This window comes from Taudactylus pleione, unplaced genomic scaffold (assembly GCF_031769625.1).
Source record: "Taudactylus pleione unplaced genomic scaffold, aTauple2 ptg000814l, whole genome shotgun sequence".
NCBI classification, from domain to species: domain Eukaryota; kingdom Metazoa; phylum Chordata; class Amphibia; order Anura; family Myobatrachidae; genus Taudactylus; species Taudactylus pleione.
Genome location: NW_028285216.1, coordinates 2,272,899 through 2,344,987, shown reverse-complemented (window position 1 = coordinate 2,344,987; position 72,089 = coordinate 2,272,899). Strand labels below are relative to the sequence as shown.

The window sequence follows — 72,089 nt, the reverse complement described above, 5'->3', positions numbered from 1 at the left end:
AATGTTTGTTGGGAAAGAAGTGAGAGCAGCGTTGAATAGATGCCTTGTGCATGCGCGTGATATCTGATCCGTGAAGAGAGGGACTGCCTAGCAGCTCCCAGAGTGGCACTTGGTTTGGTGGACAAATAAACCGCAGCCTGTGGTAAACATTGGCCCTGATTCATAGTTGCCCGCAGATGTGGCTGCGTCTTTTGCTGCGGCTACTTCTTATGCTAATGCCGCAGCCAATTTTCTTAATACTGAAAATAAAAAAAAATGAAGCGCTGTTCACCAGTTATTTTAAACACATTTAACATCCATTAGAATGAAAGCGCTGTTTGTCAAAAGAATACATTTAAAATATTTATTCATACATATATAACATTTAAATTGCACGGCCAGTGCATATAATTAAACAAATAGCATTCCACATAACACATAAATTGCTAAAATAACTATCAATAGAAGTTAGTGAATAGCATATTACCAATTAGTCATACAACTTAATTTCAATTAAATACAACTGTAAATAATTTTTTTTATTATTGTACCGTCCTATTTAGAGGAATTCATGTATCAAAATATCCTTGTCCTGAAGGACGCTTGAAGCAATCAGCAAGCAATTTAAAGGGAAAATTTTTATATTTAGAATTTTATATTCAATTTTTAAGTAATACCTCTTTTCCACCAAAACCCAGGTCCGACCTGGGTTTTGGACATGGTTCCAACCCAGGTCAGATCCCATTTACACTGCACCTTCGATCTTGGTTACACCCAGGTCAGCCCTGTTCACACTGAACTCAGGACTGCCCTGCTAAACCTGTGAGGTCATAAAAAGTGTGAGGTGACTGACAACCACCAACCAGCTCATTTTAGGCATGACCCAGGTCTGATAACCTGGGTCCATCCTGGGTCCAACCCTGGTAGCTACCTGGGTTGGATTGCTGGGTCACTAGACCCGTGTTATTTTTCAGGGACTCTTTTACACTGAGCTGCGACCCAGGTGGACCCTGCAAAAAAACAGGTTTTTGCTCTGGTGTAAAAGGGGTATAAAGCTATAAAAGATGATTGAATATCAACGGTGTCAATGCCATTATCCATACCATATTTTGTGTTTACTATTGCATGTGTGTTTGTGGGTGAAACTAAGGTGTGGATTAAGCGCCCCATACACGGTGCGATTTTTTTACACAATATCGCCAATTTTGATCATTCATAACGACCAATAGTGTAAAAAAATTGTGTTTCCTATACGATTACAATGCGCGTCCCCGGCATTGTAGATCAGATGAACCTGCAGTGAGAGTTTGACAAATCATGTACGTTGTGACAGAAATCGTATGCTGTTTTGCTTGTCGAAAGATCAGACGTTTTGGAAAATCTCTGGCCACTCCCCTCCTCCATTTTGTGACAGACGACGTTGGAGAAGAGGCCAGGAGGATTCGTGCTGAGGGTCTGTGTGAGCTGTGGACTGTGTTTTGAAGTGAGTACAACCTCACTGTACACCATGGCACACCAATGTTTATACTCCTGACACACCAATTTTTATACCCCTGCCACACCAATGTTTATACCCCTGGCACACCAATGTTCAAACATAATGGCCACTCAATGAAGCATATTAATGTACTATGAAAATGTACAGACATTTTTTTTTTTTTATTAACACATTAAAAACAAACTAAATTGACTTGAACACATTAAAATCAGAATAAATTGTCTAACATAACCCTACTGGTTAAACATTAAAAATATGTATTAAAACAGTTTATGTTCTGTATTTCCACAGAACTGTCAAGTAATCGAGAACGTCGTTTATGGCGTGTAAAATGTCCATATTACATCAACAAAAAGTGCTGCTATAGACGAGCTGGTCATATTTAGTTTGCCATACCATGATGACGCCTGTCCAAAATGGGTTAAGGCAAAAATACAAAATTTCAGAACAGTCTATGTGAAGGAGCATAAGAAAGAGCAGGGCATCTGGAGCGGGGGCAGATGATGTTTATACAAGCACCTTGTGGAACTACCACCTACTGAAGTTCCTCCATGAACAGAAGCCACAGCGAGCATCACAAACCCTGATGGTAGACAGTGTCCCTGATGAGCAGGGTGTGGACAACCCCGAGAATGATCACCGTCCTCTTTGGATGTCGTAAGTACACATACACACCAGCCAATTATTTTTAAATTGTTCAGGAGTCCACTATTGTTCACATGTGTTTAACGGTTACTGTCCTCCTGCCATAGCACTGCCCCCACTCCATTAAAGTAGGCTAGGTATTGCTCCCTGACATGTTTAGCCAGCACACTCCCTGTTGTCTCCATTACTCTGGATGTGGCCACAGAGGGCATTTGTTCAATCTCGTGCGGTTGTTTCTGGTCGTCCTCGCCCATCCCTGTGTCTAATGTCCGCTGTTGTTTTGAGCTGGTTTTTCTTAAAAAATTGTGTAGGACACAGCAGGCAAGAACGACATCATCAATTTTATCCACACAAAGGTTTATAGGCGTGTAGAATACCCTGAACCGGCTACTGAGAATCCCAAATGCATTTTCAACTATTCGCCGTGCCCTGGATAGGCGGTAGTTGAAAATGCGTTTTTCTTTTGTCAGGCCCCTTTGTCCATACGGCTTTAGTAAGTGCTCATGTAGAGCAAATGCCTCGTTTACCACAAAAACATAGTTCAGGCCGTGCTTGGTAGCCGCTGTTGATGGCAAGTTCAGACGTTGGTGGTAAGTCTGTCATAAAATAAAGTTTGCTTGAATGACCCACCATCCGAAGCACGGCCATTTTTGCCCACATCAAAAAAAATAAATTCATAATTTTAATTTACCACCGCCATCAGTACTATACTAAAAAACCCATTATAATTATAATAAAAGGAGCCACTGTGGGCAGGCAGGGTAATGCGGATGTGTTTGGCATCAATAGCTCCTCCGCAGTTGGGGAAATTCCACCGCTGTTCAAATTCCTCAGCAATGGTCTGCCACTCCTCCACCGTTGTTGGGAACTGGAATAAAACGAAACAACAAAATTAGACTTCTCAGTATATAAAGATTAATCTTTTCTCTCTCTCCTCCTACAGTCTGCTATGCCTGATTTGGAGCTGAGTATTAGCCAGCAAATACCCCAGCCAAGTGAGAGCGAGGCCGAAGTGAGTCAGTCTGCTACAAAGCGCAGAAGATACCAGCGCAAAAGCCATCTGCAGCCAGATCCCCTGTTGCAACAAGTCCAGCATGCCCTTGCCAAACCACCTGATATGTTTGACAACCTCAGCACACACATTTCCAGTAGTTTAAGGGCTATGGAAGAACAGCAGCTCCATGGTGAAAGGCTGATTTACGATATAGTTGTCCGGGGAAAATTCAAACAGCTGGGCAGCACGACAAGACTGACAGATGACCCTCTGCCCTTGGCAACACTCCAGCCACCCTATGGGTCTTCATCATCCCATTCCTACCCACCACCAACCTACCAGGCTACACAACTGGGGCCAACCCCATGCCACCGTAGACCCCATCCCACTTACCTGACTCCCCAACCCACCAACCCCTCCACATCCTCCTCTGAGGTTCTTTACAGAGCCATGTTGGTGGAGGATGAGGAGTCACCCTAATTTGTGAATTTTGTTGTAATTTTAAAATATCAACAAGTTTTATCTTTCTCAATAGCTACTGCATGGTATATGGTGCGGATGATGCAGATTGGACAGGGTCACTAAACGCATGGCGCAAGGACAGATTAGGGAATGCCTTGTGCCATGTGCTTCTTGGCCTGTTCAATCCGTCATCTGACACACCGTATACTTCAGGTCTTCAAAAGACCTTCCTGTAGCCAGGTACCTCAGGGTAGCCACCAACCTCTTCTCTGCCGGAATGGCCCTCCTCAAGTTGGTGTCTTGCCTCTGGATATAGGGGGTCACCAGACGCAGCAACTCCTGGAATGTAGCATCATCCATACGCAGGTATAATCGCGGTAATCGTCCAGGTTGTTCTCCCTAATCTCCTTCAGCAGGGGCATATGGGAGTGAGTCTCCCTCCTCCTCAACCACTCCTTGGTCCAGCAGGACCTCATCCTCCTCCTCTCCTCAGCTACATCATCTTTCAGCCTCATATAGCCATAGGCTAGCAGACGCTTATAGCGATTGGAATCCATCTCAAAACCACTTTGTAGAGCCAGGCAATACAAAGTAGAACACACCAGCAAAGTACAAGTACAGCAGGGTATAAAACCAAGCCTCACTAGTTACAGAGTAGAGTGTGCCCTGATGTAAAATTAATGCTGGCTTTTATACCCCTTAGATAAGCCGGAATCAGTATGATTGGTTCAAATCCCGACAGCAGAGGACCGGCAGTGAGGATCCCGACAGGTAAGTATTTTTTCTATTTGCTAACCTAACCTCCACCCTCCCTTAGGGGTGCCTAACCCTAACCTTCCCCCCAAGTGCCTAACCCTAACCCCCCTCTAAGTGCCTAAACCTAACCCACCCTTCCCCGCAGCCTAACCCTAAGTTTCCCGGGGGGTGCCTAACCCTAACCTCCCCCCGGGGGTTCCAACCCTAACCCCCCCTACCCCTAGCCTAACCCTAACCTTCCAGGGGGTGCCTAGCCCTAAGTCCCCCCTGGGAACCCCTAACCTAACCCTCTCCCCCCTTGGCTGTCCACGCCCAGCTTACCTTTGATCGGTAAGCCGGGTGTCGGGCTCCCGGCGTAGGTCTAATGACAGGCGTCAGGATTTCGACGTCGGTCATTAGACACTTGCTGGGATTAGACAGTCGGGATGCCGACGGTCAGCATTTAGACCGTCGGCATCCCGATAAGCCCTCCCCTATTGAGATTCCAGCAGAAGCATCGTGAGGTTGTTTGCTGCATACGATATATCGTAAACGATTTGCAATCGCTTTACAACACATCTGATAGTATGTTCGTTTGTACAATCATTCCATCGTAAAGAATTTCAAGGGAAGAATCTGAAGGGAAATCGCACCATGTATGGGCAGCTTTAGGCAGCTGATCATCTTTGAGAGACACATTGTATTCTCATATTTTACTTACAAATCAAATTTTTGGTCCGGAATAGTAACAGTTGGTTAGTTTGATAAAAGGACTGATACAATTGCAGTGTGTCCACTTTGTATGCTGTTTAAAGTCTCAGCAGCAAATTAGATGGTGTAAAAAGACTTTTAGTACAACTGGATATATATTATATCTAATTATTATAAAGAATTTCTGTAGATAGGACAGTATAATAATCAAGAATTGTTTAATTACCATTACATTTAATTGGAATGAAGTTGTATGACTAATTGGTAATATTGTAGTCACTAACTTCTATTGGCAGTTACTTGTTTTAAATGTTATATATGTATGAATATATACTTTGAATGTGTTCTTTCAACAAACAGCGCTTTCATTTTAGTGTTTGTTAAATGTGTTTAAAATAACTGGCAAAGAGCGCTTCATTATTTATTTTTAGTCTATATATTGGGGATCTCAGTAAACCCATATCTGGAGCTGCAGTTTGCCAAACATACGTTCATTATTTCGCCTTTCCCACATAGTAATTAGTGCTTGATTACATATATTCTATTTCTTAATACTGAGCAGTGCCATTACAGGGCTTTTTGACACCCTGTACTGGCCACGCCCCCTTAGCGCATGATGTCATGATGAGGGGGTGGGGCTACCAGCGTTGGGAAAAACAATACTTCCCTTGGGATGTAGTTATTATCCCGGCGCTGGCATCCTGATGGTAAGTGTTAGGGTTAGGCACTAATGGGAGGCTTAGGGTTGGGTTTAGGCAGCATAGAGGGAGGGTTAGGGGAAGGGTAGTATATTTATCTCCTTCTGTCTGGATTGTGACCCAGTCGGGATGGTGGTATCGGGATTCTAACCGCCGGAATGCTGAGCGCGGGCATACCGCACCCAACCCCTTCAAAGAGCATTCTTATGATGCTCTACGGGGACTGTGCAGGCTGCAGTATGCATGTCTGGGTGGTACTGCAGCAGCGATCCTGACTGCAGGGTACAGTTTCAGGCAAACTGCAAGACAGATGCAGGAACTGTGGGGCAGAGACTGTGCCGCCCACAGGGCACTGCTCGCATCATTGGACACATAATCAAAACTCGCAGCAGCTCTATGGCAGTTTCTCCGTCTGACTATGGCCTCCTGTGTGAGCGACTTTCCATTTTTGGATGCAGCCGCTTACAGTGACTTGCCAGCTTCTGCTTAGACACCCACATGCTACCTCCCAGGAATACCCACTGAAATCCATAGACCCCACGCCCAAATCTGTGCTGCATCTATGTGCAGTAACAATCGGGAAACGTGCCTGCACAGAAGAAAAAACTTTGTCCATTTGCGTGTGACTATTGGCATAACGTGTGAATGATGATTCAAGCCCAGTGTATTGAAAATAAAATAGGGTTTGCCATTGATGGTGGAGGTCCAATGTTTCTCCACCATCAATGGCGATGTTTTTATTGGCTTAGGCCCACGCTCCTTTTCTGATTGTCCCACCGTGGTCTCGTGTCCTAGGATAGTGATGCCCATGAATGGTTTTTCGTTAATGGTCTCCTGCCATCAATAAGTACCAATTGTAAACCATTTGATGGCCAGGGCCAGCTTGAGGCCCATGAGTAGAGCGGCTGTGCAGGGGCGCCGCCTCATAAGGGGCATAGTGCTACCACTGAACTTTTGGCCCAGGCCTCCCTGGGCTCATCTTCCAGCTTAGACGCAGCCCATCAAGGCTGTAATCTATCTTTGATGCGGATGCGTGATGTCATGGAGGTCATGCAGCCACGGAGTGCACTGAGGTCAAAGGGGGGAGGTGGGCATCGGCATAGTACGGGTAGCCAGTTGCTGATATCTGCTGCCGCTAAAGGAACTTCTGTTCATCCCATAGGTTCCCCTTTTCAAGAGGATGTTATAAGCAGCTGCACCTGCACCTTCATAAGAAGTAGGGATGTGCACCTGACACTTTTCATGTTTTGTGTTTTGGATCTGGATCTTTTTTCGTGTTTTGGATCTGGATTGGTTTTGCCAAAACCGCCCTTCCATGTTTTGGGGTCTGGGTTTTGGATCTGTATTTTTTAAAAAAAAAGCATAAACACAGCTAAAATCACAGAATTTGTGGGTTTTTCAGCTCCTATGCTATTATTAACCTCAATAACAATTTCCACTCATTTCCAGTCTATTCTGAACACCTCACAATATTGTTTTTAGTCCAAAAGGTTGCACCGAGGTAGCTGGATGACTATGCTAAGCGACATGAGTGGGCGGCACAAACACGTGGCCCATCTAGGAGTGACACTGCAGTGGCAGACAGGATGGCAGTTTGAAAAACTAGGCCCCAAACAGTACATAATGCAAAGAATAAAAAGAGGTGCAAGATGGAATGTTGTATAAACAGGACATGCACACTTTAACAAACCAATCATTTCAGCGCCAGGGTCTGCCACACGACTGTGGCTGAAATGATTAGTTCGTTTGGGTCCCCACAAAACAAGCTGGCAATTAATCTGTCCCTGCACAAACTGGCTCTACAGAGGCAAGATGTCGTCCTCATCCTCCTCATCCACCGACTCCTCACCCTCTTCAGTGTTGTGTACATCCTCATCCTCAGAGTATTAATTCGTCCCCACTGGAATCCACCACCACAGGACCCTCAGTACATTCTGGAGGCTGGTCTCCCTGGAAGAGTCCATCATCTAGTTTATTTCAATTATTGGTCTTTTAGGACATATCACTGACTTCTATAAAGTGGTGATTTTTTTTATTACACTGTAATGGGTGATAGATAAAAATGTAAACAACATTTCTTCAGACTAGCGGTGTGCACTGGCCACTTTTCATGTTTTGGATCTGGATTGGTTTTGCCAAAACCACCCTTCTGTGTTTCCTCTGTACTTTCTGGAGGCTGCTCTTCCTGGAAGAATTGATAATTCATTTTGATGAACATCATCTTCTCCACATTTTGTGGAAGCAACCTCCTACGCCTTTCGCTGACAAGGTTGGCGGCTGCACTAAACACTCTTTCGGAGTACACACTGGAGGGGGGCAAGTCAGGTAAAATAGAGCCAGTTTGTACAGGGGCCTCCAAATTGCCTCTTTTTCCTTCCAGTACAGGTACGGACTGTCTGACATGCCTACTTGGATGCTGTCACCGATGTAATCCTCCACCATTCTTCCAATGGTGACAGTATCATATGCAGTGACAGTAGACATGTCAGAAATTGTTGCCAGGTCCTTCAGTCCGGACCAGATGTCCAAAATTGGTTCTGCCTCACCTGCATCACCGCCAGTCGGTTGCTTAGGATACCTAAGTTGTTTCCTGGCAGCCCCAGTTGCGGGAGAAAATGAAGAAGGAGCTGTTGACATGTCACGTTCCGCTTCAGCTGACAGTGTTTCCACCAGCAGGTTTTTGCACCTCTGCAGGCTTGTGTCGGCTGGAGAGACACCACATAGGCTTTATACCTAGGATTGAGTACGGTGGCCAAAATGTAGTGGTCTACTTTCAAAAGATTGACCACCCTGGAATCCTGGCAAAGCAAATGAAGGGCTTCATCCACAAGTCCCACATGCCGAGCGGAATCGCTCCATCTTAGCTCCTCCTTCACTTTCTCCAGCTGCTTCTGCAAAAGCCTGATGAGGGGAATGACCTGACTCAAGCTGGCAGCATCTGAACTGACTTCACGTGTGGCAAGTTCGAAGGGCTGGAGAACCTTGCACAACATGGAAATCATTCTCCACTGCGCTTGAGTCAGGTGCATACCCCTCCTTTGCCTATGTCATAGGTGGATGTATAGGCTTGAATGGCCTTTTGCTGCTCCTCCATCCTCTGGAGCATATAGAGGGTTGAGTTCCACCGCGTCACAACCTCTTGCTTCAGGTGATGGCGGGGCAGGTTCAAGAGTGTTTGCTGGTGCTCCAGTCTTCGGCACGCAGTCGCTGAATGGCGAAAGTGGGCAGAAATTTTTCGGGCCACCCAAAGCGTCTCCTGTACGCCCCTGTCATTTTTCAGAGAATTCTGCACCACCAAATTTATTGTGTGAGCAAAACATGGGACGTGCTGGAATTTGCCCAGATGTAATGCCCGCACAATATTGGTGGCGTTGTCAGATATCTCAAATCCCCAGGAGAGTCTAAGTGGGGTAAGCCACTGGGCGATGATTTCCCTCAGTTTCTCTAAGAGGTTGTCGGTGGTGTGCCTCTTACTGAAACCGGTGATACACAGCGTAGCCTGCTTTGGAACGAGCTGGCGTTTCTGAGATGCTGCCGCCGCTGTTGTTGCTGCGTAAGATGATACATCTACCCAGTGGGCTGTAACAGTCATATAGTCCTTAGTCTGCTCTGTTCCACTTATCCACATGTCCGTGGTTAAGTGGACATTGGGTACAACTGCATTTTTTAGGACACTGAGGACACTTTTTTTGATGTTTCTGTACAGTCTCGGTATCGCCTGCCTAGTGAAGTGGAATCTAGATGGGATTTGGTCCCGGGGACACACTACCTCCATCAATTGTCTAAATCCCACTGCACTAATGGCGGATACCGGATGCACGTCTAACACCAACATAGCAGTCAAGGCCTCAGTTATCCGTTTTGCTTCAGGATGACTGCTGTCGTACTTCATCCTCCCCACTAAGGACTGTTGGAGGGTCAATTATTTAGTAAAAGTAGTGGTGTTCCTACTTCCTCTCTGGTATGATGAATAACTCCCAGCAGCAGCGGCAACAGTAGGCGTAGCAATGCAGGATCCTCCGGAAGAATCGCTGATAGGAGAGTCAGTCATGCCAATGACATGGCCTGCAGGACTACTTCCGATCCTGACTAAGGAGGAAATTGACGAGGAGGAAGTTGATGGTGTGGTTTGCAGGCGCTTGGATACAACAGGACAAAGGTATTTAGGTGTCCCTGGACTGCTTACGGTCTTAGCCAAAGTTTCTGAACTTGACAGTAACTTTTTAAGAACGCGCTGCAGGTGACGTATAAGGTAGGATGTTCCTAGGTGGTTAATGTCCCTACCCCTACTTATTTCACCTTTACATATGGTACATATGGCAAGACAGTTGTTGTCCAGATTTGGATAGAAATATTGCCAGACCAAAGAAGTGGAATGTTTGGTCTTCTGCCCAGGCATGACCTTAATGGGCTTTTTCATACCACGGACAACAACTGTCTCCCCCGGAGCCTGATTTATACAAACAACATCACCATCAGAATCCTCCTCGCCAACTTCCTCCTCAGTGCCAGCTACACTAGTATCCTCATCCTGTTGTACTTCAACAGTGACATCTTCAATTTGCATATCAGCAAGTGAACTGTGGGAGCTCCTTCCAGCACTTGCAGAGGGCGTGCAAATGGTGGAAAGAGCCACCTCTTCCCGTACAGTGTTGGGAAGGTCAGGCATCGCAACCGCCACCACACTTGAACTCTCCTTGGGGATTTGTGATATCTTCTTAGAACACACAGTTCTTCGCTGTGCTTTTGCCAGCTTAACTCATTTGATTTTTGTAGCAGGAGGAGGGCTTCCATCATCATGTGAAGCTGAACAACTAGTCATGAACATAGTAACGATACTGGATCAGAACCTCTATATACCCCTGCCTGTACCTTCTAAAATCCTTCCTATAAACCGCTAATTTGCGTACGCAGTCATACAGTAAATAAAGACTTAGACCTGGAATCTGTGGTTTCAAAGCACAAGTGTTATTCAAGTAAAAGTTCAGATAGTTACACGCAATTGATCCAGACACAATTTAGGCGCAAAAGGAATTATACAGACCCAAGTACAGTATACATACGCAGCTCTTCCGGACCCGAAGATAGGCATCAGCAAGAGACCCCTCGTAATTCAGCACGAAGACTAAGACCCAGCGTTTGAGCACAAATATTTATACCCCCCCAGAATAGACAGGACAATAGAGAAGTTTGTTGCTGATGTCATTGGTTCCCAGGGGAGAAGCATCTGTTACAGAGCATTTAACAGGCTGGTTCAAATAGACTCTCACTGCCTCTAACAGCTGGGGATCTTTCCCTTCCCACCCCCTGCAACATCCTAACAGTTGTTCATGAAATATACATTTTGTTGTTTGTAGTCTCTGCGATCCATAACTCGAGAATGCATGATGCGATCTCCCCACCGATAACACCGGAATACTGTAAAAAGAGTACGAAACCAAACACGACTTGTTTAACATGTATAAAACCTTCGTTATCAAATATCTTTATTTCTCAGCATTTAAACTAACTGAACCAACTTAAATCATATACTTTAAAGCTTATTAAACCTTATGTGTGAATATGTAATGTGTGAGTATTCGGGGTTTGGTATAAGGACGCTAGTTAACTTGGGGCAGATGTGTGCGCATAAAGCTAATAAAGCAGCGGTTTCATACAAAGTCCTATGCATTCGCTAATATACGACTAGTTAACAGCGCAATTGTGTGTATTAATGTGTGTATGAGAAATGGTGAAAGATGCAATCGCATGGTGCTAATAGTATTATCGCCACATGTACTAAAAAGTGAGTTTATCTAAAATGGCGCTTAGGCGGCCATTCGCAAAATGGCGTCTTGCGATCTCATTTTCAAGATGTCGTCTTGCGGCCAATTGCAAGATGGCGTCGTCGCAATTAATTCTTAAACTTAACTTGTCTCAGCCAATTATTCAGCTTCAACAGTCCACCCTTTGATAGCAAACAACATGCTATCACAATCTGCTATTAGAATTTCATTTAGGCTTACATTTACATATTATTTAGTGTTATTATGGGATGGCACAAGGTGGTTCTTAATCCATCAATAATGTGTCTCTGGGTGGGGACATAAAACGACTATTATACGCACACCGCGGATCTTGGAAGATCATGTGAAAGGTGTGGGAATGCACCAGTGTTATAAAAGCAGTCTTGAAGGGGAATTGAGACTTTACATTATCTGAGGTGTTCTATAAATAACATTTCAATAATACATTCTATGCATGTCTAAATATAATACATCAAACGATAGTATTTCCTAGTTCAGGGTTGTAATGCAGTTCTATATTTACCTCGGTATACATATTGTCATTACTGACCACCATCATAGTTTCATTCGTAAGTTTTACTCTGTTTTTACATTTTCCACACTTCAACACAATAGGAACACACCGGACGCATATGCCAATTATTATGATGACAATCAGTATAAGGATTAAAAATTTGCCTATGCTGGCAATCACTTCCTGGACAATTCCCCTAGACCTGAGAACCATTTCACTGGGTTCAGCCATGAAACCCATCCTTCTATCCTCTCCCCTACTTCAGCCACTGAAGCGTTATGGTTCTTACGAAATTCCCACTTTAGCTGCAGAATTTCATCCATCTTCCGGTCTATCACCTCCTTGGGGTCGCTGGTATCATTGGTGACATAGGTGTCACATTTTACTCCAAATTGGGTGGCTAACGTTACACAATACCCTCCAGTAACAACAGTTAAATAATTCAGCACCAGCCTGTGTTGCACTAATTATTTCTTGTACACTTGTAATTCTCTCCCTGTATACCTGAATGTGTCATCGTATATCTCGGTGATATTATCTATCAATTTAGCAAGTTCCTGGATATATCTAAAATTTAATGTACCCCGAGCGATCCTGGTGGGATCCAATGCGACTAGAACTTGAAAGCCAGTTGTCTCACTGATTAACTGAGTGGCTTTATGTATGTCACCAGGTACCATATTTCTTTTGCCTCTGTGTTCATATTGTGTGTGAAGATATGGTGACGGTGTGTTTTTATGTATACCCAGCATTTCAACATGTGTGAGGGTCATAACTTCTGGGACTACTCTTCCCAGGTAACACAAACCTTCGGAACTCAGGAAGAGCCATTTATACGCTTTTCTTCCACAGGTGAAATATACATTATCAGGGAGAACATAAGGAATGGTATGCATCATTATCATTAAGCACATTTCCCTTGCAAACAATCCTATTTCTGGTTCTTCCATCTGGTACATGCTAGTTTCTGGCTGTATTATTTTAGCACAATAACCATTTGGCACCTTACCAATAATTTCTTTGGTGGAACTCAATGTACACCGATACCTAAAATGTTTCCCACCAGACTTAATGGAGCGTAACAGATCATGGTTTATGGACTCATTATCAGCTCTTTGTGAGAAGGTTATCGTCTGATTATTCCCCGTCACATCCCAACTCCCGGGTTTATTGGGGTTGGTTATGTTTAAGCACAAAAGTGATCTATCTACTTGGAATTGATGGAGTTTGAAATGAGGTGGTTTGGATGAGAGAAATTTTCCATCCAATGTTTTCCCTTTTTGCAATTCTAAAATTTCCGTGATATTCAGCGGAAATGGCACCAACCCTACGTTATGCTGTCCCTGTGGCACATGTGAACACACCCAGCAATCAGTTTGATTTGAAACTTTGGGCCTGATTCAGACCCACTCGCGAGCGGCTGTCCGCTCGCAAGTGGGTCGATGTTCTGGACTGAGCATGCGCACGACGGAGGGAGCTCCGTCGTGCGCATGCGCCAGATGCGACGAGCGAAGGAAAGTCCTTCGCTTGTTGTGTCTGATCAAAGGGGGCGTGCTGTCGATGTTGATTGACAGCACACCCCCTTTGGTAGGCGTGCTGGGGGCGTGCCTCCCTGCCGGGGGCGTTCCCACGGGAACGCCTCCCATCAGAAGCCGGCCCACTGACATCACTAGTGATGTCAGTGGGAGTGATTTTGGCTCTGATAGAGCCAAAATCACTCCGGAGCTTGCGGTTGAAAACCTCAACCGCAGGCTCCGGCTCGCAGTTTCGATGGTCGCGATGGTCAAGACCATCGCGGCCATCAAACTGCACGCTCATATAGCCTGTGGGTGGTGACCCACAGCTATACGAGCGTCCAGGAGGACGCTCCATTTTCATGGAGGCCGGCCCTCATTCAGAGCGTGCGCTCTGCTCAGAGCGTACGGCTCTGAATGAGGGCCTTTGTCTACCATGCTATGATAATCCTCTAGAGGATACCCACCCCAGTACGGATTATATTTAGGTTGGCACCGTTGGATACAGTTCTCAACAACTAGGGACCCACAAAGCTCACAAATACAGGAATCTTCAGACAATAAACCTCCACATCTTCCCCCATATTGGGAATAACAATAACAGTACTAAGATTGGTCAGACACTCCCCTTATTGGCATTGCACTCCTCCTGACTCCACTCCATCAGCACTGCCATCAGCTCCCGTTTCCTCAATCAGTCCCCCATCACAGACACTGGATATCCCCGAACTGACCAGGATGGTGAACATTCTAAAAGAGAATATGAAAATGAACACAGCAGGCCTGTCCATTGTCACAACAAGATCTGCAAATTTCTCTCAGTTCAGGTATCTCACTACAACCTGTTCAATCCTCCCGGAACAAGCTCGCAATCGACAGGTCCACGCTATCAGCTTTGTCTCCAACTTGTTTCTCCACCGGCTCATTGACCTTTTTGCAGTGAGTGGAATGGACCCAGGTATCTCTCTTGGCCACCTTCAAAGATGTAGTACTCGTCAGCAGCACCTGGTATGGACCCTCCAACCGATCAGTCAAACAACCTGAACGCAAGAAATTTCTGATCATTACATATACCCCTGGTTCAACATCATGACAGTTAGTTTCAGGCATATCATTAGACAACAATTTCAGTTTCTGCTGCTGTTGCTTTAACTGCTTACTCATTGATATAAGATACTTTACAGTTACCTCGTTGTTACCCTTCAGGTCTTCCTGTGGACTTATAATCAAATGAGGTTGTCTACCGGACAATATTTCAAATGGGGACAGATTCAGAGGAGGTCTAGGAGTGGTCCATATGCTATGTAGGACCAAAGGTAACGCTTCTGGCCATCCTACTCCAGTCTCTGTCATGATTTTACTTAGCTTATTTTTAATAGTCCCGTTCATCCTCTCTACCTTGGCACTGGCTTGCGGTCGGTAGGGGGTATGAAGTCGGCTATTAATACCCATCAGCTTACACATATTTTGAAAAACATCACCTGTGAAAGGGGTACCCCTATCACTCTCGATTGTTTTAGGGATACCGTACCTGCATACAAATTCCTGAACTATTTTCTTGGCAGTAAACACAGCAGTATTAGTGGCCGCTGGGTAGGCCTCAACCCAGTTAGAAAATACGTCTGTGCACACTAATACATACTTAAGGTTCCTGCAGGGTGGTAATTGGATGAAATCAATTTGTATAACCTGGAACGGTCCATCAGTCGGTGGAATGTGGGACGGTTCGGTAGGGATCGCTTTCCCTATATTCTTTCTCAAGCAGGTCAGACAGGACATTGCTATCTTTTCTGCTTGTGAAGAAAAACCTGGTGCGCACCAGTATGCCCTCACCAACTTGCACATACCCTGTTCACTCAGATGAGTCAGGCCATGTGCTGCCTCAGCCAGGCTGGGGTAATATGCCTTGGGTGCTACTGGCTTACCATGTCCGTCCCTCCAGAGCCCAGAGGACTCTTGCCCACATCCCTTGGACTTCCAAATGGATTTTTCCTGAATTGAACACAAATATTGCATCTCAATTAATTTCAGCATATCAATTGTTTGAAATTACATAATTGTTTCAGTTGGAGAAAACATTTTTAACGCTGCTGCCCATTTTGCAGCTTCATCAGCTCTGCTGTTGCCCAGTGACACCGGGTCATCCTCACATGTATGGGCTTTGCATTTAATTACTGCCACCGCTTTGGGCAGTTGGATTGCTTCTAAAAGATGTTTTATGTGTCGGGAATGTGCAACTGGTGTGCCTGCTGCTGTCATAAAATTTCTCAGATGCCATAGAGCCCCAAAATCGTGCACCACCCAGAACGCGTACCTCGAGTCAGTGTAAATGTTAGCAGATTTGCCTGCTGCCAGTTCACATGCTCTAGTCAGTGCTACTAACTCTGCCACCTGGGCTGAGTGACGAGGACCGAGAGGTTTAGCTTCTATGATGTCTGTGTCATTTACAACAGCATAACTTGTACATAATTCACCTGTGTCTGTTTGTCTATGACAACTCCCATCCATATAAAAAGTTACATCCACATTCTCTAAAGGTGTGTCATGTATGTCAGGTCTAGCAGTACAGGTCTGATTCAGATATGTCATACAATCGTGCATATCATTATGTCTGCCGAACTCACCTCCCGCCAGCAACTCCTCTCCTTCCACCCTTTGTACATCATGTTGTATGTTGCTGGATTCAGCGTACTGCAACATTTAACAGTAATATTTGCAGGCGTGATTAGAGCTAGTTCCCATTTGGTGAACCTAGCCGAGGAGACGTGTCTGGTTTGAGCTGAGTTTAACAGAGCAGATACAGCATGGGGAGTGTAGACAATCATATCATGGCCCAATACTACGTCCTCACTTTTACTCACCAATAGAGCGGTAGCTGCTACACCTCTGAAACAGGTGGGGAGTGATCTTGCCACAGTGTTCAATTGGGCACTGTAGTATGCTACGGGCCTACTGGCATCACCATGTTTTTGTGTAAGGACACCTGCAGCACAACCATCGGCTTCCGTACAATACAAATTAAGATTAAGGAAAGCCTGCTCTGATTCCTCTCTGTGTATGACACGATCGGGCTTTGAGGAAGAGACTAATTCCTGTAAAGGTAAGGCCAAAATAGAAAAACCAGGTATCCACATTCTACAGTATCCACACATTCCCAAGAAGGTATGAATTTGCTGTTGATTCTGCGGAAGTGTCATGTTTTGTATGGCCTGGATTCTATCTGTTGTAAGGTGTCATAACCCCTGGGTTAGGCAGTGTCCCAAATATTTTACTCTGGATTGGCACGGCTGTAGTTTGTCCTTAGCCACCTTGTGTCCTGTTTGTGAGAGATGAAGTAACAAAAGTTTAGTATCATTCAAACATGACATAAACGAGTCAGAACATAGCAATAAATCGTCCACATATTGAATTAGAACAGATCCATTGGCAGGTTGAAAAGATTGTAAACAGTCGTGCAATGCCTGGGAGAAGATACTGGGGCTGTCTATGAAACCTTGGGGTAATCATGTCCATGTGTATTGTAAACCTCTGTATGTAAATGCGAATAGATACTGATAGTCAGGATGGAGAGGCACAGAGAAGAAAGCAGAACAGAGGTCAATGACAGTGAAATGGGTTGCATTTGGTGGGATGTGCATCAAAATGACAGCTGGCTTTGGCACTACAGGGAACTGGCTCTCTACTACCTTATTAACACCTCTAAGATCTTGTACCAGCCTATAACCCCTCCCACCACTCTTCTTCACCGGGAAAATGGGACTGTTGGCTACACTAGCTGTACGAACTAAAATTCCCTGTCGCAATAATCGCTCAATTATTGGAAAAAACCCTAATTCTACCTCCTGTTTTAGTGGGTACTGGGGAATTTTTGGAGCTTGCCTACCGCTTTTTAAATTTACCATTACGGGGCTTACGTTTGCCATTAATCCAGTGTCCTGTCCATCTTTAGTCCAAAGGGAATCTGGAATTAGGGACAACATTTCATCTACCTGTGATGGAGTTTCATTTAAAACTGTAGAGAGATACATTATCCTTTGAGGAGTGTCTCACATATCCCGCACCTCGTATACCATTCTCTCTGGGATATCTAAAAATACACCATCAGGGGTGCAATATATAACACATCCCATCATACATAACAAGTCTCTGCCCAGTAGGTTAGTAGGAGCCGCAGCAGCCAGGAGAAAAGAATGCCTGGTATGCAACGGCCCAATAGTAACCTCTGTGGACTTTGTTAAAGGATAATGTTCCACTTTACCTGTTACACACATTGTTGGTACTGTCTCGTTGGTCACCTGGAAATTAACGGGAGATTTTATCACTGACCTGAATATCCTTTTCTTGTAGGCACAGGGGCGACCGTCTACAAGAAAAGGATATTCAGTACCAGCTACATCAACCATCATGACCGGTTCTTCCCTAGTACTTCCTGTTAACCTCACTATCTGTAGACTACAGGTATGACCTGACCCCTAGCGTTGGCTACCATTCTCCAATAAAGCATTTATGGCTACAATTGGAGCTGGTACCTGCTGAACATTTGCTGGCCTTTGTGCATATCCCTTATGGGGATATCCAGGTCTTCCCTGATGTGGGGTCCCTACTCTTTTTACTGTACAGTTTCTACTTAAGTGTCCTGTTTGTTTACAGTTAAAACATGTTCGTGTATCGGGTGAAGACATGTGGTGTTGTGAGGTTTGCGCAGAGGGTAAAGGTGGTGGATATGGGTAATGATAGGGAGGGTAAGGGTATTGTGGGGGATAAGAAGTTGGTGGGTAGCCTGGGACCTGTAGTTGCATCGGGTTAGTGGGATAGAGTTGTGTTTGTTGTTGCGTGGGGTTAGTGAGAGCACATACTTGTTCAGAAGTGAGTGTGTGTGCAAGTGCAAGTGTGTCTGTTGGCTGTGATGTTACCGTCATTCCCTCCAGAGCTTGGATACTGACAGCCATTAGTTTTTTGCTCTGGGCTTCTCTCTTCTTGGAGATGTTTTTATCATGTTCAATGGCGGTTTCTATGAGGGTATCTATTGTGAGACCCCGCCAGCCAGTCTGTGAGGTCTGAACCCGTGTTTTTAAACTGTCTTTCAGACCGTCCACAAGTACCGTGACTATCATTCCCCAGTGGTGAGTGCTATCTTTAATATCCTCTATCCCAGTGTACTGGGTGATAGCCTGCAGAGCCCGATCACAATAATCTTCTGCAGTTTCACTCTCCTTCTGCTTAATGGTGAAAATTTTGTTCCAGTTAACTACTACTGGAAAATATATACCCAATTGAGTTACAATGCGGGAAATGTTACCTTGGTTTACTTGGTCTGTTAAGGGAACGTCACCATCCAATACACAATCCGTGATAAATTTTCTCACGATGGTATTGCGTGGCAGACAGGCCCTTAACACCACACGCCAATCTTTATTAGTGGGTTCATGTGAACTACCCAAATTTCTCAAAAATCTTTGACTTTTGGCTAATTCCTTTTTGGGATCGGGGAAATCATTTATGATGGAATTTAGTTCTGCTCTTGTCCAAGGACAATGCATTACTACTTCCCTCGTGGGCACTATACCGTTTGCATCTGCATTTCCATTAGGAACAGTTATTGTCCGAATGGGATGCAGACCGGTAGCGCTGCTACCTTTGACCTGATTACCTGGCTGGGGGCTTAGTCTGCTGCTGCTACGTATGGTATGACCAACTTCCTCTACGGGTGCAGAGGGCATTAACACTTCCCTTGCTGTTACTGATGGAGATGGTGGCACCACTCGTGATTGTGGTGATGCTGCATCTATCATTTGTACAGCATGGGAAATGGCAGACATTACAATAGGCTCATCATCCACATCATGAACATGTTCTTTATAGTTGCTTAAGAGAGGGTACTAGTTTTTTGTTACATTTTTATGGGTATTTTTGGTAACTGTACTTGCACCCCATCCACATAAGGTGGGTGAGGTGAGCGTGAACTGTTGGCAAATACTCTCCATGACGCTACCTTGCCGCACGGGCGCGCCATTTTGCGGCTCGCCCGTATTGCAATTTAGCGCCGCGGATGTATTTTCTGGCAATGTGCTCATTACGCTAGTTTGCGTCGTTTGCACATTTTTAAGCCACGCATCCCCTTCATGCTGCCACAGTTTTAAACATTCAAAATATTTAACCTTTTTCTCTCGGGAGCGCATCAAACTGATGTGATCCCGGACATTATTTAACACATTTTTATCAAAACTACCAATTCTGGGAAACGGTCTAACACTCTTCCTCGTAATATTAAACCATACATCACAATACCTTATTGCATAAGTACTGTACTTAGTATTCATGATACGACGGGCCGATCCGATCGGCGCCTCCATTAGCAGCACATCATTGTCTAACATCTCTACTGTTTGTGCGGCTCCCATTCTGAGACAACTCCTATGCTTTTCAATAAACATTTAAACTGGTGAAAGACAATCAAGATACTTTCACTTACCTGTGGATGATTTAAGTCGGCGGCGCCCACACACCTGGATAAGATTTGAAGGCAACTTCCACACATGGATAAGATTTAGTAAGGCAACTTCCACACCTATGAGAGTTTATATGTCGGCTACTCTCACGCACCTCTCTACAACAAAGACAACATGTACACCTGTTACTGTGTATAGAACGGTAAAGCTACTTACCGAGCGGCTAGACTAACCCTTGCACCTAGCCCTTAAGGATCATACGATACCCTTAACTTTGTTCAACAAATATTCACTGTTACACACTTTTTTCCTGCGCAGAAAAATAATCGTTAACCCAGATATTGGCAACAATTGAAAAAGGTAAACCTCAACGGCTTTGTTAAAACACGTAGCAGCAGAACCGGAAGTGCGTATACGCTATTGTGCGATCAGCCGCATCCACAATAATGCGACTACCACACAACCGTATAATGACTATTTAGCTGCGTACACAAAAGTGCGTCTTTGCTATGTGCAAACCTGCGACTTAGCCGCATACTCAGTACTACGGCACCCCTTTAAATGTAAGGTTCTATCAACAGAGGAAAACAAACTTTTTCCTCTCTTGTCCCTGGATTCTAGTCAGCTTCCTTGATTCACACGGAGATGGATAGCGATCTTTCAGCACAAAGTGGTTGCAGGCAAACCCTGCATGTTGCCACTCCACCCTTTGTTGAAATATCGATAGACGTATGTACCTTGTTAGTAGGTAAGTGACTTCACTACGAGCCCCCAACTAACGATACTGGATCAGAACCTCTAGATACCCCTGCCTGTACCTTCTAAAATCCTTCCTATAAACCTCTAAGGATGACGCTAATTAGCATACGCAGTCATACAGTAAATAAAGACTTAGATCTGGAATCTGTGCTTCCAAAGCACAAGTGTTATTCAAGTAAATGTTCAGACAGTTACACGCAATTGATCCAGACACAATTTAGGCGCAAAAGGAATCATACAGACCCAAGTACAGTATACATACACAGTGCTTCCGGACCCGAAGATAGGCATCAGCAAGAGACCCCTCGTCATTCAGCATGAAGACTAAGACCCAGCGTTTGAGCACACATATTTATACCCCCCCAGAATAGACAGGACAATAGAGAAGTTTGTTGCAGATGTCATTGGTTCCCAGGGGAGAAGCATCTGTTACAGAGCATTTAACAGGCTGGTCAAATAGACTCTCCCTGCCTCTAACAGCTGGGGATCTTTCCCTTCCCGCCCCCTGCAACATCCTAACAGTTGTTCATGAAATATACATTTTGTTGTTTGTAGTCTCTGCGATCCATAACTTGAGAATGCATGATGCGATCTCCCCACCGATAACACCGGAATACTGTAAAAAGAGTACGAAACCAAACACGACTTGTTTAGCATATATAAAACCTTCGTTATCAAATATCTTTATTTCACAGCATTTAAACTAACTGAACCAACTTAAATCATATACTTTAAAGCTTATTAAACCTTATGTGTGAATATGTAATGTGTGAGTATTCGGGGTTTGGTATAAGGACGCTAGTTAACTTGGGGCAGATGTGTGCGCATAAAGCTAATAAAACAGCGGTTTCATACAAAGTCCTATGCATTCGCTAATATGTGACTAGTTAACAGCGCAATTGTGCGTATTAAAGTGTGTATGACAAATGGTGAAAGATGCAATTGCATGGTGCTAATAGTATTATCACCACATGTACTAAAATGTGAGTTTATCTAAAATGGCGCTTAGGCGGCCATTCGCAAAATGGCGTCTTGTGATCTCATTTTCAAGATGGCGTATTGCGGCCAATCGCAAGATGGCGTCGTCGCAATTAAATCTTAAACTGAACTTGTCTCAGAAAAATTATTCGGGTTCGACAATAGGGAGAGGCCTTAGCCGTTCCTCGCCACTCTTTGTCGTAAATGGCATATTGGCAAGTTTACGTTTCTCCTCAGATGATTTAAATGTTTTTTTTATGGTCATTTTCCTGAACTTTGTCATTTGGAATTTTATATGCCCTCTACTATGACATTGGGCAACGACCTTGGCAGACGACGTTGATGGCATTTTATCGTCTGTCATGACTAGTGGCAGCAGCTTCAGCACTAGGAGGAAGTGGTTCTTGATCTTTCCCTATTTTATTTTTATCGGACAAAGTTTTGTCCTCCATTTATGTTATATTGATATATATGTGCGGCTAAGGCGCACACAAACACAGAAAATAATTTTTTTATTTTTTTGGAGTGCACTTTGGGGGTTACACCACCCTGTAACAGAAGAGCCAGCCGGCCCTTTACTTATGACACAGGTGCACGCTTGGCTTCTCCTTTGTTGATGCACGTGTGGCTACTGCGCATACATTTCACACACAAACACAGAAAAAAAGAATTGTTTATTTTTTGTGGAGCGCACTTTGGGGTTACACCACCCTTTAACAGACTTATGACACAGGTGCACGCTTGGCGCTGCTCATTTGTTGATGCACGTGCGGCTACAGCACACACAGGGCCTGATTCAGACCCGGTCACAAGTGCTGAGCGCTCGCAACTGGGTCGATGGTGGCCCAGAGTGCATGCGCATGACAGAGCCGGCTCCGTCACGCGCATGCGCGACACCCAGATAGCGACGGGCAATCCGTCGCTCCGGGTCTCGTACCAAAGGGGCGTGCTGTCGATGTTGAGTGACAGCACGCCCCCTTTGGTTGGCGGGCCGGCTGCCCAAACGGAGGCGTTCCCATGTGAACTCCTCTGTTTGGGGCCGGCCCCACTGACATCACAAGTGATGTCAGTGGGAGAGATTTCGGCTCTGTTTGAGCCGAAATCTCTCTGGGGCTTGCGGCAACGAGACCCTACCACAAGGGTCTCGTCGCAAGCCCGATGGTTGCGATGGTCTTGACCATCGCGACCATCTTCCTGGCCGCTCGTTATAGCTGTGGGTGGTCACCCACAGCTATGCGAGCGGCCAGGAGGCCGCTTTAAAAAAAAAATAGCCCGACCCTGATTCAGAGCGAACGCTCTGTCAGAGCGTCCGGCTCTGAATCAGGGCCACAATTCACAACACAGAAAATAATTTTTTTTTTTTTTAGTGCACTTTGGGGGTTACACCACCCTTTAAGAGATGAGCCAGCCGGCCCTTTACTTATGACACAGGCGCACGCTTGGCGCTGCTCCTTTGTTGATAAACGTGCAGCTACAGTGCACACAATTCACAAACACAGAAAAGAAGAATTTTTTATTTTTTTTGGAGTGCACTTTGGGGGTTACACCACCCTTTAACAGACTTATGACACAGGCGCACGCATGGCGCTGCTCCTTTGTTGATGCACGTGTGGCTACAGCGCACACAATTCACAACACAGAAAATAATTTTTTATTTTTTTTGGAGTGCACTTTGGGGGTTACACCACCCTTTAAGACATGAGCCAGCCGGCCCTTTACTTATACACAGGCGCACGCTTGGCGCTGCTCCTTTGTTGATGCAAATGCAGCTACAGTGCACACAATTCACAAACACAGAAAAGAAGAATTTTTTATTTTTTTGGAGTGCACTTTGAGGGTTACACCACCCTTTAACAGACTTATGACACAGGCGCACGCTTGGCGCTGCTCCTTTGTTGATGCACGTGCGGCTACAGCGCACACAATTCACAACACAGAAAATAATTTTTTATTTTTTTTGGAGTGCACTTTGGGGGTTACACCACCCTTTAAGAGATGAGCCAGCCGGCCCTTTACTTATGACACAGGCGCACGCTTGGCGCTGCTCCTTTGTTGATGCAAATGCAGCTACAGTGCACACAATTCACAAACACAGAAAAGAAGAATTTTTTATTTTTTTTGGAGTGCACTTTGAGGGTTACACCACCCTTTAACAGACTTATGACACAGGCGCACGCATGGCGCTGCTCCTTTGTTGATGCACGTGTGGCTACAGAGCACACAATTCACAACACAGAAAATAATTTTTTATTTTTTTTGGAGTGCACTTTGGGGGTTACACCACCCTTTAAGAGATGAGCCAGCCGGCCCTTTACTTATGACACAGGCGCACGCTTGGCGCTGCTCCTTTGTTGATGCAAATGCAGCTACAGTGCACACAATTCACAAACACAGAAAAGAAGAATTTTTTATTTTTTTTGGAGTGCACTTTGAGGGTTACACCACCCTTTAACAGACTTATGACACAGGCGCACGCATGGCGCTGCTCCTTTGTTGATGCATGTGTGGCTACAGCGCACACAATTCACAACACAGAAAATAATTTTTTATTTTTTTTGGAGTGCACTTTGGGGGTTACACCACCCTTTAAGAGATGAGCCAGCCGGTCCTTGACTTATGACACAGGCGCACGCTTGGCGCTGCTCCTTTGTTGATGCACGTGCAGCTACAGTGCACACAATTCACAAACACAGAAATAAATGTTTGCACTTGGGGGGAGCACCCCTGATGGACAGATCACCCCCTGGACAGCACCCCTTTAGAACTACAGCCTTTATTGGACACTGCACAACACAGCCCAGAGAGCCCCTATAGACTTTTGGAGTGGACACAGCCCCTATGGACAACTGACTGCACAACACAGCCCTGTCAGCCCCTATTGACAACAGCAGCACAACACAGCCCAGCCAGCCCTTATGGACTTTGGAGGAGTGGACACAGGGCCTGAATCAGACCCGGTCGCGAGCGCTCGCAATCGGGTCGATGGTGGCCCAGAGCGCATGCGCACGACGGAGCCGGCTTCGTCATGCGCATGACCGAGACCCGGATAGCGACGGGCACTCCGTCGCTCCAGGTCTCGTACCAAAGGGGGCGTGCTGTCGATGTTGAGTGACAGCACGCCCCGTTTGGTGGGTGGGCCGGGGGAGTGGCTGCCCAAACGGAGGCGTTCCCATGTGACCGCCTCTGCTTGGGGACGGCCCCACTGACATCACGAGTGATGTCAGTGGGAGAGATTTCGGCTCTGTGAGAGCCGAAATCTCTCTGGGGCTTGCGGCAACGAGACCCTACCACAAGGGTCTCGTCGCAAGCCCGATGGTCGCGATGGTCTTGATCATTGCGACCATCTTCCTGGCCGCTCGCTATAGCTGTGGGTGGTCACCCACAGCTATGCGAGCGGCCAGGAGGCCGTTCTAAAAAATAAATGGACCAGCCCTGATTCAGAGCGAGCGCTCTGTCAGAGTGTCTGCTCTGCTCTGTATCAGGCCCACAGCCCCTATGGACAACAGCAGCACAGCACAACACAGCCCAGCCAGACCTAACTCCCACACTCCCTCTTCACTGTCCACAGCCGGAGTGAGAAATGGCGCCAACGCGGGGACCTTTTATAGGATCCAAAACCTGCGAAATCCGGAAGGCGGGATGATGACGTTTTGCCTCGATTTCAGTTCCGAGTCAGGCGGGAAAACCCCCGTCGCCATCAGATTCAGATCCGTAATGAGTAAAGCAGCACTGTGTCTTTAACTCATATGAGGTAAGTATCTAATGTTGGGTACACACTAGACAATGTGTACTCAGCCCGACATCTGCAACGACGGCACCCAGCATCAGCAAGTGCATACACACTTGTCGATGTTGGCAGTAATTGAGTGACGGCATGGCCCTTGCTAACGACATCCCCAGTCGGCCCTGCATTTAGAGCCGACGGAGGATGTCTGACTACCCACGGGAACGTGCACTGTGTGGAGCATATTTTCTTTGTTTGATAGTATTAATTACATTACAAAACTTCTCACACAGGGTTTGAGTAGACCAGGGGCTGGCCATGTTGATGGCCATCCCTATATTACTTTGAGATACTGAATAAGGGAGCTGATCCAGAGTTTGGAGCAAGAAAGGAGTAAAATAAGACACAATCCGGCTGGTGGATAACAACAAGTGAGCCCAGGTAGCACAGAAGTAGTAGCCTTCTCTAGAACCAGAAAAGGAAGGCGTATGCTTAATTCGTGTAAATGGTGAAGGACAGGTGCTGCGTGGTTTCCAGCAGCTGTTTTGAGTTTCATACACTAGAAATGCCAGTAGTCAACGGCTGCTTTATTACTGGTTATAATTTTTTTTCATTATCATTGGGGATCAGCCACCAAAGTTTTACCATCAGTGGCGTCCCATCGATGCTGAACCCACTTGTCATCGACACCGGACCATCGATGTTTTTTACCATCGACGACCGATGGCCACCTCTATGCTATACCCATTGACCACTTCCAATCCCTAGTACCAGCAGGACATTTAACGTGTCCAGTATTCCCCACACCTCTTTGTGTGCAATATATTAATCTACAATGCGCTGCGGATAATTACAAGAGAGCAACATCCCTCATGCTATTGCAACTTCTATGGGATTGCGATGTAAAATGAGCAATGTTACGGATGCAACGCGCCACCATTCCCACGCCACACCACTCATATGACATTACCAGCTCTAGCTTTCTGCCTCTAGGGGGAGATTTAGATAAAGTATCAGCCAATCAGCTCCTAATTGTCACTTTACAGGATGTGTTTGAAAAATGACAGGAGCTGATTGGTACTTTATCTCTCTCTCCAAACTAGCATAAATCTCCCCCTTAGACTGCAACACTATTTGGGGATAGTCGTGTGTCACTGTACAAGGTAGTGTTTGGTCACTATAGGAAAAAGACAATACAAATGTGGACATAATATCTCACACGGCAATATGACAGCTGAGTAACCTTAAAAAGACCGTTTCCCGTGTGTGCGGTGCTGTAATCATACCGGTGCAGTGGTCGTGCTACACTATAATCCATTACATAGATACACAACAGTATTGTACTACTACGAGACGGTTGGGACTGGACTGGAGCTTGTTAGCTACATAGCGCATGCGCGGTCTGTTAGGCCAGCGCTAGTCCCCGCCCCCTGGCTACGTTACACGCCCCACCCTCTCTACGTTCCCTCTTCCCCGTAGCTCTCCCAGCTGTCAGGGTGCGGACGCCGGTGCCGGAGCCGGAGCCGCTTTTTTGCCCAGAGGTCCCCATGGCGGCGGATTGCCATTTCAGGACACCTCGGGGCTGTACTGGTGCGGCCTGATGAGAGCTGACGAGGACTCCCCATCCTCCCCAGGGCTCCGGGCCCTGCTAGGCCGCCTCCTTCACGGCCTGCTCCCCTACCGTCTCTTCCAGCTGGTGGGGGCTGCCCTGTCCTACCTGGCCAGGCCCTTGGGACCCTTACTGCTATCCCTGCTGCCCTCCGGGTGGGTAGTGCACCGGTCAGTGGGGCCCAGTGAGCTGCCCGAGGTCCTGGAAGCGCTGGGACTGCGGACCGGGACCTGGGACGAGCTGGGGGGATGCCTGGAAGAGCTGGGTCCCTGGAAGGAACTACACACCCCGGCCATGCAGCTGGAACTGCTGAGGTCTCTGAAAGGATTAGTATCCCCCAGCAAGCAGCAAGATTCCTGGGACTCCAAGCTGGAGGAGATGGACACCTGGCACGGGGCTATGGTCCACAGCAACATGCAGCTTCACTGGGAACCAGGCCTGGGCTCCTGGGAAGAGTTTGCTGACCCTTTTCAAGAAGAGGATGAGTGCCATAAAAATGCTTCTGCCAGTCACACTTTTTCCTTTAATGGCTGTAAGTGTGATAGTGAAAGTGGAGCTTCTGAAGTGGCAAAGGAGAAGAATATGTCCCAGCTCCACCACTCTTACCTGGACATGGTGTCCTGCATTTTGAGCACCGGATCGACTGGTGGAGTATTCAATTGGGTTAATCAAGAAAATAAACATAGTGTGCAGGCTAAGGATGACACAATATTTGGTCAAAGGGAGCCCGAGGTTGAGCATATTCGCAGCAAGAGGCTCTGGTTCCTGCAGCAGAACCAGGCCCAGAATGATTTGAAGCAAGACAGGCAAGTCGGGGGATTTAAACAGAATGAAGAATTTGTCCATACACCATCTGACACTAACCAGTTTGTATTACCTAACCCTAAGTTAGATGTGCCAGTACCTGAATGGCCTGACAACCGGCTCCAGGAAATGCCTCACCAAAGCAAACTGTTGTCAGATTTTGATTTGATCCAGAGGGAAGCTTTGGTGCTACCAGGTCTTGAGCAGAAATGCAATCCATGTGACCCACTATCTATTCTGGTGCAGAAAACAGACTATTCTGGTAAATATCCACCAAGCCCAGATCAGGACCAAGGATACCACAGTCTGGAGGATTGGAATAGCTTGAATATCACACAAAATCTTATAACAGGAGGTATTGTAACGCCTGAAATCTGTCAGCTAGAACATCATAATGCTGTATATAATATGCCTACAGAACATCCGTGCTCAATTACAAGTTTAAATGATGACCAGGACAGTGATGACCTTAACTTTGACCTGGAAGAAGACCTGCTTGTCCCTTCTGTTCCCATTTGCCTAAATAAACACATAGGTTATATTTTGGGAACAATTGTAAGTAATGAGGAGGAGGATGACTTGAATTCCTCATCTGAAGATGGTGGTTGGGATGAGGATGAAGATGATGGGTTCGACAGCGAAGGATCAGTATCTGCAACAGACAGTGACACCCACGTCCCAGAGGAAGCTGTGCTCTGGAAGTCCTTTTGTAACCCTGATCCTTACAACCCTCAGAACTTTACTGCTAGTTTACATACTGGAGTTGTTGCTGAGAATTCCCATTCTGTGGATGGTGTGGAAGATACACTGTCTGATGATGATGAATCATGGTGTGACAGTGATGCAGTGTCAGGCAGTGACACTGAGGATGAATGTAGTGCTGATGAAGAGGAAAACCTGAGACTTTGGAATGCATTCTTAAAGTCTGATGATCCCTACAATCCCCTATATTTTAAAGCCTCTGTGCAAACTTCAGAGAGAAAAAGACAGAACAGTGACACTGCGAGCAAACATCCTGAGCTTGCTTGTACAACCCCCCCAAACTGCGAATTAACTTTAATACCTAGTACCCCTGCTGAGCCTCAAATTTTTCACCTTAAAGAACAGCATAATGTGCCCGTAGAGGAAAGTGCCAATCGTGGACATAAAAAGGTATATGTCTCCTGTCAATCAGCTATCTAGTTAATAACCTTTTCTTTTCCGATTCACATAACATGCATTATACAGTTTAGTCTCTTTAACATTTTTGGGTACAGTAGTTCTCGAATCCTGAGTGCTGGTTACATTGTTGTGCTCACCCTAATAAGCAGTCTTTGAACACTTAGATTTTATTTTTTAAATATTGCAGATTGTGTGCATTAATCTTCTCTCAAATGCTTTCTAGTCCTCTATTAATCTTAAAACGATGCATAACTCTTGTTTGTTAGAGCAGGTCCTCATATAATGAACCTAACTTTCTAAAAATGGTAGTTATTTTAAAGTAACATTCGTCATGTTCTTAGACAGGTTGCTGAGTCTAAAAGTGTCTGGCTGAGGTTAAATTATGGCTGTTTGAATGAGCAGCTACTTTGCGGAAATGTGTTGCTAATTATTGGAAGTTAATGGTCGTCATCTTTAATGGAACTGTTTTTCTAGAAAAGCATGGGTTATAACATTTCAACTTTCACCCAGAATAAGACATTTTTCATTTTTATTCATATATTTATTTATTATAAATGGTCTAAAATGTAAAGTATAGCTAAGAAATGGTCTAGATTTTCTCTGGTTATCCTGCTGTAGTCCTGCCTTTTACTGTGTATTAGCTTGTAATAATGAATTTGTGCTTATGACAGTGGTTCCCAAACTGTGTGCCGTGGCACCCTGGGGTGCCTTGGGACACTTGCAGGGGTGCCTCAGGTTGGTGGCCCAGCACCAACTCTCTAATTATTTATGGTCAATGTAATGTAAAAATGTGGACAAACAGAAGCGCAAACCTGTCCCCCACCACATAACTGACCCTAAGAATGACAGGTAAGCACAATTTACTGCACTTTACTAAATTTGTTTCTGAATTTCTCAATAACAAGCGTTTGGCTTAGGGGTGCTGTGAGAAGAATGCTGATACTCTAGGGCGCCGTAATTCAAAAAGTTTGGGAACCACTGGCTTATGAGAAAGTATTTAAATCTAGTGTTGAAGGAGCACTGTATAGTTTATCATATCTGCTTAAGGCACAGGCCAAAACTGGTGTTTGAGATCGACATAAAATTACTCTAATACAACTTAAAGCACTTTTGTACTGCAAAAACACCTGGCGGTAAGACAACTAGGGTGTCACTGTAAAGCATGTGATCTAAAGAGGGAGCTGTAAATAACCTTATATAACATTAATGAGCATTTACTTTGTGTATTGTAGTAATGGAGTAACATACAGTACATTTTACATGAGTCACCTATTCATTATTTCTCGGGTATTGCATAGTTGACTTGCATACCTAATGTGATAGGTTAAAAACCTGTAAAAGTATGTATGACTAAAAAACAAAGCAAATGACACCTAATAATAAATATAACCAATGGGTGTTCTCTCCCAGGAGTAGTAGGTAGAAGCTGCCTGTACTGTCTGTCCTTGGTGGGAGCACCACCTTCTTGTAGCACTGTGCAGGCTGTGGATTTATATATGGAGAATTAACCCTGATGAGCGGTGCCCTTTGCTAGCAGGGCTGAAGGCCATGGGACTTGCTCATATGTTCTCGTTATAACCCCAGATTACCAGGCTGTTTTCTGCTTGCTCTATATTTGGACATGTTTTCAGATTGTTGTAAAACAAATGTAAGCCTAATGTGGCTGTTCCAGCATGTGCTGCATTTTACTCATGGTGACTGATATTCAGGACACATGCATCTTATGATATAGTTGAATAAACAATATGATACATTAAATTTCTTGATAGTGCAAATAATCACAAACCTTGATTAATTGAAAACTCCATGTACAGATGTGTCCTTACACATCTTTGCTGCAGTTATGGCAAAAAAACCCTCTTGATGCACCAGGTCCTGTGAGACACTACTAGTGCCGAGCGTTTTTTTTTTTTTTTTTTTTGCCCTTTATCTAGGACGCACCAGCAGAATGTGCTGATTATTTTGGTATGCAACACTTTCCAAATACTTGCTGTTTTTGCACTTTATTCAATAGGGATTTTTGTTTAAGCTAAATTGGAAAAAGGAGGTTGTGTGATTTTTAATTATTAAACCACCTTAGTGGTGGCCACATGCGGTGGTACGTTTGATTTTTGGAAGCAAACTATTAGATTTAGGGTCAATTAGAACTCTGGCCTGGCGGGATAGCATGTACAGAACTGGATATTTGTTTTCAGTGGCCATAATGTGAAGGCTAGAATACGTTCTGGATGGCTGAAGACACAGTGGGTTCTCAGATATTAAGTCATTCTTATTTTTATCAGTAGACAATATATTTCCTTGCTGAAAATCTGCAGGTGTCATGTAGTTATTATTGTAACTTTAGAAGCCATATTGCTGCATCACTGGTAATGGCTTCCCGAGAGATAAGACACAGACTGATGCAAAGGACTGAAACTTAAAACTCGCGGCGGGATCAGGCTGATGTAACTGTAGGACAGACCTGATTTCCACAGGGAGACAGCGCACATACCAACAACAAAAAAATATCAGATAGTTAGATTAATAGGAAATACTACACCAAAACAAAAATCTTGAGACATATGAAAGGTGGTTTTATATAGAGAATTGGTCCTCAGTGGGTTATTGTGAACTAATAGCACTTTAGGATTAAATTGGTTAATTCTCAGTAGATAATTTAACTTAATAATGGCCATACATGTCTAATAACATTGGAGAGGTTTGTTTTTGTAAGTATAGTATATTTCAAATAATTGGGTTGCAGTATTGCATATTTAAAATGTAATATATGGCGAGACTATTTTAGACATTTAAAAAATAAATAAATAAAAAATAAAGAGAAACGTATTTTAATGCTGCCCATCCATTACACGATGTGGGGACGACAGAACGATTACGACGCTTTCGTCTCCCCCGGGGTGAAGTGCATACACTGAACGTTCAGACGATCAGTGTATGCAGATCAATCATCCCCGAACATGGCGGTCGTCAGGTTGACCGTCATGTTCGGGCGATGATTGCTGGTCGTTTTTAGCCTTTTACTGCCTGATTTGCGGGTGGTTACCAAGCGATGGAGCGATAACGATCGTTATCACTCCATCGCTAGGTTTAATCGCCTAGTGGATGGGCAGCATAAGTCTGTCTTTTGAAAAACAAAATGCAAATGTTGAATAACTGATAAATTGAACAAAAATTCAGCCTTTAGTTAACATTTTGATTCCATTGCAAAGATATAGTAATGAGTGGGTTAGCGTGACTCTGCACTTATACACCCAGTGGCTGATATGGCTTGTTGTATCCACCAGATAACACCACTGGTGCTGAGTCACACTCCTACATTCATATTGTAGCATATTTTAAAGCTAAAAGAGAGACCCTAAAGAGCTCTTCCTTTTTTTTTTTTTCTACTTTTATGGACTTTAGTTTTATTTGGCGTAAAATCCAACTTTTATTCAATATATACATATTTAATAGTGTGTGTGTGTGTATATAGATAGTTTACTGCATGCCTGAACAGCTTGTTTCACACCCTTTATCAGGTTGGAATAGAGTATTTCAAATGCCGCTTCTACACCTAGAAGAATGCTTGCTTTAAAAGTCAAGAATCCAGGAAATTTGTATATAAATATTTACCTTTAATTGACCTTGTTATGTAGAAGGGTGTTTGATATGTTCAATGTCAGTCTACATGCTTTTCATCATGGATGTTTTTTTTTCTTTTTTTCTAGGTGACCTTCCATGATAAAGTCACTGTATATTATGTGTGTAATGAAGAGGAACGCAAAGGTCACTGGGAGGAGTTTGCCCGGGACCGCTGCCGATTCCAACGGCGCATTCATGAAACAGAATCTCTGATTGGACATTGCTTGAACCCTGATCACAGGCAAATGGTGTGGATCAGAATGCAAGACAAATGGGACAGCTAGCCCTTACCCATGTTCAACCATCAGGCTCTTTGCAGAAGCTTTTATCTGTCATAGTTACAATATTGTAGAATCCTCCTTTTATTCTACATTCAAGGGTACACTCAAAAACTACCCTGGCTTCTAATTTTTTACGGTGTCCAAACACAAAGATCTAAATAGTCTACCACTATTTTTTCCCCCAAGTTTTTATTGCTCCATTTTCTAGCATGATCTAACTTTGACATTTCTCTGTTGTATAATTGCATGTGTCATGCTACTATCTAATGCAGGCTCCACCTATTGGGAGTGCAGTTTGTGCTTCCAGCGTAGACATGGGAATGAGCAGACTCCACAATATTACACACAAAAACCCCCCCAAATCTTAGGGGGGAATTCAGTTGTGTTTAGCGTGGCTGTAACAAATAGGTGCACAATGTAGCCATTCAATTGTTGTTCTGATTGGGCATCCAATGTTTCTGCTTGCTTCCTCCTGCGGTGGCGAGCAGATTTCGTCGAAAAGTACATCTTTTGGACACCCAAATGGCATTTTCCTTGTCGCACCCAATACTTTAGAAACCTGGTGCATTTGGGTGCGATAAGTAATGGGTGCCTGTGGCAGTCGCGCCCATCGATCGAATACCATCCGACAGGCCCCCCTTACTTATGGGCGCCCAGAAATGATTAAATTGGCCCCTAAAATTCATACGGTTTGAACTAGTAACAATCACTTTAGACCAAGGTATTTCTTAAACAATCTGCTATTGTTTAAAATATTTTTATTCTTTTGCGTTCTTAGCTTACTACGTTAATCAGATTTGCCTGAATTGCTTTGGCAATTAGCTCTCTTTGACAGTGGATTTCTATAAACTGTATAGCTTGCACTTTATTTGGGGCTTTCATTGCTGATTACAAACACAACTTTCAGTCTCCCTTCAATAAATAGGAGTCAGATGCTGCCATGTGTTATATGGTTTCTATAGGTTAAAACTATTTATTTCTGGTTCAGTATTTGGCCAAATTTTGGGAGTTGGAGACGTTACTTTTAGGCAATGCAGAGGTTTGTCATTATATTTATAGATTTTATATTTTCCTCTACTCCTATGTATAAAAAGTTCCTGATGCATTCAAATGAATTTAGTGGGTGACGAGTACAAACTTGAACATAGACGGAAGACAGACCTGTTTTTATTTGTTTGCAATGCCAGATGCCTGTGCATGAACGGTGCCTGACTGTGTAGCAATACACAAGAGACCATTTTCTTAAACCCCAAATCGTATGAATAGTGGCAACACTGCACCACTTTAGTCTTACAACCTGTGAATTATTTGTTTACTTGATGAGTGATCCATGCTAATATGTACAGTCTTATCAAGTTGTTTTTATGGTGGTTAGTGCATTATGCCAGTATCAGAACAACACCTCCTTACCAGGCCATAGGGAATAATAAAGATAGTGCTCAATGTACCCTGTACCAGGGGAAGTCATTACAGTACATCATGTAAAAAAAAAAAAAAAAAAAATGGATTCAAAGTGTGCAGTCACCTCACCTCTAATTGACTTGCCCCCAAAGTGTGCACTGTTATCAGGATCATTAAAGTTAGGAAATGGTCGGCCTATGAATAAATTGCAGGAGCCATACAAGTTACTAGAGTTTTCTACCATCCACTTTTCACCATAAAGAGGATATATATTTCCTGCTACACTTTTCATGTTAAGGGAGCAAGTCGATTTTAATTTGTGTTTTGACTTAACCAGGTTTTTAGAATATTTTTTTTTTTTTACATTTATCATTTTGAAGGTGCAAGTGTAAGAATCAGCTGCTACATACAATATTTTACCTGAGTTATTGGTCTTTTCATGTTGTGTGCTTCTGTTTTTTGGCAAGCTGCTTTGCTTTCAGCATCAAGTCATAATAGCAGCTTCTGGACATGAGGGACAATTATCAGACAGAAAATGTGCACTTTCTGCTAAAATGCTCTGTTTCAGTTCTATTCATTCTGTTCCTTTTATTATTAGTCATGTTCAAATGTAGAACTTGAGAAAACAAATGAGGGACAACTTAAGGGGGGTATCCACTAGGTGATATTGGCAGGCGATTGCACGATAATGACGTCTTTATCATGCAATCGCCCGCAAATTGGGCGTGTAAATGACAAAAACGTCCAGCGATGAGTGTGCCCGCTGGTCGTTTTTGCCATCTATCGCCCGTACACGCTGGTCAACCTGACGATCCCGTTCAGGTTCGGCATGTACAGGATGATGTATGTGCCTGGACTGAACGAGTGAACGTTCAGTCTAGGCACATCACTAGACATACAAATGCCAGCACGATTACAATGTCGTAATCGTGCTCTCGTTTGTATGTCTATAAGTGGACACGCACCTTTAAAGTTACAAATGATAAACCCACCAACAATCACAACTATTTTTATTAATGTGTACAGCATATGCTAATGATTGGGGTGAGATACAGCGCATATTTGCTGTAGATATCAAAGATGTTGATATCTACATAGCCAGTCATAGTAATTCATGTGCACAACCTGCATTTCTGTGGACTGTTCTGTGTAGTGATCTTTACTAAACAAGATGTTAGAGATTTATACCCCTTTTACACTAACCGAATAGCCCGGGTTATTGCCGGGTCGACCCGGGTCGATGCTCTGTGTGAACGGCTCCCAGAAAAATTTCCCGGGTTGATTTACCTGGGAATCTTACTCTGGTTGAGAGCAGGGTTGAACACGAGTTGTTCCCGTGTCATGCGGCAGTGTGAACGGGTGCTACCCGGATTATTTTACCCGGCTACATTCTGCTATTAGCTGATTGGAGCTTCTGGGGCGCTGGCAGATGATGTCATTTGTCAGGGCCCTGCAGAGAGACGCACACGCAGCCATTACTTGCCTGCCTAACCTCCTGCACCACAGCCTGACCAACTCCCACAAAACGCAGGCTAATACACAGGCTGCCACAGTCAGAACTGCAGCCTGCACCACAGCCACACATGTGCTCCGTCTGCCATCATTGCTGCAATGCTGTAAGCAGTCCCCACCCCTCTCTTTTGTTGGCTTTTGTGACCTCATCTTTGTCAGCCCTTAAAAAAGTCAATTTTTAATGACATCTATAGGGAAAAGCAGGGATTACCCGGGTTCAGTGTGAACGGGGCAAACCCGGGAATAACCCGCGTCGAATTGCAGTGTAAACTGGGTCTGAAGCCGAGTTTGACCCGGGCTTGACCAGTGTTCAAATTCCAGGGTCGGACCCGGGATTTTGGTGTAAAAGGGGTATTAGTAGTTGCAAAATTCACAGGGGGACAAGTTTCAGGTCATATTTTAGTGGTTGTGAAATAGTGAAGTATTCCTTTATCTTTCTGAGAAGAGGCAGACTGGAGCTGCATGTTAGTACGCAAGCAGGAATTTCTATGAATAGATTGTGAGCTATTTGGTATCTCTCATGTTAGCATTATGTAATCCTAGATGCTTTCACTTTTCAAATGATGCATATTGAACAATGGGTGTGTCTGCACTTCTTGGGCAAACTCCTAAGCCGAGGGCAGTAGTAACACATTTAAGTTTAAAATCGGGTATAACTTTTTATTTTTAATCCTCTGCTCCCTGAAAATTAAATAATTCTCCTAAACTAGTTAAAGTTGTTCCTTCACTTTTCCCTAATTGTTTCCTCTCATTGCTGTAGCCAGCACACATTTAGGAATCATGTCATTGGTTATAAACACTTCCCTCAAAGGAACAGGTCAAAATATTTAAATTATTTTTATATTTTCTGAAGTAATAATGAGCAAACTCTATATGAGTGACTATGTATTTAATTATAAAAAGGTCTTTGTACAAATTTCTAAGTAATTCAAACTAATATGTTTAATTTTAATAAATATCTGCAAGAGTTCAAGTTTGTCATTAGTGTATGACTATATCAAACTGGCGCAGTGCAAATAACCTTACACAAGATTTGATGTACTTTGTTGGGTGAAGTAATTCTTATTTACATAATTCACTTCCTGAACTGGATACTATTGCTATAACAGGACCTTAATCAGTGTCAACATCTTTGATACCTATTCAGAGTCAGTTGCATATGCAATTTATGAGCTGCGCCTCCCTCTCCTGTACCTTGGTGAGATGAGACTGGATTGTAGCTGGATGCGTAGTTTCAGTGCATTTGCATGGTATACTGTACTTTTTCACAGTTTGTAATTGCCTTCCAGCTAAATGCCAAATAGAGCAGATAAAAAGGGGTATATTTCCAAAAGTGCTGGTTTTTAGAAGTGGAGATGTTGCCCATAGGGGGGAATCCAATTGTTTTTACTGCAGCTGTGGGGTTTTGCTATTCAATTACATAACTGAAAATGATGTAAATAGAAATCACCGCAACCTTTTTCTCGTACCTCCAGAGCCAGTCTGATTTTTTTTTTTTTCCTAAAATCATACATTTTCGGAAAAGTCAGCGGGACTTGCTCTCTGATCCCGGCGGCACCCCCTCTGAGGACTAATTAGGCACTTGGAGGTTTCCAATTAACTTATTTAGTCTTTAATTATTCCCCTTTCCTAAGTGGTGTCTTCTTCCTCCAGCGTTGGGACCCGGGTCTTCTGCAGCAGTGTGTGTGTGTGTGTGTGTGTGTGTGTGTGTGTGTACTAATTAAGTCACCTGTGCTCAACAATGGATATCTTTAAAACCTGAACTGTTGGGGAGCCTTGAGAACCGTGTTTGGGAACCTCTGGTTTAAGGTGTGAAGTAGTTACGTTAAAGGTGCGCATTAGGATTGACAGGGCCAAGGGTAGGCAAACATACAGATGTGTCCACATCTACCTATTCTCAAATTGCGCCAAATAGCCCAGATTACCACGCTAACGCCATGATTCAGAGTTTTGCGCTATGCTGGTATTTTCGCAGTTAAGTGATTATTTGCGCATGTGCCTGAGTCACACTGCGCATGTGTCAAGATACATTACCGTAGTTACTTGTAGCACGTATTTATTTGCAGCGTGCTTGAGAGGTAACGTTTGGGGGGATTAGCGGCTAAAAAAGCAGCCATATTGTGACAGTTTCATGGGGCGTGTCACATCAAATGATGGAGCCAGGTTCTCATTCAGCTTTTACTTTTATTTTACATTCTTTTTAATTAATCCGGGGCAGACTTCATGCTGAGGGAGTCTGCCTGATGCATAGGCAGCTTCGGTGGGACTGCCACATAAGCCACCGGGTAGCAATCTGGCTTTTCTGAGCACAGTTCCCGCCGGAGGCTTACTCTAGCCGGTAAGTATGATCTGTCCTTTGGTTGCATCAGCAGTTAGAAAATGTGTTTTGCCCTCATAGACTTCTAGTAAGGAGATTCCTGGGAGCTGAAGCCGGAGGGGTTGGGGCCAGTGTCTGTTCTTTAACCCCACTCGCTCTGTATTGGCTTCCTCTGTCCTGCCCTGCAGAGGTGGAGTTGATCCCCCTCCTCAATTGACGCACTTCTCCACATGGACAGCCTGCCTTGCACACAGCAGTACAAAGGCACCGCATGAACGACAAGTTCATCCGTTCCACAAGGACTGCCTCAGCGGGCCCCAGCAGCACCCTGATCTACCACACAGCCAACCTCGGTACAGACATGGAGCACTGGAACAGGCTTGGGCTCGGCCCCCCTTTTATCCAAGAAAGGGTTAGGGAACGTGCTTATTTGGATTGGTGTGTTTGGAATGATTGTGTTTTCCCCATGTCTGTTGTGCATGTTATTAGGACCAGCCAGGGGCATGCTGCTGCAGTCAGGCTGTTAGATACTTTTTTTCTTTTGGAGAATATATTTTATTTAAGCTTCACAGATTTACATGAGAGGTTACAAAAATGATGTAAAGTCAAATGCACTGAATCTAATTTTAACTTGGGTAGAAGGGTAGAGGTGCTGTGAAAGTCCGCCACAGGGGGGAGGGATTCCAAGAGGGCCTAAGATGTCTAAAGGAGGCTATAAAAATGGCAGAAAAATAAGTTATTAGGAAGAGATCGGTCTATGAAGAAAAGACAGGGATTTGGATGCCATTAAATTGGGCCTTAGGCTCCCAGATTTTCAAAAAAAGATTTGGAGGACTTATTTAGGAGGCTTGTCATAAATTCTATTTGAAAGGTAAATCAAATTTGTAATTTAAGAGCATGGATAGTGGGGGGAACAGGGTATTTCCACGAGGCTGTAATGTAATCATAATCATACCCAGTGACTGCAGAGAAAATATGGCAAATCAATTTGTCTGGATGCCGTGTAGCATTGAGGACATCCATGGGTATTTAGAAGAAAATGGGATATCTACGGTTAAAATTGCTAGGATTAGACTCTTGGGGGTAAATTTACTAAGAATTGTGTTGGTCCGAGATTGCATTCACCCTTCTTCCAGAGGCTCGTACTTCTCAAAAACAAAGACATCCACCTATCTGCAGTCCAGTGATGAAACATCTTCTCCGGGTAAAGAAGACCATCTAGAAGACTCAGAGTTAGGTCTTTTGTCAGTAATAGAGGATGACACCTCTTAATCAAGGCTGTCAACCATGTGTTAAACATTTCTGATGCAGCCCTCCCAGAATCTCAGGAGGTGTCAAGAGAAAGCATAAGCAGCCAGTTACATTTCCTTCGTCTCCTCAGTTGAGAGACGTTATCCACAGCATGGGTGCATCTAGAGTGCAAGTTCCAAATATCAAAATGCTTAATTTCTCATTACCCGTTGCCTTCTGCAAACAGATATAAGTGGGAAACTTCCTTCTTTGTGGATCATTTGGTCCCTCGGTTTTCAAAAGAACTACTATCCTAGAACCGAGATTTATTTTACTTAAAATCTGACCTTATCAGCATGGGTGAATGAGAGTGTCGAAAAAGGACAGTTCTTGCTGATGGCCTTTGCTTGAATACTCTTTGAAACAATCTTACTCCTCTGGTTGAGCACATAAATTAATCTGCAACGTACTTGAGTGAGGCGGCTATTAACTCAGGTCTTGTCTTCACCAAGGTTTCAGCTATTGCTGCTCGTAGAGCTCTCCAGTTAAGAAAATGGTGAGCTGACGCGGAATCCAATCAATCCTTAGAGGCTCTTCCCTTTTCTGGAGAGATTTTGATTGGGCCCAAACTGGATGAATTCATTGCTTTAACTACAGGGGTCTTCTGTGCATACCTTTGTCAAATTCTTACCTTTGTTTAAAGTGTTTAACACTTTTGTGTCCAAGTAGGCTAGTTTTGAGCACAGAGGGCCTGATTCAGACCCGGACACTAAGCCGCGAACGCTCGCTATGGGTGATTGTCGCCTGTCTGCGCATGCGTCAAAATATGCATGCGTGAACCAGTCACTGAGTCCGGGAATCATGCGCTCTCAGTACATAGACTGGACCCTACTTTGAGTGACAGTGCTGTTTGTGTGTGGTAACGGGAAGGTGCTTGTGAACGGGGAAGTGGTGGTGCGAACGCAGGTGTGTCTGGGTGTCAAAACAGAGTTTAATGGGCGTCCATAATTAGCATGGAGGTGTCATTGTACACGTCACTTGTTTGTATTTCAGTGTGCAGTGATCGCAGTGCTTGCGGCGGGGTAGGGTCTACCTCAAGCGCTGCGTGCAGCTCTGATGGCTCTCGATGTTACTGATTAATCAAACACTTCCTGGAGATGACGTGTGCTAGGAAAGAAAAGTGGGCCTCATTACACTGGCGTAGGCTCACTCTGTCGTCGCTCTCTAAAATATAGAGAGCATCCTTAAGCCAGACAGTGTGAGCGCGGAATTTGCATACCCGGCCCCTGACAGCTGCAAGAGAGCGCAGCTTAGCGTCCGGTTCTGAATCGCCCCCAAAGTGCTTCAAGTGGCCACAACTCGCACTCTCCCATGAGGACTATTTTGGGATGTTTCCAGCGTAAATCCAGTGTCCCCCAGTGGATGAAGGAGGAAACAGGATTTCTGTACTGATCAGTAAAATTAATTTCTCCGATTCCATGGGGGACTCTGGATGTCCTCCCTGAGCTGCTGCGTTTTTTCTTTTCTCTGTGTTTGAGTTATGATAGTTTGCGGTTCGACTGTTACCACTTGGTTGTTGGGATATGTTGTCCTTTAGCTTATTATTATACTTTATATGGCACCACAAGGCAAGGCTGGTCCTAGCCAATTTGCCCTAGGCAAGATTTTGGCTGGTGCCCCCTAGAAGATTATCCCACCACTAATTTTAAAGTGGGTACACACCTGATAGTCAATCTGCAGATTATGGTTGTTCATACACACTGCACAACCATCATCTGGGGTCCCTGGTGGCCGGCAGTCACATAGCGATCCCCTTCTCGCCGGCCACTACAGCAAGTGTAAGGGCGATCAGCTAAACTCCTGTACACACAGTATGATGAGCAGATATATTTGCCAACGGCTGTGCTGCACAGCTGACGCAATATGTCTGTGAACAAAGTTGTTCACGGACATATTGTGTGTGTACGGGATATGTGCGGCATCTCAGCGGACGAGATGCGAATATATATATATATATATACACACAGTATATATATATATATATATATATATATATATATATATATATATATAAACAGCATGTGGTAGGGCACTCAAGCAAGGAATATGGTTCACATAGCAGTTCTTCCTTATAATATAAACAGGTGGCACTCCATGAGACCTATTTAATAAAGCATCTTTTATTCAGCCTATGTTTCCAAGCCTACACTGCTTTGTCATCAGGGTGTGAAAAATGAGTGCCGGAATCCGTTGCTAAGGTAGAACTTCTACTCAGACGGGACCCGACTGCATCCCTAGTTACTGCCCCACAATGCCACCGTCTGCCTCGCGCTGCTGTGTGACGTCACTGACCTGTGGCACACGGCGCCTGGAGGAGGAAGAATGGATGCTGAACTAGCACTGTCACTTGTATCATATAAAAGGTAAGCACTTGAACTTTTGTCATTTTTCACACCCTGATGGCAAAGCCGTTTAGGTTTTGAAACATCGGCTGAATAAAAGACACACTACTTTTACACATTATGCCACGCAGCAATGCCGCGCAGCAGTGCCCGGCCTTTACACATAATCCCATGCAGCAGTGCCCATCCTTTACACATTATGACACTCAGCAATGCCCATCCTTTATATATTATGCCACACGATGCCAATCCTTTACACATTATGCCACACAATAATACCCATCACACATTGTCACACAGCAATGCCCATCCTTTACACATTATGCCACACAGCCATGCCCATCCTTTACACATTATGCCACACAGCCATGCCCATACTTTACATATTATGCCACACAGCAATGTTCATCCTTTACACATTATGCCACAGCAAAGCCCATCCTTTACACATGATGCAACACAGCAATGCCCATCCTTTAAATATGCCACACAGCAATGCCCATCCTTTACACATTATGCCACACAATGGCAATCCTTTACACATTATGCCACAGCAATGCCCATCCTTTACACATTATGCCACACAATAATGCCCATCCTTTACACATTATGCCACACAATAATGCATGGCCTTTAGACATTATTCTGCTTTCCTCTCCCTCTCCCCTCCCATTTACCCCAGTAGCCTCTTACGTAGCTGTGTATCTGTAGCAGCCCTCACCTACATCAGGTTTCGGCACTTTGTTCAAATATGGTGCCGCTCACGAGTCAATCAGAGCTCGCAGACCAGCAGCCGCTGCTGGTCCACGAACTCTGATTGGCTCACGACCGGTGCCTGTTTGAATGGCAGGAGCGTGGTCTCTCTCTCCAGGGCAGCTGGGTCAGGTTCTGGCTTCGGGGCTCGGGCTGTGCTGCACTTCAGTGCAGTGCCCTGGTCCGATGGGCGCTTGGTGTCAGGCGGCAATTACGGAGGCGAAGCTATGAGTTGTCACTCACGGCTCCGCAAAGGACCATGGGAGGACTGGCCGCTGCTGGGCATGCGCAAGTATGCCCTGTAGCGCCGTGCCCATCTTCCTTTTCCCCTGTAGCCAGAATGAGCTTCTGTTCAGAAGCTCATTCTGACCTGTCTCTGGCTGTCACCTGACAGTCTGACTACTCCACTGCCTGATGGGAGCTAAGCTCCGATCGAGGTAGCGGCGGGGTGGACTGCAGAGCCATGGAATGCCCCTAGGCATTTGCTTAGAATGCCTATACCTAGGGCTGGCTCTGCCACAAGGGTTCCGCAGTACCTTTTAAAGTACATGGAATGACCCTACTGTAAGTCACTGTTTTCTATGTCAAGTGAACAAGGGGCCCCCACTTGACCATCTCTGATTTTGTTGAAATTTTGCATGAAGGTTGGTATATATATATAGAACTAACTTTTGGTAAAGTTTCAGTTCACAGGATGCAATAGTAGTGGAGTTGTGGCCCTGGAAGTGGAGGTAGGTGAAACAGTCACCAATTCCGCGGTGCACAATCAGCAATGTTCAAGTAATTGCTGTGGCAGATCTATGAGAGCAATAGCTGTGAAAGTGCACATGCTTATACAACTTTTGATGCTGATTTCAATAATCGCTGCCTCAAGGCTTATGAAAAAGTACTTTTCTGACAGTATGAGGCAAAGTAGGCTAAAAAATACATAACATTTTTTCTGGAATTCAGCTGACCATATCTTCAAAGGAAAATATTATTTAGTATGACATTAGCGGTGCTGAAAGTTGTCCTAAAGAGGTGGTAGAACTCGTGCTCCCCCCCCGCGCTACTTTAATAAAGGGACTGCTGGCGTGGTCTCAAAAGGAAGGGGCGTGGTCATGTATTCCCAATTCAAATTATGCCACGCAGTAGCACAATCTTATTCACATTACACTGCACATAGGGCCTAATTCAGCAGTGCACTGCTGAACACAGATTCCCAGTGTTCGGGAATCTGCGCATGTTCAGAACGGGTCTGCGTGCCCACATGTAAACTGGCAGCAGACTGTCAGTGATTGTCAGTCTGCAGCCATATGGGGGCAGCAATGGCCTTTGTTTCCTGAAACGGAGGCGTGTCGCCGCCGTTGGGGGAGGAAAGAAGCTAGGATCTCAGCTGATGAAGATTTCCTGGCCTCTTCCTCGCAGCTGCGATGACCGACTGCATGACCCCATGGGTCACTATAGCCAGCCGATTTTCCGCAGAGTATCCGATGCTGCGTTGGACAATGCAGCTCGGATATGTAATGCAGCAGGAGGTGTGATGCCTCCTGCTGCATTACCATATCAGCAAAGACGAAATAGCTAAGCTGCTTGCGAGCTGCTTAACTATTCCGGCTGAAGCTGAATCAGTCCCATAGTGCCCCTGATTCACATTACACCACATAGTAGTGTCTCTTATTCATGTTATGACACACAGCAGTATCCCTTATACACAATGCCCACAGTAGCAGTGCCCCTAATACAATTCCCATAACACAGTAGTGCCCGTTATGCAGTGGCCACAGTGGTTAAGCCCCTTATGCAGTGCCTCCAGGAGTGATGCCCCTTATGCAGTGCTCCTATGCAATGCCCCCAGTAGTAATGCTTCCTGTAGTAATTCCCCCAATAGAAATGTCCCCTGCAGTAATGCCCCCTGCAGTTATGCCCCAAATAGTAATGTCCCAAATAGAAATGTCCCCTGTATTAGTGCCCCCAGTGGTAATCCCCCTTTAGAAGTAATGCCCACTGCAGTAATGCCGCCTGTAGTAATGCCTCCTGTAATAGGGCTGCGCCCACACACACAAAAAAAACAATACTTACCGTAAGCCCCACTCCTGCGTCCACTGCTGTCCGGTCCACTTGGCTGCTCCACGGAACTATGGGAGAGATGTCATGACGTCTCTCCCCTAGTGCACACTGCGGGTGCCAGAAGCCGGAGCTCAGGAGTGAACACCAGCCTCCGGCTACCGCTGGGGGAAGGAGCTGGGCGCCCGCTGGTAACAAAATTGGCAAATGGATCCTCCCTGCAGCGCCAGGCTGAGATGGCCAGTTCCGCCTCCAAATAGAAGTGACGGAATGCAGTTCTGCCCCGTTCCGGCCCACTTTAACCCCTGAACATTAGTATAGCTTTACCATCCAAGTGGACATCATAACAATCATAAAGTAACAGACTTTAAAGTTACTGCCTGTGATAATGTCATCTAAAATTGATAATTGCGCATTAAATTTTCCACCATATTTGAAGTCCAATAGCAAAAAAGAAGCATAACTGATTTTCTTGAAACAACATTCATTAAAAAAGAGCATACTTTAAACTACAAAATATATTTTTTCTGGATAGGTGTTTTGCCTCAGAAGGGAGAAAACAGGCTTTAAAGCTGTACAGTATACAGTATATATACATACACACATACAGTATATAAATGTTTATAGAGAAATATATAATAATCACACAGATATATACATAGATACATTAAACACCAATACAAATATATGCATATTACTAATTAAATACATAAATGTTTTACAAAATAAAGGAACAAAAATCATGCCACAAATTTAATTACCTTGTCAAAAATGACACTTCTAGTCAGAAAAATAATGAAATAATATACACCACAACAGAATCGCCAGAAAAAGATGGCATTATTTTGCTAAGACAGCTGTCACAAAACACTGGTAGTACATGTGGAAGGCTGTGCTGGGATCAAGTGTTTGATCCCAGCATCAGCAGAGTTGCAGGGGCAGGCAGAGGGGATGTGTCCTCTGCGGGACACATCCGTTGCTGGCGCTGGGACAGTGATGTCCGTAGCGTCGGTGCAGACGCTGCGGGCACCTGGTGAAGGGACCGCCTGGTCCTTTTCTTCAGTGCCGGCGGTATTGTGGCGCCGGGAGAAGCTTGGCTCCGGCCACAAGCTCAGTGGAGTTTGGCGTCCGGCAGCCAAGAAGCGGCGGGTAGCCGGCGCTGGGACACAGTACCTGCTCCCAGCGCCGGTCAAGCGTTGGGTGCGGAGCTCCGTGCGGCGGGTGTTTGGCTCTGGCAGCAGCCAATAGGAGGCGGACGCGATGAGCCAATCGCGGCTCGCTGCATCATAGCCCCGCCCACTCGCTCCGTCTTTTATTAGACGGCGCTGAGTGGGAAAAGGGAGTTCGGCTGCGGAGAGGGAGGAGAGAAGACCTCCCGAAGAGCGGAAGATTGGCGCGTCAACAGGGGCGGCGGCCGCGGAAGAGGCCAGAAGACGCCGACTGGAAGAAGAAAGGAAGAGGCGGCGCTGCTGGCCAGGACGGGCCAGCGGCCAAAGAATGCGGCTGAGGACCGGAGAGGACTGCGGGGGAGGGAAGTAAAAGAGCGTCACGAAGTTCCCCCCCGCAGCCTCTTCCAACGTAGCAGGTAGGCCCTCCGTGAGGCCCACCATATACCCCCCTCACTAGGCCCGTGCGCAAATAGGCGGGCACAAGGCCCGGGGCACAAGGGCATTAGGCCCCATTAAAGGATTGGCCCTTAATCAGGTGTGAGTGGCCTGGGTACTAGGCCCAGGTCACTAAATAATAAAGTAGGTGGGCAGCTGCCCGAGCCACCCAAAATATAAGGTGGCCTGGGCATTAGGCCCAGACCGCTAAGTGAGACGCACAGATAGGCAGGCAAATAGGCCTGAGCCCCAATAAAAAGTGGTGTGGGCATTAGGCCCAGGCCACTACCAGAGCCCACCGTTAGGGAGGCATCTAGGCCTGAGCTACAATATAGAAAAAGGGAACGCTGGGCAGTAGGCCCAAGTCCCTCGTGTACCCTGCAGTAGGCAGGCATAAGCCCTGAGCCGCTGGTAAGACCCTGGGCGTTAGGCCCAGGGCACTGAGCCCATTAGGTGTGCCACTCATATAGAAAGGTAGCCCCGCATAGATGATTAGAGGTGTGAGCAGTGGTGGAGAGCTGTACGGCTCCCACCAATGAGGTAGTGTTTTCCCCAGTCACTGAGAAGAGGAGCTGGCCAGCTCTGGATAGGTAGGAAGCAGGCATTTAAAGGGACAGCACCGTGTTTTGCTCTTGTATACTTATAGTCTGTGTTTGGTGTTCCGTGCAGGGTAAAAGTTCAGTTATTGTTATACATGTCGCACTACACACACTGTAGGTTGAGGGCTATGTCGTTTTAGTATGTGTAGTTGCGTGACATAGGTTTAGGCCCTGCACGGCTGTGTTGTGTATCTCCTTACAGGGACCTGTAGGCGAGTGAGCGGACGAAGAGCACGAGTGGACACGGTGAGAAATATCTGTGTGTACTGTCTCTCCCTGTTTGTTTGTCACTACCTATCCTTCCTTCTTTCTGGGCGGACGGTGAACCTTGCAACCCGGTGCAAGGACGGATCTTCACCTGGTGCGTGAGTACTGATAGGTGAAAATTCGGGATCTGAGGCCAAAAGTGCCAATGATGATCTTCACTTAAAACCTGAATTTATCCCTCGGTTCGGAAGGGTACGTCGGTCGACGTGAGGAAGGACGGTACCCACCTAGTCTCCTTCCCCCTAGGTCATCGTGTCCATGTTCTATTTATAGGTTCCAGGACCGTCTGTTCAACACACGGCCTGAAGGTGAGAGGGAGGGTGCGACGCAAGGTAAGGAACAGACGTACACCTGCACGGCAGCAGGCACTGCACCGCACTACCTCTTACATACATATGAGGAAACCCAAATCCCCTCAACGGAATCAGATATCATGGTAATATCGCAGAATATGGCCATTGCGAAATCACAGAATGTTTTATTTTAACAAAACTTTATTTGTACATATAAGTTACAAAACAGCCCTTGGAATGCGGAAAATTGACATTACAGCGGAGAAAGGTATTAGTACATTTCACCCTTAGGGCTCCATTTACTAACGAGTTTTAGGGATTTAACACTTGTTACAAATGATAAATGGTGCTGCAGCTATTTATGATACCTGATTGTGCTCTTGTAATGCAGCACTATTTTAGTTTTCATATATACATTATAATTAGTAGGGTACTGATATTTATCAACGAGCGTTATGTGTAACTTACCGTTTGTTGAAAACTCTCCAGGGTAACATTAGCACTTGCCGCCAACAAGCTCATTAATGAATTCTGGTTAAAACATGAAGAGAAAAAAAGCAGCGAGCAGAAATGTAATCAATCACTACATCATAAACTCATCAGTAAATGGAGCCCTTAGTTTTGTTAGTTTTCATATTATTATTGTTTTTGAAGGATTGCTTACACATAGATAATAGCGCTCGTTCTTAAACGTATAACCTGAATTTAAACAAACTGAACTGCTCACAAACAGGAAAGTTTTTAAATGTATAAGTTTTTATATTATGTACTTATTTTGGCAGGGAATTTACAGGGAATTCAACCAGGAAAAAAACAGAGATCAGGAAATCGGAAAGTGGGAACACCGCTTTTGTGGTATTTGTTTCTAAGCATTGTAATGTTTGTGCAGTGATATCAGAACCCAACCAGTAGGGGGTGTCTGGGGTAGGTGTTGTCCTGGTATTATTATTAAATTCCTGGTGACAGTGGTGCTCAATAATTTATGGGGATCTGACCCATCATTAGTGACAGAAAATTGGGATACTGCAGGCTTGTTCTGTTTGCTTTGCCACCATATTTCTCAAAATTATGTTGGAGCACTCATAGACTAGAAGATGCCAATTTATGAATTTCAGATCTTGTTAGACCATATTGTTGTGCCTTAGAGAGCAGCTCTTTTGAGCAGGGCATGTTGTCTAGGGCCTTGTGATGGGAGATAGGGTTTTTTTCAGGAATTATCAGATTCTGGGTAAACCACACACACCGTGAAGGGGGGTGTGATGGTGCAAGTGGTGGCAAGTTTTCTGATTCTGATGTTACAGAGATGATTTTAGCTTCCTGCAGTACAGTTGGCAGACTGAAGTAGAAATGTATTTGATTAAATAAGGGCAAATGTACTAAGCTCTGGAAAATGATAAATTAGAGAGTGATAAACTACCAACCAATCGGCTCTTTACAGTCATTTTTCAAATACAGCCTGTAACATGACAGGAGTTGAGTGGCTGGTAGTTTATCACTTTCCAATTTATCACTTTCCAGAGCTTATTACATCTCCCCCATAGTGAGTAGGTGCAATTTCCATGTTGACCACAAGCTGTCACTGCCATCCATATCATGTGCACCTTAAGTGCAATAATGTAAATAAATACATACGATTTTTTTGTAACCACATTACTTTCTCAAGTATTGTAAAGTCCTACATGGGTGCCTTTAAAATATCAAATAAGGATTTGTGTAGATTACTTCTCAAAGGTATAGCGGCAGAGGATGTTTCTTTTTCACTGGCATACAGTTGGTGCTGGAATTAAGCAGACACTGGTTTAAGAGACAAGTTGTCAAATACACTATTTAAAAGAAAGTAACAAAACTTTTTACAATTCTGGGATAAACAAATAACTTAATATAGTACTTCGCACTAAGGGCCTGACTCACTACGGATTGCAATATAGCGTATGCACGCAGTTCAACTGTGATAGTATGCTAATCCATAGCGATCGCAATGCAAACTCAGCACTACATAAGGACGCCCACTTCACCTACACGCACATCCATAATTAGCAAGGCTGCGAAAACATCGGTACAATGGAGTACCATCAGAACCGTACACAAAGTTAAGTCTGACCTCACTCAGGAGTTGCTTACTTCAGCGCACGCTATGAGGCCTCAGGCTACATAGGGTATCGCAGTGGATAATTTATGCACGCCCCTGCAACAGTGTTGAAATGCACTGGCACGCCTGCGTTCACCCGACCACCCCCTGTCACCACCCACAAACGACACTTCCTGTCAGTCACTCAGCCATGGGTCTGCGTGGTCTCTTCAATCACAGTCCCTATCACAGTGGCCGATTCCCACACGCGCACTGCGAAGCATGCAACAATCGGCCGATTGCGTGCGTATTAGCAACTGCGTTCCTTGCTGAATCAGGCCCTAATTCTTGTCTTTACCCAGGCACACTCACTCCTACAGACTATGATTTTAGAATTACGGGAAAATTATTTAAATACATCTTTTGTGTGGAATACATATACTTGCTTACATATTGGTAAATAAATGGTAAATCCAACTACCGGCGCAGCAATGGTGAGGTAGAGAACAATACATCAGGAGGTATAATTATTATACTTTCCTTTTGATGTGGTTGACTCGTTCTGGCTCCGGTTGTTTAGTACTTATGGAAAAATTAGAAATGGGTATACAAAGTGTGTTACCGTAAAAAATTACAATTTAATAGAATTAACACAAATCAAAAATGGTTACATAAGAACCATATACAAATAGAACACCATAAAAATAAACATAAATAACACAGTAAAAACTGTACAAATTGAGGCACTTATAATTAATAGTGCAATGGAGAGGTATAGGTACTTTTTACCATAAAGTCTCACACGATGGCATAGGGTGCAAGCAGAGGGATCCCAATTCCACTCTGCGTGTCTAACTGGCATCAATCAAAACAGTCCAGGTATTTCAATATAGCTGCAATAAGGAGGTCCAATGCATTTCAAGCTCCTTGCTCTTTCTCAGGGATACTGTTGCTTTTTTGTCGATGGGTTTATAAAGGCTTTGAAAATCACGTTGCCAAAACCGGAAGTGACGCAATCCCGCACTTCCGGTTGCTATGACTGACCTCCCGCCAGAAGTGACATCAGAGAACTTCCGGTTTTGGCTGGAAACTTCCGGTTTTGGCGGGAAACGGATGTTGTATTTGATGATTGTATTCTACATGATGTGGGAAGTATTTCTAAAAGGGGATCGGTATGAAATACCACCCGACGCCGGAAGACCGGCAACAGAAGATCCTGACAGGTGAGTATGCTTACTACTACTACTAACCCTACCCTCCCTTAGGGGTGCCTAACCCTAACCTCCCCCCAAGTGCCTAACCCCCCCTGTAAGTGCCTAAACCAGCAGCCGGAGGACGGAGCTCCCTCCGTCTTCCGGGTCCCGCAGGGCACTATGGGAGTGATGTAATGACGTCACTCCCATAGTGCCGAGGAGCGGACGCCGGGGACAGAGCTCAGGAGTGAGCTCCGTCTTCCGGGTCCCGCAGAGCACTATGGAAGTGACGTAATGACGTCACTCCCATAGTGCAGAGGAGCGGACGCCGGGGTATGGACGGCAGCAGCACTGGAGCGGGGATAAAGGTAAGTGTTTGTGTTTTTTTCTTTTGTGTGTGTGTTTGTTTGTGTGCGTGCGGAGGGGGGGAGCAACTACAGGGAGCTAACTACAGGGGGCTAACTACAGGCAGCTAACTACAGGCGGCTAACTACTAGAAGGGGCACTACAGGGGGCTAACTACTAGAAGGGGCACTACAGGGGGCCCTGCATAATGGGCACTACTACAGGGGGCACTACTTTAATGGGCGCTACTACAGGGGGCCCTGCATAATGGGCACTACTACAGGGGGCATTGCATAAGGGGCACTACTACAGGGGTCATTGCATAAGGGGCACTATTACAGGGGGCATTGCATAATGGGCACTACTACAGGGAACATTGCATAAGGGGCACTACTACAGGGGGCATTGCATAATGGGCACTACTACAGGGGACATTGTATAAGGGGCATTACATAATGGGCACTACTACAGGGGACATTGCAAAAGGGGCACTACTACAGGGGGCATTGCATAAGGGGCACTACTACAGGGGGCATTGCATAAGGGGCACTAGTATAGGGGGCATTGCATTTTGGGGCACAACTACAGGGGGCACTGTATATCGGGCACTAATTTGATACACAGTTCACAGGTTATAAACTATGTTCCCAATAATCTGGTTCTACACGGATGTAAAAACTGTGCAACCTGTCTTGAGCTGAGGTGACGGACTGGCAGGAGCAGAAAGGAGGGTTGGTGAAGTAGATCTGTCAGGGTGGGATATAATGGGCATTACTGTTTGGCATAATGTGTATTTGGCATTACTGTGTGCACAATGTGCTATTAGGGGCATTACTGTGTGGCATAATGTGTAAGGGGCATTACTGTGTGGCATAATGTGTTGTATGTGGCATTACAGTGTGGCATAATGTGAAATAGGGGCATTACAGCATGGCATAAATATGTTATAAGCGCTTTACTGTATGTCATTATGTGTTATATGTGGCATTATTGTGTGGGATGTGTAAGGGGCATTGCTGTGTGGCATAATGTGTTGTAAGGGGCACTCCGGTGTGGTATAATGTGTTGTAAGGGGCATTACAGTGTGGCACACTGTGTTATAAGTGGCATTACTTAGTGTGTCATAATGTGTAAGGCACGTTGCTGTATCATGTAACCACACACCTTAAACGTAGTCTTTGGGTGTGTTTGATTTTTGGGTGGGGGGGGGGTGCCTGAAACTTTTTTGGCATGGGGGAGAAAAATTTATAGTTACGCCACTGCATGATTCAAAGCTAAAAAGAAGCGAATGTGACATGTGGACAAATTATGACATTTTTTAAAATGTTCAGAAAGGGAGTGAGTCTCTATTCGTTTTTTGATGTTCCACAGGTGTTCACCCATTCTGGTTTTGAGAGCCCTAGTCATGCGGCCAATATAAGAGTTCACAGCTACATTCAATGGCATAAACCACATTGGTGGTATGGCATGTAAGGAAATCTTTAATTTCATATTTCTTTCCTTTGATGTACAAGTGTGTAATCTTCGAAGTTTTGGAAGAAACATTGATGCACATAGAGCAGCTACCGCACCTGTGGAAGCCTCTAGTCCGTATAGGGTTACTTTCATCCTGTTCTAGTGCGCTTTTTTCCAGTCTGTCTTTCAAGTTCTTGGCTCTTCTATAAACAAAGCTGGGTTTAGATGGTAGTACACTCTGTAGGACCGGATCCTTTTGTAGGATATGCCAATGTCTTTTGAAATTAGTAGCGTGATGGCTCCCATATGTTGTAAAGAAAGACCATTCTTTGTTGGTGGCTGTGGTATTCATTTTAGGTGCCAGCAATGAATCCTTCTCCAGGTTACCTATAGTGCACCCGGAAAGTATTCACAGCGCTTCACTTTTTCCACATTTTGTTATGTTACAGCCTTATTCCAAAATGGAATAAATTATTTTTTGTCCTCAAAATTATACACGCAGTACCCCATAATGACAATGTGTAAAAAGTTTTTTTTTAGATTTTTGCAAATTGAATAAAAAAAAAAAAATTAAGAAATCACACGTAATAAGTATTCACAACCTTTGCTCAATACTTTGTTGATGCACCTTTGGCAGCAATTACAGCCTCAAGTCTTTTGCGTATGATGCCACAAGCTTGGCACACCTATCTTTGGGCAGTTTCGCCCATTCCTCTTTGCAGCACCTCTCAAGCTCCAGTGTGAGAACAGGCTTTTTCGCATTTTTTGTTCTTTCGACCAAATTGCAAATTTCCAACTTGCATCCAGATGTTTCCCCATTCTAAACTTACAACTCTCCAAATGTAATAGGTTGCGATTTTCAAAATCGCAACCCAAACTTGACTAAAATTTGCAAGAACTTTAGACATTGCTAAAATTATCAGAATGTTGCGACCCACCACCTGTGATCTGGACCCTGCCTCAACCTAGCTTCTCATAGGGTATATAGACATTATTGGCCCTGTAATTGCAAAAATAGTTCAATGCTCTTTGCAAACAGCCATTTTTCCAGAACCACTAAAGGAAGCAATTGTTAGACCACTTCTTAACCTAATTTAGACCCCGACTGCATGACCAACTATAGACCAGTATCAAACCTTCCTTTTCTAGGAAAGGTCATTGAGAAAGTGGTGGCAATGCAACTGGAAACCCACCTGTCTACCCATGATATTTATGATCCATTCCAGTCAGGATTCACAAGAAGACATAGCACTGAAATAGCCCTGGTATGCATGCTTAATGATCTTCTGATGGCAAGAGACAGAGGTGATTGTTCAATCTTAATCCTTCTGGATCTCTCAGCAGCATTTGATACTGTGGACCATGGGATTCTAATTGAGCGCCTGAAAAATTTCTGTGGATTGGATGGCACAGTCCTTAGATGGTTCAAATCATTTCTCACTGGCAGGTCAAAGAGAGTTTTTTCTGGAGTAAACTCTTCATCACCAGTGTCACTTCCATGCGGTGGCCCACAGGGTTCTATACTATCTCCCATGCTTTTTGCAGTATACATGCTACCATTGTGTGAAATAATCAGACGTCATGGCCTGGTCTACCACTGCTATGCAGATGATACACAACTGTACCTGTCCTTTGCTCCAGGTACAAAGGACCCAATAACAACCCTAAATGGCTGCCTAGCTGAGCTTCAGGAGTGGATGAGTGCCAGTTGGCTGCGACTGAACCCTGATAAAACAGAGGTCCTTATGATAGGTCACAGGACAGGGCTACAGTATAGCCAACCAACAGGACTTATGCTTGGGGGTTCAGAATTACAAAACACTAAACATGTGCGGAATCTTGGTGTTGTCCTGGATAGTGGCTTGACACTTAAACATCAGGTATCAGCCACAATCAAATACTCATTCTTTCATCTGAGGAACTTAGCCAGAATCAAGTACTGAATTCCCTCAGAAGATCTGCCTAAAGTCATGCATGCATTTATATCATCACGCCTAGACTACTGCAACGCCCTCTACCTCGGTCTCCCAGCAAAAGAATTACACCGCTTGCAGATGGTACAAAACGCAGCTGCCAGGCTATTAACCAACCAGCCCCGTTCCAGCCACATAACACCCATTCTCTACTCCCTTCACTGGCTGTCTGTCAGATGGCGAATTGCTTTCAAGATTGGATTAATAACTTACAAAGCCCTTCATGACCATGACCCAGGGTACCTGAAACAGCTTCTGATTCCTTACTGTCCCACTCGATTACTGTGATCCGTTGACGAAGGACTATTAACAGTACCTAGAATCTCACGGAATTCGTATGGGGGTCGAGCTGTCAGTTTTGCGGCTCCAACCTTTTGGAACTCACTTCCCCGCACAGTTCGAGAGGCCTCCACTCTAGAATCCTTCAAAAGTAGACTCAAGACTCACCTATTCACCAAGCATTTCACTAATGTCCCTTGTTTAAGCTTATTTTGTATTTTGTACTGTAAATGTAAAGCACTTGGAGTCCTTTAGGAGAAAAGCGCTATATAAATAAAATTATTATTATTATTATTATTATTAGACCGGGTTCAGATAGGCGAGTTTAATGACATTTCTCCCCCCCCCCCCAAAAAAATGGCTAATTAACCCATGTGAAGTCCATAAATCATCATCACATGCCTAGATAAACCTCACCTACAGCCATTGCACCTGTGAGGGTTAGAGAAATGGAGTTTGTACAGTCTTCATTGGAGCTGTATGCTTGTGGTCTGTGGTCTGTTTTCTATGGAGGAGCTGCACAGGAGGAGGGCGCAGGAGCATCACCAGATCCAGGTCCCTATTCTGCTTTGTGCCAGGCGAGGTTATCGACTAAGGATGGACCTAGACTCCCTCTCAGATCATGAGGTAGTTCAGTTATTTAGATTGAACTGCACAAACCTCATGACCCTATATGAGCAGGTGAGAGATGATTTTGGAGCCTTTGGCTGGTAGCAACTATGCAGTGCCTGGGCTGCATATATTAATATGTACCCTGCAGTTTTTTTCCACTGGCTCATTTTAGTCAGTTAGCGCTAGAGTGCTGGGGATTACACAAGCCATTTTCTCTAGGCATTTATCTCAAGTGTTATCTGCCTTGAAGAACGTTGTGAGTCCAAGTGGCTGGATCTTAAGGTAGCTTCTATTGGCTCTCAGCATTGCCTAATGTGCTGGGAGCCATAGACCGCACCCACATTGGGATCAAATCGCCGCACTTGAGGGGGTATGTCTATGTCACTAGACATGGCTACCACTCCCTCAATGTGCAGGGGACATTGCAGCAGTTGTGGAGGAGCTGAACCCTTTACCATCAAAGGGCGTTGTCAATACAGAGGGCGGGAATGAGGTTCGACACAGGATCATACAGCAGCATTTATCACGTCAATGTAAGAGAATGTGTATACACATACACAGGGTTCTGAGCTGACTCATCTATGGATAGTGTGCATCAGGGGCGTAACCAGAGGTATGGGGACCACATAGGTCTACATATGCACCATGCAGTACCCCCTGTAGTAGTGCCCCTTATGCAATGCCCCCCTGTATTAGAGTCCCTTATGCAATCCCACTGTAGTTTTGCCTATTATGCAATGCCCCCTGTAAAAGAGTCCCTTATGCAATGCCCCCTGTATTAGTGCCCCCAGTAGTACTTATGCAGTACTTACCTCTTCATGCTGGATGCTTGGCACCGTTCCAGTACACGCCGTAAGCACTCCCGCGTAGACGCTGCCACTGACTGGATCTAAATAAATCCAGAATGTGTATGTGTATACACATACACAGGGTTCGGAGCTGACTCATCTATGGATAGTGTGCATAAGGGGCATAACCAGAGGTATGGGGGCCCCATAGCAAAATTTCCTCAGGACCCCCATAGGTCTACCTATGAACCATGCAGGCTTCATGATGGCTGCTTGGCACCGCTCCAGTACACGCCATAAGCTTTCCCGTGTAGACGCTGCCACTGACTGGATCTAACTAGATCCAGCAGGTGCAAGCTCCTCTCATCCATGCACTGCATCACTGGGAACGCTGGCCTCTGAAGCGATCAGAGGTTTAGTCTCTGATCGCTTCAGAGACCAGCGTTCCTAGTTGCAGAGGCAAGTTGACGTCTTGGCCGGCCACGCTACAGAGGGTGCAGGGGGGTGCTTGCTGGGCTGGCGGGCCCACTAAACCGCCGGGCCCCATAGCGAGCACACCCCTTGCACCCTCTATAGTTATGCCAGTGGTGTGCATTGCAGTTTGCTAACTCCTGATTACACAGGTAAATCATATGAGACTGCTGCTCTGAATTGTAAATGAAGTACAGAAAAGCACAGATCTATTTCCCTCTCACCAGTGTCTCCCCAATTCCCCAATATGCTAAACCTTACACTGGTTTGATGTTCATTACAGAGACCAATCCAAACTTCTCAACATCACTTATAAAGCTCTCAGCCCCTCTTCCCTCCCCTAAATCTAATCTCTCTTCACACTCCTGTCTGCCTTCTCCTCTCTGCCAATGACTGTTGCCTCCATTCTACACCACAAAGCATATGTGACTGTCACAAACTCACGGATGAATAGTGGATGCTTGCCTGTACTTTGGGATTGACTAAGACCCAGTACAGAGGCGGAGTCTAATGTGCCGGCGGTATTCACCAACGACCCCTGCAAGGAGGTTTGGACTTAGCTGTGTCCGACACGCAGGTCACGGCCCTCTGACTTGGTGCCGGTGTACACTGGAGCATAGCGGAATATATTGTAAGACGTACGAGTGTAGTCAACAACCCGGGTCAGAACCAGACGGTCAAAGCGGTATCTGGGGTCGGGCAGATCAGTTAATGAATAAAGCCAAGGTCAGGAATGCACGGTACTCATTACTCAAAACTAATGAGAATGCTGGAGCAAGGTTGAGACCCTATACTGGTGTCCATGTTTCCTTATATAGTGACAATTCTAATTTGCCGCCCACAGTGACATTATTATATTGGAGCGCCTGTCTTTTTAAATTTATTTCTGAGCGGCATGCGCAGCCCTATGGGAGCCACAGGTGTGAGGAGGAGGAGCTGCAGCTGACAGCAGAGGGGAAGCCGGGACTTTGGCAGCAGGCGCTGTGGACTCCCCGCCCACTGTCCGGATGCCAATCAGTGCTGCCGGACCCAGTAAGTAAGCACCAGGATCCGACATGTTGTGATACTGACTCTCGTGTCCAAGATTTCTCCTGTGCCTCTCTTAACTGTATAATACACTAACATGCTCAGATTATCCAAAAGCCTACAAAGTTTTAAATGCTCTTTAAAAACCATCCTCTTTATCTTAGCTCAGTGATTCCCAACCTCGTTCCTCAAGGCACACTAACAGTCCTGGTTTTAGTGATATCCATGACTGTGACCAGATGGTTAAATCAAAATAACTGAGGTACTAATTATGTCACTTGTGCTCAAGTATGGCTATCCCTAAAACCTGGACTGTTAGTGTGCCTTGAGGACCATGGTTGGGAACCCCTGTCTTAGCTCTCACCCTAATTCCACTTTGCTGGGTCAACTTCCCTCTGTCACATTTTCACACAATATGCCCCTCCTCTCTGTTTCATTACTCCCTATTAGATTGTAAGCTCTCCTATCCAAGACCCTCAACACTCCTCCTTTGATTCTTGTCCACTACCTCCTTGTTCAGTTGTGCGTCTTGCTATTATGCCTCTTGCATGATTTGTACGCTTAATGTTTAGTCTGTGCCTTGACTATTATGCCCTGGATATTAAGCTTCAGTTTTTAGTACTAATGTGTTATTCTTGAATATTCTGCCTTTTGATTGTTGGACATTACATGTTATGTATATTGCTCTGTTTCTCTACTGTTTGTCACAACAATAATAAACAAAACAAAGCAAATAAACAATAATAATATCAAAAACACTAATAATAGCATCCACTATAATCATGTAAGAGGGGTGGTTGTAGGGGTGCAAGCCTGCTGTGATGCAGGTCTAGTCCGCACACCACTCGCTCTCACCTTTAGGTCGCCGTTGACGCTCTGTTCGATGGTCCTGAAACACAGGTTGGACACGGATGTAGACTCACCCCTGGACCCTGCAAGGGAAGGGAAATGTGCTACTTTGGGTTTACCCCACTGGGATCATTGGGGGGGGAGGTGGGGTATCATCATTGGCACTTTTGGTCTCAGAATTGGCTGCACCATAGTGCCAAGCACAGGGGTACAACCTTAATGAAAATGCTGAAGAGAAGGGAGGTGAGGATAACTCACAAAACAAAGATTCACTTACTGAACGCACTCTTGTCACTTTGCTGGATGAACTATCATGATCTCAGTACCTGCCAATAAACACAAAGCAACAGTCCACCCAAACGGTTGCCATACACAGTACACTCTCTTTTCTGTAGTGTGTGTCACCCACAACAACCTGGCTACTCATACATACACCAGGGCCCTCCCTATCACATGCTTCTTCTACATGCCCCAACAGTATATTTATCCACAATGCACATTAGTTCCAACAACAGAAGTTACAAAACAAGGCAACAAAATACAAGCAGCTGCCTTATCGTCAGCCTACCTTTAATGGGGGCCTAACTGCAGGAGATGCAATGACTTACCAACAGCTTACCTTTAATGGGGGCCTGGCTCTGGGAGATGCAATGACTGGGCTGGTTACTTAATACAGGACATGTCCTCATAATAGGTATTTTGCTAAACTGGGGCCTAGTGCCCATTTGACCATGGATCTATCACCTAATTACACCAGGGCCTAATGCCCTTTGCACCACAGGCCTAGTGCCTGCCTATCAATGGGGCGTAATGTCCTCTGCAGCCTCGAGCCTCCTGCCCGTCTCTAACGCAGGCCAGTCACAATATACTAGATGGGGCCTAATGCCCACAGTACCTATTGCCTGGTGCTTGCCTAAAAAAGTGGGGCCTCACTACTATTAGGGCCTAATGCCGCCTATTTTGGGGCCAAAATACAATAAAGTTATAGGGCCTAATGCCCCTGTATGCCCTCTGGGCCTAGTGCCCACCTATAATGCAACAGCCCTAATACCTGAACATACTCCCGGGCCTGTTGCCCGAGCCCTGTTGGTCTAGGGGGTACAGCAATAAAGTATGAACTTACCAGTCCTGTAGTTTGTAGCTGACCCAAGCCTAGTTCATCCAGTGGGCCTTCCTGACTCTGGGCCTCCATGTCCTTCACCTGAGGGCTTGTAGGACTTTTCACCTGGTGTTCGGCACCGTCCACAACCCCAGGACTTTCAGAATCTTCTCCTCCACTCTTCGCCTTCTGCAGCATCTTCTTCCTCTTCTGGGGTGGGATGCAGGAAGGTGAGCATGCGTTCAAGTCCCCAAAATGTGGGTTTGACTGCATTTCTCATATGCACCATGCCCCAGAGTGCATTGGTTGCGGTGGGTAACACCATCTTCCTGGTGGCGTTACCCATAAAAGCGTATGGGCTTCTATCAGGAGAATGCTGATAGAGGGATCCCGTGGCGCGTGCATCCTTCTGCGCATGCTAAGACGGATGCCAGAGGGGCTTCTAGGTCATAAACTCAGAAGTCCCTCCATCGCAAAGGGCCGCTCTTAATGACAGAGCTGTCCTTTGTGATGATTACCAATGCCGGCATGCATGCAATGACCTGAGGAATGCATTGCTTACCGTCTGCGATGCTTCATGCATCCCACCCCTGGCTCCTTCTACTTTGTCTGATAATTTCTTAACAGCTGCGTGAGTGTGTGGAGATATGATGCATTGAACCTTGATTTGGTGCAAGTCCACGAGCTGCGATTGGCTCGCGGCGAGTGTCAAATTGTAACTGCCGCAGCTTCCTCTTTCAGGTTAGCTTGCAGCCAGTGTCAAATGCAAACTATGGCCACTGCTGCCTTTCCACTGGTGCTGGGATCAGACGTCCTGTCACAGCGCTGGCCGCTGATGTGTTCCGCATTTGACAAACCACCAGAATCAGTGCTGCTGCTCCTCCAGCCCCAGGATCCCACCTGGTCCCCACTCCAGCTGCCACAATATCCTGGCGGGACACCTATCCACATTCAATGGTTTAGATGGGATGGGGTGTGCCACCTAGGGTGCACCAAGAGCTACCACCAGCCCTGAGCTCCTCCTTACACTTTGTTTTCATTTCTGCACTTATTTTGTCATGTTATATGTTTTTAAGTATTTCGTGTTAGCCCAATTGTCTAATGTTAAGTAGCACCAGATGTCTTACAAATCAAATTTAACAATAAAAATAATGTGCACTATGTGATCTCACCTGATGTGTACAATAAACAAAGGGGAGAGACTACTGATATATTTGCCATCTGATGGTATATTATCTAATATGATAATCTATAGAAAGGACTTGGTCTTAGTGCAGGCTTGGAGCATCACTGATTGGAAACATTTGCATTTATTTATTGGGTGCATGACTGTGATGTCACCTTGCTGTCTATAAAAGCTGGCTACGTTTGTTGCTCAGGTTTGGCTAGTACTCCCATGCATTCTTGTTATACTGTCCTTTCCGTATTGCAGCTTGTTATTTAACCATGTGCCAACAGGAGTTTTGCTGGAAGTACAAATATCACATTCATTCAATATAGTTCATTAAATTGTCTGTGTACAAGTCACATAGTGGTAGAACAGGTCAGACATCACTTTCTGGCATCTTCAGTTGGTTACTCACCTAGCACAGGTTGAATCTGGAGGAAAATGTAAACCTTAATGAACTACAGTACAACTCCATATGTGATTAGAATTAGAGCATACTTACCTACTCTCCCGGTTGTTGCTGGAGGATCCCGAATTTCCGGGTAGCCCCCTCCTGCACCCTGGAAGAGTATCCGGATCTCCCTCATTTAGCTTCTAATGAAGGGGGCAGAATAGGGAGATAATTGTCAGAAATCGCAGCATAATTGCCAGGATTCGAGCTCCGTATGGAGAGAGTGGGGCTAAATGATGCAAAACGTGTCATTTAGCCCTGCTCCCTCCTCGCATTCCCGCAAATCGCGCCATTTTGGCGTGATGGGGGTGAGGCCTGACATAGGAACCCAGCACCGCCCCTCGATGTGTCCAGCTGTGTTTCTTCTCCAGGCATCTCCCAGAGAGGAGATATTAAAAGTAGAGATGAGTGGTCTGGATTACCTTGAATCCGGACCGCTCCGAACTTCTTAATCCAAGCCGCATCCAAGTCCTGGCTCTGGGTTTTCCGACAGGCCCGGATGTCAGATCGAGGCAGAACGTCATCCTCCCATGTCGGATTCTTGGTGTCCTTATAAGGAGCCACGCCTGGGACCATTCACTCCAGTCCAGTTATGCTTCTGCATGCTGCTCTTTGCCCTGCGGTGTCCAAGTGGGGCTGTATCTATCTCTAAAGGGCTGTGTCCATCACTAAGGGGCTGTGCTGCTGAGTGCTCATCTCTAAAGGGGCTTTGCTGCTGGGGCTATGTTCATTTCTAAGGGGCTGTACTGTTGTCACTATGTCCATCTCTAGGGGGCTGTACTGCTGTCACTGTGTCCATCTCTAAGGGGCTGTACTGCTGTCACTGTTTCCATTTCTGATGGGCTCGACTGCTTGGGCTGTGTCCCTCTCTAAGGGGCTGTGCTGCTGGGGCTGTGTCCATCTCTAAGGGACTGTACTGCTGTCACTGTGTCCATCTCTGATGGGCTCTGCTGCTTGTGCTGTGTCCATCTCTAAGGGACTGTGGTGCCAATAGCACATGCAGGGAAGGATACTGAGTGCCCAGAAACCCTCGCTGACAGACTGGAGAGCAGGCACTAACAAATATAAAGCCCCACCCCCTCACGGCTAAATGCCACGATTCATGGGTCAGTGGGGAGGAGGCGGAGCCAATATGACGTGATTCCATTAGAATCGCAACATTTGGCTCTGCCCCTCACGATTGACCCATGAATCACAGCATTTTGTCGCTAGGAGGAGGGGCCTAATGACATGGTGCCAGCCTACTAGGTCCCACCCTTAGTGGTTCTACAAATTGCAACTGCTGCAAGGTAAGTGTGTGTGTAATGTATGGGTGACAAATTAATATAGTGTTTAATTCAAGCAAACTAGCCTAAAGCATTGAGGCGTCAGCTCTAGGTCAATAATGTAATACTGTTCAAAGTATTATTAAACAATAAGAAAAGGCAGAATTAACTATAGAGCGAACGGTTTGCTAAGTGCAAAAATGTAACATAAAAAACTATTTAGTTCATAACATTCAATATAGCGTTATGTTGTACAATTGGTGTATCCAGTCATGTATATATAACCCATATAATTGAAAAAAGTGCAAGTGCAAATAAATATGTATAAAAAATGAACAGTTTAATCAGATACAAATATAAAAACAGATATGTAGATAAAGAGCCTTAATAGAAGTTCAGTCTTTCTTTAAAATACAATAATAACAATCAGAGCATATGAATCTAACCCAGAGGCAATAAATAACACTACAATAAATTAATACTTTTAATTCGTTTCCTTTCTAAAAAATAGTCATACATTACTAATTTGAGGTCAAGAAAAACTAAAATGATTTCAGAATGTTTTTACTAACTATTTTTAGAGCTTACACTACTTGCACTATACTGTATGTACATTAGTAATATAGTCATAGTGAAAAGCCATTTTAAAATAATCTGATATTTTCTTGATTGAATTAAAACAACTGTTATTTATTTTCTATCAATCACAAATAAGAACACCAAATTTAAAAAAACAAACTACAGCATACGAAACAAACATACAGCATACGAAATAAACATACAGCATATGAAAGTACTATCTAATATAGTGGCCTATTCATAGAGGTGCTTTCTCTTTGCTTGTCGCTTGTACTCCTCTTCTGGGGCATCTCTTGTCACTGTCCAACAGTAGTGATTCACCTACCCTGATATCTTTGTTCCATTGCTGAAATGTCTTGGTGGAATCGCTCACTATGCTTGTCACTCAGTGCACCACAGTTATCTTGTGTGAGTAATCCCGTGAATTGCATATATTTGAATAGGGGAGGGGGACAAATAACTGAGTCATTTAATTGGGTCATTAGGTCCCGCCCCCTCTGCGTGGAACGCAGATTGCTGGTAAGATTCTCTCCATTCTGCCCACTTCACTAGGAATTCCCCTACATCGTTATAAATGGGCTATATCTCAGAACTCAGAGCTAACTGAGAGTTTTAAATGTCATATTCATTCTTTGCATGCTGAAATCAATTAGAAGTAACTATTTTCACATCGGAAACATTTTCATTGTTGTGTAGTGTAATATAGCAAAAATTAATTAAAAGAGGTAAAAAAATAGCAGCTTATCTGAGTATATGGAAAGAAGTATATTTCAGAGTTCATGAGGCAATAAACAACCACACCCAACGCATTTTGTCCTGGAACTTCATCAAGGGGATTATGTGTTAGTGGCATGTTCCGATATTTATATCACACTGAGAGTTCATTACAGGTCAGGAGTCCGCATCAATTCCTGTGTGTCAAAAACTCATATTGTGGTTGGTAATTACCCTTACATAGGCTCATCAGCTTTATCCCTAAGTTATATGAATATTGTGATGATTTTCGCTAAGTTACGTTGCATTTGTAATGTAATTAATTATTCCGCCCTTTTCATTAACACTTCCGCCCCTTTCAGAGATGTCATATCTGTTCCACTTCGGTTCTACTTCTAAGTATAGTACCGCTGGCTGTGTCCTCAATTCACGTCACTTCCAACCTTTTCGGCTTCCATCATCGCGTCACTACCGCCCTTCCGGACATGGTACTTGTGCTGGCTGCCTCCTGTGTCATTTCCACCCCTACAGCTCACTTCATTGGGATACTTCTGCCCTTTTAATTCCGCTTAACATGTCACCGCGTTACTTCCGCCCTTCTAATGCACATCGCCTGGATATCCGCACGGAATCTGGCTTCTGCCCATACTTAAAATATTATCACATATTTTCACTCTTGTTCATTGCTGAGTTGATATAGAACTTAAGCAAAAATACACATTAGAATCTATTACATATTTTAGTTTTAATTTATAAGATCGTTCTCAGAGGACCATTATTACGTTATATATTATACAGGTGTAGGTAAAAGTGTATAGTGAATACTGATGTGAGTATAGGATCATACATTATACCAATGTCAATAAAAGATATATATTAAACCTATGGATATTAATATGAGTATGGGATCCTGTTCACTATAGATAGTGTAGACTAAAAGGGTGATATGTAGGAAGGCAAAATGTTTTATATATAAAGGACTAATAAAAAGGATAAAGTATGGATTTTTTATTACAGGTACTCCAATGGATTACCTACTGGAGAAGAGGACAGATTGGCTTCAGGGATACATAGGTGAGTATGTGAGATAGTGTATGTGTGAGTACATGTGTGTGTGCATGTATGTTTTAATAAAATTGTACTTTTCTACGGTGTGTTTTGTGTGTTCTTTTTAATATTGCTTTTGCTGTGGAACCACACTTACCAGCAGGGCCGTAATGCCCTGCATGCTGATACTTGTGGTACTCCAAGTGCCAGCATGCTTGGGGAGGCTTGCTGGGAACTGTAGTTCCACAGCAAAAGACAATATTTTAACTTTACTTGCACAACACTACACAATCAACCCGGCGCCCAGGGGTGCTGGGGATAGCCCCGGGCTATCAGCCTGTGGTGCCCTGGAGAGGGGGACCCCTTTATTGGGGGGGTCCCCAGCTCCCCAGGGATCCCCTGACTGGGATGACTAGCGGTCAGGGGTGATGCTTCGGCTGGGGGCCGGGGAAAGGGCTCCCCTGGCTGTGGCATCACCCCCCCCGCTAGAAAGAGTCCAGTGCTGGTTCTGGTAAATACAGGGGACCCCTATGCATTTTTTCCCCCTGTATTTCCAGAACCAGGGCTGGCTCAGAGTCCAGTGCTGGTTGTGCTGAATATGGGGAACCCCTACGTCATTTGTCCCCCGTATTTTGGCAACCAGGACTGGTTCTCAAAAGCCTGGTGCTGGTTGTGCTTCTTATGGGGGTCCCCTACGTCATTTGTCCCCTGTATTTAGCACAACCAGTACTGGCTTTCCAAAGCCCGGTGCTGGTGTTTTTTTTTAGTTAGGGGGCAACATTTTTTTTCTCTACACAGGTTTTTTGATTTAAATAAATACAGAAGCACAAATGGGTCTCACTGATCCGTCCATGCTTCTGTGTTTTTTTTTACGGATATTCCAGATCCGAGCCTGCATCTGTGTGCTGCTACCTTCCCCTGGTCCAAATGCCTGCACCACCACCGCTGCTAATGCCCGCTACCGTACCCGGTTCCAGGTCGCAGGTAATGCCTGCTAACCCCTACCACCTCTCCCCCGCAGCAAACGCCGGCTTCCTTCCCCCGGACCTGACCGCAAATGACGGCCATCTTGGTACACCCAAGTGAAGCCACAGTGAATACCCCTGCTGGAGGCTCCTACTGCAGCTGCGCAACAAGTTGAAAAGTCCTATCTATTCAATGGTGCATTCTTGAGGTAATAGTTTAAAAACTGTAACTTTCTAACTTACCTGAACCCCAAATGCACGTACCCTGACACAATAGCTACCTAATAAAACAAATCCCAAGTTTAAATTTGCCCCCTACCCTTAGTTATGCCTTCCCAAAATAAACCCAGAGACTGTAGCAGAAAAGTGGTCCTAATTGAGAAAGTCGGAAAAGAACAGCACCGAGCGACAATTCTACCAACCCATGCCAAATTTCAGCTCAGTACCTCCAACAGCTTTTGAGGTGTAGCCCCTTAACCACTTGCCTGGCACCAGGCTGAGCTTTCCCTGACATGGTCGTATCTGATATGACCAGTCAGAAGTGCCCACTAGGCGGCTGCGGGAAGCTAGTCTTTCCACAGCCGCCTACATCAGAGGGACCTCAGGGTCCCTCTGCACCCGTGGCTGCCCCTCCACAATGTCCCAATCACTGCTGGCCACGGCACGCCCCCCTGCACGGCTGCAAGGGTTCCACAGACGCAGTGGCTGATGCTGTGTCCCGATCACTGTGGCCAGCAGTGATCGGGTAGCCAGCGCCGCATCTTCCCCATCCAGCACGACTGCCTGCTTACCTTGTGTGGTCAACCCTCTCCATGCGGCTCTGCGGCGGCCCGTCCTCCCCTCTCATCCGGCGGTTGATCCGTGTTCTGGCCAGCATCTTCCCAGCTGGCTCCTCCCAGTGCTGCGGTGGCTTGGCCACCCCTCTCAACCCGACATTTCTCCCGACGCAGTGGCTGCTTGGAAAGTGGCCACCCCTTCTAATCTGGGCGGCCGCGTATCTGTGTCGCCGGCCATCCTCCCGGCACTGCGTCCGCTTGGCCAGCCCTCATCTGGGCGGCTAATCTGCATGTCCCCAGCCTCTCCCTCGGCACTGTGTCAGGTTGGCCACCCGGGCGGCCGCTGGTTTGTGTACTCCGCTCCTCCCACCACTGCATCGTCTCGGCGAGCCCTCATCCGGAAGACTGATCTTTGTCCTCGGCGCTGCTGACTATAGTCGGCGGCACCCATACCCCATCCCTCCCATTCAAGCTCCGCCTTGGCCTCGGCCAGTGTTATAAATATATATATATATATATATATATATATATATCTAATAGTGTATATATATGTATAATGCATTCAAGCTCCGCCTTGGTCCTTGGCCAGTGTTACATACATTCATATATATATATATATGTATATATATATATATATATATATATATATATATATCAATCCAATCAGGGAATAGACAGGCACTCAGAGGCACGATTGAAGATGCTCAAAATAGTGTATTAACGTCTACGTTTCAGGGCACCAGCCCCTTCGTCAGGACACACTTAACAACATGGATTGATATATATCTCTTGACATTGGACACCGAGGCCAGATGATTTAACCCCGAGTGCCGGCAGTTTTGGGATTTTATATATATATATGTATATATACACACATATATATACATATATATATGTGTGTGTGTATATATATGTGTGTACATATACTGTATATGTGTAAATACATATATGTGTGTATATATATATATATATATATATATGTATGTATGTATATACACAAATATACTACGGATGGACACAGACCATCTATGATTTGCAAACCATCGATAGTCTATGACAAGTGTTTTTTTTCCATCACTGACAGGCACCGTTTCTGCACCAACTATGGCAGCCACCAATTGATGTTAAGGAAACATCAGTAGCTGCGGTCTCAAACCACTGAGTTTTTATCGATGGTTGAACTCATCGGCCACCGATGGTACAGTTGTCAATGGCCATCACAACAGTGTACCATAAAAATTGCTATTTTTATGGTATACTGTGTGTAATTTTTTTATTTTTTTGTAAAATCGTGCTGGAAAAGACTTAAAAAGATCTTCTTGACCTAATTCAATAAAAAAAAAAATGACAATTTCGTGTGTGCGTGCTGTCACTGTGTCCATCTCTAAGGGGCTGTGCTGTGTCCAAGCTGTGTCCAGTTCCCTTATTCTAATTAGTCTAATTCCATCACAGTGGTGCTGCACTGATTCTGCAGGCCCCACCCACTGTATTCAGTGTGACTCCATATATGTCAGCAACATTTTTTTTTAAAAAATCAAAAAGTAAAAAAAAATGGTTGTATTTGTACTGTTCTGTGCACTGCACCCCAGTACGCTGTATTACCCCAGAGCATGTGGGTAAAAGTGGTCTGACTCCACGCAGTGTTAGCCAAGCTGCCAGTTCTAAAAAATAAAAATTGTTTTATTTGTTTGTACTGTGCACTGCACCCTAGTATGCTGTAGTACCCCAGAGCGTGTACATAAAATAGGGGTGAGCTGGTTCGGATTTCTGAAATCCGAACCCCCCCGATCCGAGTCAGGCTCGACTTTTCCCGCCTGACTCGGATCTGAAATCGAGGCAAAACGTCATCATCCCGCCTTCCGGGTCTCGCGGGTTTTGGATCCTATATGAGGTACCCGCGTCGGCGCCATTTTCTCACTCGGCTGTGGACAGTGAAGAGGGAGGGTGGGAGTTAGGGCTGGCTGGGCTGTGTAGTGTTGTGCTGTGCTGCTGTTGTCCATAGGGGCTGTGTCCACTACTTCAAAGTCCATAGGGGCTAGCTGGACTGTGTTGTGCAGTCAGTTGTCCATAGCGGCCGTGTCCACTCCAAAGTCCTGTGCAGTGTCCCAGTCCTAAAGGGGTGCTGTAGTGTTGTCCAGGGGATGCTCTGTCCGTCAGGGGTGCTCCCCCCAAGTGCTAAAAAAAAAAATATTTTTTTCTGTGTTTGTGAATTGTGTGCACTGTGGCTGCACGTGAATCAACAAAGGAGCAGTGTCCCATAAGTAAAAGGCCGGCTGGCTTGTCCGTTAAAGGGTGCTGTAACCCCCAAAGGCACTCCAAACAAAATAAAAAATATATTTTTTTGTGTTTGTGAATTGTGTGCGCAGTAGCCGCACATGCATCAACAAAGTAGTGCCAAGCGTGCGCCTGTGTCCCATCCATAAGTAAAAGGCCGGCTGGCTAGTCCGTTAAAGGGTGCTGTAACCCCCAAAGGGCACTCCAAACAAAATAAAAAAATATATTTTTTTGTGTTTGTGAATTGTGTGCGCAGTAGCCGCACATGCAAGTAGTGCCAAGCGTGCGCCTATGCAATAAGTAAAAGGCCAGCTGGCTAGTCCGTTAAAGGGTGCTGTAACCCCCAAAGGGCACTCCAAACAAAATAAAAATATATATTTTTTTGTGTTTGTGAATTGTGTGCGCAGCAGCCGCATGTGCATCAACAAAGTAGTGACAAGCGTGCGCCTGTGTCTCATAAATAAAGGGCCGGCTGGATTGACCACTAAAGGGTGCTGTAACCCCCAAAGGGCACTCCAAACAAATAAAAAAATATTTTCTGTGTTTGTGAATTGTGTGCACTGTAGCCGCACGTGCATCAACAAAGGAGCAGCGCCAAGCGTGCGCCTGTGTCCCATAAGTAAAGAGCCGTCTGGCTCATTTCTTAAAGGGTGGTGTAACCCACAAAGTGCAATACTCTCCAGCAAAAATAAAAAAATATTTTCTGTGTTTGTGTGCGCCGCACGTATATATCAATATAACATAAATGGAGGACCAAACTTTCTCCGATAAAAATAAAATAGGGAAAGATCAAGAACCACTTCCTCCTAGTGCTGTTGCTGCTGCTGGGAGTTGTTCATCATCCCAGAGAGGAAGTAGGAACACCACTACTTTTACTAAACAATTGACCCTCCAACAGTCCTTAGCGTGGAGGATGAAGTACGACAGCAGTCATCCTGAAGCAAAACGTATAACTGAGGCCTTGACTGCTATGTTGGTGTGAGACGTGCGTCCGGTATCCGCCATTAGTGCAGTGGGATTTAGACAATTGATGGAGGTAGTGTGTCCCCGGTTCCAAATCCCGTCTAGATTCCACCTGCATCCTCAAAGCAGCAGCGACAAGCGTGCGTCTGTCTGTTAAAGGGTGATGTAACCCTCAAAGTGCGCTCCACAAACAATAAAAAAATTCTTCTTTTTTTTTCTCTTTGTGAAATATGTGGGCTGTAGCCGCACCTGCATTCTTAAAGCAGCAGCGACAAGCGTGCGTCTGAGGGTTACACCACCCTTTAACAGACAAAGTGCGCTCCACAAACAATAAAAAAATTCTTCTTTTTTTTCCTGTCTTTGTGAATTGTGTGGGCTGTAGCCGCACTTGCATCCTCAAAGCAGCAGCGACAAGCGTGCGTCTGTCTGTTAAAGGGTGGTGTAACCCTCAAAGTGCTCCAAAAAATAAAAAACTATTTTTTTTATGTTTGTGACTTGTGTGCGATGTAGCCGCACGTGCACCAACACAGTAGCAGCGCCAAGCGTGCGCCTGTGTCATAAGTCAAGGGCCGGTTTGGACATCTGGTCCGGACTGAAGGACGTGCCAACAATTTCTGACAAATCTACTGTCACTGCATATGATACTGTCCTCAAAGCAGCAGCGGCAAGCGTGCGTCTGTCTAAGGGTGGTGTAACCCTCAAAGTGCGCTCCACAAACAATAAAAAATTTTTTTTTTTTTTTTTCTGTCTTTGTGAATTGTGTGGGCTGTTGCCGCACCTGCATCCTTAAAGCAGCAGCGACAAGCGTTAGTCTGTCTGTTAAAGGGTGGTGTAACCCTCAAAGTGCGCTCCACAAACAATAAAAAAATTCTTCTTTTTTTTCCTCTTTGTGAATTGTGTGGGCTGTAGCCGCATCTGCATCCTCAAAGCAGCAGCGACAAGCGTACGTCTGTCTGTTAAAGGATTACATCGGTGACAGCATCCAAGTAGGCATGTCAGACAGTCCGTACATGTACTGGCAGGAAAAAGAGGCAATTTGGAGGCCCCTGTACAAACTGGCTCTATTTTACCTGAGTTGCCCCCCCTCCAGTGTGCACTCCGAAAGAGTGTTTAGTGCAGCCGGGAACCTTGTCAGCAAAAGGCGTAGGAGGTTGCTTCCACAAAATGTGGAGAAGATGATGTTCATAAAAATTAATTATCAACTTTTCCAGGGAGACCAGCCTCCAGAACGTACAGAGGGACCTGTGGTGGTGGATTCCAGCGGGGACGAATTAATACTCTGTGAGGATGAGGATGTACACAACACTGAACAGGGTGAGGAATCGGTGAATGAGGAGGATGAGGACGACATCTTGCCTCCGTAGAGCCAGTTTGTGCAGGGACAGATTAATTGCCAGCTTGTTTTGTGGGGGCCCAAACGAACCAATCATTTCAGCCACAGTCGTGTGGCAGACCCTGGCACTGAAATGATTGGTTTGTTAAAGTGTGCATGTCCTGTTTATACAACATAAGGGTGGGTGGGAGGGCCCAAGGACAATTCCATCTTGCACCTCTTTTTTTTCTTTGCATTATGTACAGTTTGGGGCCTAGTTTTTCAAACTGCCATCCTGTCTGCCACTGCAGTGTCACTCCTAGATGGGCCACGTGTTTGGGCCGCCCACTCGTGTCGCTTAGTGTAACACCCCAGGGGAGGGTGTATTATTCTCGGGGTGAGTGGTGTAGCAGATAAGTCCTTACCAATTCTCTCATTCTGGTTAATTTTCTACCTTCTGGATGATGAAGATAGGTACAGGCAATAGAGTACAGTTGGAATAAGAATTTATTTAGCTATAATTGCAATAAAATAAACAGTTTCCGCTGCAGCCTTACAAAGGCAACAATTACATAACATTTGTTTAGACGCTCTTTCAAGGAAATGACAGTACACATGGATCCATGCGTTTTATTAAACCGGAACTCTGGATTCGCGATCCAACTGCAGAAGTTAAGAGGTTAATTACAAGCAAACTTATAACGTCACGTTCATATACAATAATGTAAACAGAAAAAATATGTCCCTCAGTTAATTGGTGCACCAATGGAAACAACAGACAATTGTCTCTAGGCATATGACTGCATGCAAGAAATTATCTGGTTAGTAATCAGCATTGTACAACGTTGCCCGGGTTGAAGAGTAATATATGGAGAATGTGGTAACAGGTCCTTTATTTATACAAACTCCTGTACTGCTGCTGCTTCGTTAAACAATTACAGTTTATTTATAGGGGATTTAAATTCACAAATTGTAATCCACTCTGCTTTGCCATGGACAATGAGGTTGATAGCTGACCTGGGCACTATGTTGTATGCAACCCTAACTGTCCAGGAAAAGTCAATTAGGGTT

General features: G+C 45.0%; 1 protein-coding gene across 1 annotated transcript; it reads left to right on the top strand.

The window, feature by feature from the left end:
* Nucleotides 1–26,886: 26,886 nt before the first annotated feature.
* On the top strand, nucleotides 26,887–36,808 carry PPP1R15B (protein phosphatase 1 regulatory subunit 15B). The gene is made up of 2 exons (XM_088458174.1): nucleotides 26,887–29,011; nucleotides 32,728–36,808. The coding sequence occupies exons 1-2, from the start codon at nucleotides 27,047–27,049 to the stop codon at nucleotides 32,923–32,925; spliced, it is 2,163 nt and encodes a 720-aa protein (XP_088314300.1). The 5' UTR covers nucleotides 26,887–27,046; the 3' UTR covers nucleotides 32,926–36,808.
* Nucleotides 36,809–72,089: the final 35,281 nt, after the last annotated feature.

Excerpts from the sequence above, each read along its gene's own strand:
- PPP1R15B (XM_088458174.1), top strand. The coding sequence starts at position 27,047 with ATGAGAGCTGACGAGGACTCCCCATCCTCCCCAGGGCTCCGGGCCCTG. Across the intron at positions 29,012-32,727 it reads CCAATCGTGGACATAAAAAG|GTGACCTTCCATGATAAAGT; the intron begins GTATATGTCTCC and ends CTTTTTTTCTAG.